General features: G+C 40.5%; 1 protein-coding gene across 1 annotated transcript; it reads left to right on the top strand.

Annotated features, from left to right (window-relative positions):
• Positions 1–7202: 7202 nt before the first annotated feature.
• Positions 7203–32459, top strand: ICOS (inducible T cell costimulator). The gene is given in 5 exon segments (NM_001034275.1): positions 7203–7266; positions 27580–27918; positions 28503–28609; positions 29955–30039; positions 30481–32459. Coding segments are annotated over 5 exon segments (630 nt in total). The 5' UTR covers positions 7203–7208; the 3' UTR covers positions 30522–32459.
• The last annotated feature ends 39630 nt before the right edge of the window (positions 32460–72089 follow it).

A 72089-nucleotide genomic window follows, 5' to 3' on the forward strand; every position in this document is an offset into this window, starting at 1 on the left:
AGAAATGTGCACATATATGTTAATGGTTGAAGCGATTCTAGCACACTTATAAACAGAAGGGAAGGAGCTATAGAAGGCCACCCAAGAGTGAAAGGTGGGACTGAGAGAAATATAAGCTTGGAGATTCTGGAGGAATTGGGATCTAGAGAAGTGCTTTGTGATGTTTGGGACAATGGCACCATTATCAGAATGGAGGCCAAAGTGACTAAGTGGGTTTTTTTTTGTTGTTGTTGTCAAAAATATTGATTATATCACATTATAGTCACATCTTGGGCTTGCCTTGAGGCTCAGCTGGTAAAGAATCCGCCTGCAATGGGGGAGACCTGGGTTCGATCCCTGGGTTGGGAAAATACCCTGGAGAAGGGAAAGGCTACCCAATCCAGTATTCTGGCCTGGAGAATTCCATGGACTGTATAATCCATGGGGTGCAAAGAGTTGGATATGGCTGAGTGATTTTCACTTTCACTAGAGTTGGATATGGCTGAGTGACTTTCACTTTCACAGTCACATCTTACACTGATTTTTTTCGCCATTAACTGAAATATACTTTTAGTTTTCAGGGCTTTAGGGATGAATTAGTAACTTTTAAATGAGAAGCTATTATTTTGCTATTAAAATGGAATGTTTATTTGTTTAATGATTAGGGATGGACAAATGATCAGTTAAAAGAGATAAATCAAGATGATTATTATATTACTGAGTTAATTTCAATGTGAAATACAAACACATCTTGCTAACTTTCTGCTCTCAGATAATCATTCTAAGAGCAATATTGCTGATGGTTCCTGAGGTAATATAGTTTCTTCAAAAGTCGAGGATTCTTCAAACTCTCACTCATTCAATAAATAGTTATGGAGCATCTAGTCAGCTCCAGGCACTGTGTGAGACCATGAGGATATGGCTGAAGACAATATATCTCAGTCCTTGCTCTGATGCTGCTCACAGTCCAGCAGGGAAGCAAACAGGCCACTGCACTAGTGTAATGAGTCTTGGGATGAGGGATACAGAGGGAATTTAGGCAGATGCAGAAAAGCCACCCAATGGACTCTAACTATGGAGTAAATGGGTCAGGAAAGGCTTCTTTGATAAATTGATGGACATGTAAGCAAAGACTTGAAGTTTGGTAGGATTTTGGCAGAAGAAGGGAGGCTGGGGTGGGAACGAAGGAAGTGGGGACAAGAAGAGGCTCCTGGTGGTTGGAGGAAGAGTTTGCTGGGGAACTTGGAGAATGATATGTCATTTAGTGTGGCTGAAGCACTGAGTGCAGGAGGAAGAAAGAAGACACGTGGCAAGGCTGCACTGGAACCCTGTTGTAAAGGGTATTGTAAGGAGCCTGGGCCTTATCTAAGGCTGGCAGGAGGCTAGGGGGGGAGTGAGAATCAGGGAAGCAGCTGTATCAGATTTACATTTTACAAAGATGGCTTACTCTGGGTATAGTGTGGAGACAGATTGAAACCAGGCAAGAGTGGGACAGAAAGATCCAGAGAGAGATGCTGGAGACAAGCGAGGAAGAAAAACAATGTGGAAGAGAGCAAGAAAGTAGAATAACTGGGCTTGTTGGTGAAATAGTGGAGCAGAGAGGGCTGACATGCAGGTTCCCAGCTGACTGTACGATGGCGTTGCCCAACAACTGGAGACACAGGAGGAGAAATAATTTCGATTAGGAAGAATGCTTCTCTTCCAGTGCTTTTCTGTTTCAGATGAGCAAGCCAAGTTCAAATGAAGCAGAGATACTTTGGGGGTCCTTTTCAGCCCCACTGTTCAGATTCACTGGCCTTGGTGTGTGGGCTGTCTTACACCTGTGATTGTTGCTTTCAATAAGTTTCAAGCAAAGCAAAAGAAAGGTATTCACCTGCAGAACTTCAAACAAGCAAGCACATAGTCTCCCCAACCCCAGTGCTCTCAAAGCAAGTAATAATAAACACGGCACCTTTAATGTAACAGACTTTCCATTCCCACCCGCATGCTAGGCATCTGCACACACAAATCAAAACCCTCTTAAGTCATGGAATGAAAAAGTGAAAAAAGTAAAAGCAAACAAAGAGTTCTTCCTGTGGGGTGAATGGAAATTTCTGCCCAGTTTGTTTTCCAGGCACTTGAAAAGTAGTTCTGAATAATTAAAACCACAAGTAATTATTTTCTGAACTGAGATTTTTGAGATGAGGAGGTGAGGGAAAGATCCCTCAGAGGGGCCTTTGATATGAGTACCGTCTACATCGTTGATGCCGCGCCTGCTTTGCTTCAAGCTCAGTTTCAATCAAGAATCTTAAAACAGAGAAGTCATTTGGTTGGGAAAAAGCAAACAGATTCCTATCAAATGAAAATATGCATATTCAGTTGAACTAAAGCAGAACCCAACCATAGTTTGGGTAACTTTTCTCCCCTTGAGATAGAAACATTGCATCTCAATTTTTATAGGAAATCTCTTTTGCATTCAGATATTTGGGAACTTCATCAAGGACCTAAGTGTGTGTCTTCCACCAAAATCTGAAGCCAAAAATTCATGTTACCAGTAATTTCTGGCCAGATAAATGAAGACCAGCATGTGAGCCTATTGTGGTAATTAAGAGTATAGAATTCAGGATTTTGTTGTCTGTGTTTGACCTGACTCTATTACTTATCAGCTGTGTGATCCTGGACTACTTATTTAATCTTTCTAAATCTCAGTTTCTTCATCTGGGAAATGGGCATAATAATGAGATATACTTTAGAGAATAGTTGTGAGATAATTCATGTGGCACACAGTGTCTGGTACATAGCGTTGGATTGGCTAAAAGATTCATTTGGGGGTTTCCCATAAGATTTTATGCAAAAACCCAATGAACCTTTTGAACCCAATGAACTGAATACTTACTGTTTGTGCACATGTTCAATCATGTCCGACTCTTTGTGACCCCATGGACTGTAGCCTGCCAGCCTCCTCTGTCCAGGAGATTCTCCAGGCAAGAATACTGGAGTGGGTTGCCATTTGCTTCTCCAGGGGATCTTCCCAACCTAGGGATCGAACTCATGTCTCCTACATCTCCTGTATTTGCAGACAGATTCTTTACCACCTGGGAATTGAGCCACCTGGGAATCCCCAGCTACTCAATAAATGTTCATTATTAGATCCCCCACCCCCATTTTCCTCTGTGCAACTGCATCTGAACTCTCGAATTTGTAGCAGCTTTTATCAAATGAAGTAAAGTCTCTCCATTCTTAGTTCCAGAGCAAGGCCACAACTAGGTTGGAAAAGAAAGTGAAAGTGTTAGTTGCTCAGTCCTATCCAACTCTGTCGGAGAAGACGATGGCACCCCACTCCAGTACTCTTGCCTGGAAAATCCCATGGACAGAGGAGCCTGTTGGGCTGCAGTCCACGGGGTCGCTAAGAGTCGGACACGACTGAGCGACTTCACTTTTCACTTTCATGTATTGGAGAAGGAAATGGCAGCCCACTCCAGTGTTCTTGCTTGGAGAATCCCAGGGATGGCGGAGCCTGGTGGGCTGCCGTCTATGGGGTCGCACAGAGTCGGACACGACTGAAGCGACTTAGCAGCAGTAGCAGCAGCAATCCAACTCTGTGCGACCCCATGGACTATAGCCTGCCAAGCTTCTCCGTCCATGGAATCCTCCAGGGAAGATTACTGGAGTGGGTTGCCATTCCGTTTCCCAGGGGATCGTCCCAACCCAGGAATCAAACCTGTGTCTTTTGTGTCCTCTGCGTTGACAGGAGGATTCTTTACCACTGTGCTACCTGCGAAGCCCCAGTAAACCGTATCTCCTTCCTTTCCTTTCTCTCTGTCCTTGACAGCATCAAGAGTCCCACTGACATTGTACTGGAGTCCTTGCCCTCAGAGACAGCAGGGAAGAATAACTGACTTTTTCTAACTTAGTTGTGGTCTTGCTCTGTGGCTCAGACAGTGAAGAATCTGCCCGCAATGCTGTCTGGGATAGAGAGAAGGGAAAGGAAGGAAACAGGGGTAGCAGATTCCCAAGATACCTGTGGCCCCGTTGGTGCTAATCAGCTTCGAATAGCATCTTTCATACCCACCATGGAGGCTCAGGGGCCCTGAAAAAGGTATCTGGGAAGCCTCAGCAGCTTGGAAATCACTATAGGAACAGCCTCCTACCTTACCTTTAGAACCCCTTGACTCTGGTCCAGTATCCTTAATTGCTTTCTTATAGTCTATCCTGGATTCTGCTTCAGAGCCTGGACATTTGGATTGACCCCTTTGTTGCCCTGCCCAGCGGATTCCAGCACCTCACTTGGGTGTCAACTCTGCAGACTGAGGGTTGATCCTGCCCTGTTACTCCCTAGAAACCCAGCCTGAATCCAGCGTTCTGGAAGCTGGTTCAGACCTCTGAGTGTTAAGCTTGGCAGGCCTTGGCATGACTGGGTTCACCTGCTTGGTTAAGAGTGAGAATTCTGGAGCCACAAGCTCCAAATCCTAGCACTGCCACTTACTAACTAAATGACTTGGGCCACGTATTTTACCACTCTGTGCCTCAGTTTTCTTCATCTGTACAATGGGAGGATTAGTGTGAATGTGAATGTGAATGTGAAGTCGCTCAGTCGTGTCCGACTGTTTGTGACCCCATGGACTGTAGCCTACCAGGGTCCTCTGTCCATGGGATTTTCCAGGCAATAGTACTGGAGTGGATTGCCATTTCCTTCTCCAAATAGTAGTCCCCATCTAATCGGATGGTTAAGAGGATTAAATGAATTAATACATGTGTAAAACATTATATAAATATATAGCAAATAATCCACATAAATCAATGTGAAAAAACATAATATTAGCTGTATTTACATATTTTATACATATTAAATACATATTTTACATTTAATTTTATATGTTTTGCATTAACATGCATTGTTTCATACAAAGGGGCTTCCTGGATGACTCAGCAGGTAAAGAGTCTACCTACAATGCAGGAGACTAGAGAGATACAGGTTTGATCCGTGGGTCGGAGAGGCCTCTGGAGGAGGTAAAGGCAATCCGTTACAGAATTCTTGCCTGGAAAATCCCATGGACAGAGGAGCCTGGCAGGCTATAGTCCTTGGGTCACAAAGAGCTGAACATGACAGAGCACATGTCACATTTCATATAAACATTTATATACATATAAACATAACTCTTTATATTATTATAACTGTTGTCTACTCTATCTCCTTGCACAGACAGACACTATGGGAAGGCTCTTCAGCTTTCTTGTCTTCATCTGAGGCCATAGATTCAGAATCCCTTTTCTCTACAGACTCTGCTGGGGCTTCCCAGGTGGCACTAGTGATAAAGAACCCACCTGCCAATGCAGGAGACATAAAAGATGCGAGTTTGATCCCTGGGTTGGGAAGATCCCCTGGAGAAGAGCATGGCAACCCACTCCAGTAATCTTGCCTGGAGAATCCCATGGACCGGGGATCCTGACAGGTTACAGTCCATAGGGACACAAAGAGTCGGACACAACTGAAGCAGCTTAGCACAGACTCTGCTATATTCTGCAAAACAAGGTTTCAGTTCAGTTCAGTTCAGTCGCTCAGTCGTGTACGACTCTTTGCGACCCCATGAATCACAGTACACCAGGCCTCCCTGTCCATCACCAGCTCCCAGAGTTCATCCAAACTCACGTCCATCGAGTCGGTGATGCCATCCAGCCATCTCATCCTCTGTCGTCCCCTTCTCTTCCTGCCCCCAATCCCTCCCAGCATCAGAGTCTTTTCCAATGAGTCAACTCTTTGCATGAGGTGGCCAAAGTACTGGAGGTTTCAGCTTTAGCATCAGTCCATCCAATGAACACCCAGGACTGATCTCCTTTAGGATGGACTGGTTGGATCTCCTTGCTGTCCAAGGGACTCTCAAGAGTCTTCTCCAACACCACAGTTCAAAAGCATCAGTTCTTTGGTGCTCAGCTTTCTTCACAGTCCAACTCTCACATCCATACATGACCACTGGAAAAACCATAGCCTTGACTAGACGGACCTTCATTGGCAAAGTAATGTCTCTGCTTTTGAATATGCTATCTAGGTTGGTCATAACTTTCCTTCCAAGGAGTAAGCGTCTTTTAATTTCATGGCTGCAATCACCATCTGCAGTGATTTTGGAGCCCCCCAAAATAAAGTCTGACACTGTTTCCACTGTTTCCCCATCTATTTCCCATGAAGTGATGGAAGCAGATGCCATGATCTTAGTTTTCGGAATGTTGAGCTTTAAGCTAACTTATTCACTCTCCTCTTTCACTTTCATCAAGAGGCAAGGTTTAAGTTAGATTAAAACTGACTCTATCACTTGGAAAATTACCATCTACAATGAATGCCATAAAAAATATTCTTTCTTAGATTTCTGTGTTGCTGCTCCTTCAGATATCATTATTTAAAGTTCTGTAGTGCATGCCTGTGTGCTTAGTTGCTCAGTCATGTCTGACTCCTTGTGACCCTGTGGACTGTAACCCACCAGGCTCCTTTGTCCATGGGATTCTCCAGGCAAGAATACTGGAGTGGGTTGCCATGCCCTCCTCCAGGGAATCTTCTTGACCCAGAGACTGAACCCATGTCTCCTGCATTGCAGGAGGATTCTTTACCATTGAGCAACCAAGGAAGCCCGAAGTTTTGTAGTAATTTTATGTATTTCTTGTCCTACTTCAAAGGTTTTCTATCTCTGGAGCAAATAGCATAAGATAGAAATGCATCAAAATACATGCTATTTATCATATGGTTAATTTTAGGTCATGCTATACCCAACAACTATTCATTCAGAGGGAATAGGGTGGTTCTGAAAATAGCAGGTGTTGTCTCTTTCATTTGTTTTCTTGGAATTGAAATGAGGGCAAAGTTTTCCTTTGTCTTCCAAATCATCAATAATCCATGGAGTAAGGGGCTTCTCTGGTAGTCCAGTGGCTAAGAAGCCATGCTGCTAATATAGGAGGTACCCAGGTTCAATCCCTGGTCAGGGAACCAGATCCTATGTGCTGCAACTAAGATCCTGTGCAGCCAAATACATAAATATAACAAATTATAATAATCCATGAATTAAACTTAACCTCCATGAGCAATAATGCCACTGACATTGACATCACTTCAGAGACACCTCCTTGCCTTGATGGTAAGTGTGACACGACATCAACCCCCACCAAACCCACTTCCTTTCCAGCAAATAGAAAACAGTTAAGGACGTGAATTCACTGTCAGGCTTAAACACTGAAGGAGAAAACTGCATTTGCTTCTGGCAAACATGAAGTCAGACCTCCGGTATTTCTTTCTCTTCTGCATCCAAGTTGAAATTCTAGCAGGTAAGTGACTTATTGAATATGCATTATTAAGTTATAATTCAAGTGAACATTAAGAAAAATCAAAGGTGGAAAAGTTAGGCACCAAATAGAAAGTTTTTGTTTGTTTTTTAGAAAGTAAGAACAATTACAGAAAAGCCCAAGCCCATGGCTAACAGCATTTATGTCACTGTTTTAAGATGAAAAATGTCTCATCAGATCATTAAAATTTTAAATTACCTGCTTGAAGTTAACTTTTAGTGGATAAAATAGAAGAGTGGCTTACTGTTCTCAGAGGAAGATGAAAGGCAAAATGACTTGTGTCAACAGAATGAAAATTAAGTAGGCCTGGCATTTGACTGGGAGAAAATAAAATGGAAGGGCTTTGAAAAGAAGGAGTTTTATTTTAATCTTATCTGGGTGGTCTTGTCAGAAATGCCCTGGCTGCCACAGGGATTTTTTAGCACTAATGTCAAGGTCCTTGTGAAAGGCCAAGGATCAATGGACAATGTAAAACAGTCCTTAGCCTCTGAAGACACTAAAAAAAAACCATTCTGAAGTCCTCAATTCTTTCTCTTATATGGTGTATATCAGGCTCTATTTGAATATTTTAAATAATGCTACCAACGATGAAATTAATATGTGTTTCTTCTACTTCTTATTGGGTATGTTTTCAATTATTTTCTTTTTATCTTTAAGTCTGGGCCATGTTCCCAAGGTTGGGAAAAAACAAAGTGAAATTATATTACTTTGGGAAGTTTTACTAACACTAAAAGTGCAGGCAGAATTTTGGTTGGTATACTTTTATTTAGAAATGTTTTGCAGTGGTACCAAAAGCAGACTTTATTTTTATCTTCAAAGAAAAAAAAAAGTGTATTGATCAAATATTTGAGCTTGTGGTGGCTCAAGGTGGCTCCAAAGCTCTTAAGAGGAATGAGGAATTATTTATAGGTCCCAAGGGTAGTTTGGGACCACAATACCTTTTCTACAGCCAGTGAAATCCTTTAGCTGCACAAGCAACAGGGAATAGCACGGGGATCGATGTTCATTCATTCATTCACTCAGCCGTTCATTCATTCAGCACCAAGAACTTGCCATGTAGGCAGTACTGTGCTGGCCTCTGTGTGTGTAATGATGAGCAAAACCAGGTTAGTCCCTGCTCTCATGAACCTAACTGAAAGGCTGGAGAGAGGCAAGTCAGATAATTTTGTGAATGAAATGACAATTACAGACAGAACTCAGTTCCATCAGGGGATGTAACAAAAAAAACTTGTGTAGACTGGGTGGATATGGAGGTGCAGGTGGGGGGTGGGGTTCATTCAAGTCTTTTAAGTGGTCCTTGAGCTGAGATTTGCAGGATAAATAAGAATAAATGGGGAGAATGGTGGGACATTCATATCATGGACATTTCATATCATGAGAAGAGTAAGTGCAAAGGTCCTGTGTCAGGAAGGAATGAAGTAAGTCAGAAAGCAGGAAGAAGATGGATGTGCCTGAGGACAGAGAGGGAAAGAGTTGGCGATGGTGCAAGATGAGGCTGGAAGGGAAAGCAGAAGCTAGACTATTCAGACCTTATGTGCCACATGAAGGATTGTGGATTTTCTCCCAAGAACTTTGGTTCAAGTCATTGAAGGGGTTGTTTGTACTGTTAGAAAGTGTCCCAGTACGCCAAACCCGACTGGGTACTTGTGGTGATATTATGCTCAGGAGATTCAAATTAACAATGGTGTTACCACTGTGGAAGGATCGATCCAGCCTAGGTGGAATTATTTCCAGTTGTCAGACTAAGCTGATTAATACATTGTACTTCTGGAATGATATATATCTTAAATTTTGATGGAATAAAATCAACATTCCCTCTCATCACACAGAAAACCATGCCACACGACAAGCTGTTTTCCTATTTGGTGGCAAAATTGGAGCATGAATGGCTAGATGGAGATAGTAAACTGCTTAACAATTTTTTTTTCTAGCTGTGTTTTGCTCCTTTAATTTATATAATTGATTCAGCTGGTTCAGGGATTTACCATTGGTAAGGCATTCCTTATTAAATGAACTTGAGCATCTATGCTCCTAATTTAAGGCAATCACTATGCCTTTCTTGCAGTTAATTCTTGTTGGAGTATAGTCGCTTTACAATGTTGTGTTAGTTTCTGCTGCACAGCAAAATGAATCAGCTACATGTATGCATATATCCTCTCTCTCTTTTTTTTTTTTTTGGATTTCCTTCCCATTTAGGTCATCATATCCAAAGTATTATCACAATCCATTTATTCAGCAACTACTGTTTTAAAGACTCTAAATGCAAAGTAAAGACCAAAACTGCAGTCAACTAAGTTCTTGCAGCTCCCTTCCTTTGGCATATTTTTAATCCTCCCAACTAGGTAGGCTTTCTCATCCCACGAAGAGGTAGGCATTCTTAGATAATGTTTGAAGAATCTCAGGAAAGGCTAAGTGTTTGGTTACCTAGTATTTAGTGGCAGAACCAAGATTAGAATTCAAATACATCTGATTCCAATATCCACTATCTTTCTGTACCATGTTGAAGTAGTGGAGAAATAACATGAATCTCAAATAAGAGAAATTACCAGTTTTGTTATTTGGTTGGTGAGTTAAGAGGGAAAGAAATCTTGGTGATTCTCAGTCTTCTATTGATCTCAATGTAAAATTTAACAAAACCATCTTCTTTTAATGATTCTGGAACAATAGGAGGTTCTTTGTTGTAGAAGCATTTGGGAAAAGTGGGACCTTCTGTCTACATTTAGAAGACGTTCTTTCCAGAACTTATGGGCAATGGAGACCATGTGGGTGATCTGATGAATTCTGGTTTTGGAAAGACCACTTTGAAAGCAGTGAAGTGTGAATGGGCAAGATCAGGTGGTGTTTAATAAATGTGCATGTCTCATGGTGTGTTCTGGGTGGAAGCTGGAAGGGGAACCCTCAGGCTCATTTTGAGCCTTGATTTTGTCACCTAGGCATTGAAGCAGTGGTTCCTCAACTCCATCATCTGAGAGAAAAACCATCTCTTTGGTGTCTCCAGCATCTGCTCCTCCCCAGTGTTCAGGGGAGGAGTTGAGGCAACCTTTGAGCCTCCTCCTTCCAGTGTTTGTGCTACATTTAAAAAATCCAAATTGTCCATTTTTCTTTCAGTAGTTGAATTCACGCCATTTTCTCACTCAGTACAATAACTCTATGTTGATTTAGTGTGTTTGTGCTCAGTTGTTCAGTTGTGTCCAACTCTCTCCGATCCCATGGACTGTAGCCCGCCAGGCTCCTCGGTCCATGGGATTTGCCAGGCAAGATACTGGAGTGGGTTACCATCTCCTTCTCCAGGGGATCATTCCAACCCAGGGATCAAACCTGAGTCTACTGTGTCTCCTGCATTGCAGGCAGATTCTTTACTGCTGAGCCACCAAGCAAGCCCTATATTGATTTTACTCCTTCAACATTATGTTTATTTTGATTTTCCTTGGTTGTGGTATTTTCTTTTATTTTTGTTGAAATGAGGAAGTTTCTTTTACAGACTACAGAGGAAGTCTTCCCTCTGTAATTTGAAAGGTCTGCTACACTTCTTGGTTGACTAAGTCACTGTCATATTCAGAGCATCTTAATTGAATATCTATTTATTATTGTAAATAATAAATCATAATTTAATAATGAAATGATAAAATCATAATAAAATCAATAATGACAATAGGCTTGCTTGACGTGTTTATCCCCCACCCCCTGCAGTGACATGGGAACTTCACGATGTTCTCTTTTCACTCTTATATTTTCTGTTTAGTGCACCCTTGACCCTTACATGGGGCTTCCCAGGTGGCATTAGTGGTAAAGAATCCGCCTGAAAGTGCAGGAGACACAGGAGACTTGAGTTCGATCCCTGGACCAGTAAGGTTCCCCTGGAGGAGGACATGGCAACCCACTCCAATATTCTTGCCTGGAGAACCCCATGGACAGAGAAGCCTGGCAGGCTACAGTCCATAGGCTCACAAAGAGTCAGACATGACTGAAGTGATTTAGCATGCACACCCCATATGTGGGTTTTGTTGAAATAAATGAAAACTTGTAGTTGCAGATCATTGCTAAGTTTTCTCTAACAGAAATTCTCCTCTGATTGAAGGATTCTCTCCTTATACTCACATCACCTCTTTTCAATGGCAGCATCAGTCTTGCCATCTGCTCCTGCCTTATCATCCCTGTTCTTATCCAATGTTCAGAAGACTTCTATTATTTTCTTCAGATACCTTGAAGTCTCTGAATTCCAGCATGGGTAAAGATGTTTTCCTTTTACTCTGATGAATAACTAATATCTTTCCTGGGAATAAGATTCCTGATCTGTCCTCTTTTCTCTTAATTGTCTGTGGATATTCATTCACTGTCTGCTGGCTTCTAGGGTTGTGGGTAAATAGTTCCATGCTAGTCTGACTCTCATTACTTTGCAAGTAGCTTAAAAAAATTTCTCTGGAGTCTCGTTGCTTCCCCGATGGCTCAGACAGTAAAGTGTCTGCCTGCAATGCGGGAGACCCGGGTTCGATTCCTGGGTTGGGAAGGTCCCCTGGAGAAGGAAATGGCAATCCACTCCAGCACTCTTGCCTGGAAAATCCCATGGACGGAGGAGCCTGATAGGCTACAGTCCATGGGGTCACAAAGAGTTGAACACGACTGAGCGACTTATTGGAATCTGGAATTCCACTAGGATATGCCTAATTCTGTGAGTGTTTTCATTAACATTGTTTGAGACTGAGTGAGTCTTTTCAAACTGAAGATTTCAGTTCTTTATTTTAAACTTTTGGGATATTTTTCTCTTCCCGTGGTTGTTTAGTCATATCTTTGTCTTTTTTTCCTTCTTTCTAGAAATGCTTATTATTTTCATGAAGGTGTTGAGATCCTTGTTGTTTCATAATTAGTGAACAAAATGACTTTCATAACTTGCAATTGGTATTAACAACTTCCTCAGATGAAATGGAATATTTTGGTTTTTAAATTGCTTGCAGAATATTCCAATTTCTTAGTAGAAACAAAATGCGAGTGTGTAGGGAGGATTTCAGTTCTCATCTAAGCTTTGCTCACTGTAGTATCCATAGACTTGCTTGACAAAAAAAATTGGCCTCAGTATTCACAGTTGCAAACTGAGCAAAACCCATAGCTTATGCTGACTCCCTATCCTAACAGTGTGACTTTTATACATAAAAGATGCAAAAGATAAAATTTCAAAGCTCAGTATATATATAAACATATGTATACACGTACATATACATATACACACATGTATATACACATACACTTACACATCATTTCGGAGAAGGCAATGGCACCCCACTCCAGTACTCTTGCCTGGAAAATCCCAGGGACGGGGGAGCCTGGTGGGCTGCCGTCTATGGGGTCACACAGAGTTGGACACGACTGAAGCGACTTAGCAGCAGCAGCAGCACACATCATTTGCTGTCTTCAATGCCTGAATAAAAAGCCACGTTTACTCCATAAATGGCATCTCTGTGCTACTTCTATTCTAATAAATTGAGTCTATTAAATGACACATTTTGGTCATTCTAAGTAAAATAAGAATATGGCATTCAACACCTTTTAAGGAAAATTCAAAATTACACTTTGGAGTTTGTAACTTAAGTATGCAAAAAATATGTAACACAAATGAGAGCTGTTAGTCAACAAGTGATTTTTCCCATTAGTCTGGCCTGTATGGTTGATTGAAACAGACAGGCAAGTTTAGAGAGAGGCAGAAACCGGGATATGAACCTCCTCTGACTCTTGCAGACATACTGATGTCTGGATCTACTTTGCATGAAGAAAAGCCAAGAAGAATCAGGTTGTCTTTAAGGAAAGTAATGGACTCAAGAATTTTGAGTCAGTCAACCACTAGTTCTGATAGTGTCTTTTGTTTGTCTGAGTGTACTGCCATAGACATGGCACTTCCAACAAGCAACAGACGATCACTTAGAAGGAACCTCTTCAAGTGTAAGACATCAAAGTTTTTATAGCCAGCAATTATACTCTCCTATGACTTAGAGCCAAAAAAATTCATTCATAAAAAACAACAAGAAACAGAAATAAACCTCTGCTGCTGCTAAGTCGCTTCAGTTGTGTCCGACTCTGTGCGACCCCATAGACAGCAGCCCACCAAGCTCCACCATCCCTGGGATTCTCCAGGCAAGAACACTGGAGTGGGTTGCCATTTCCTTCTCCAATGCATGAAAGTGAAAAGTGAAAGTGAAGTCGCTCAGTCGTGTCCAACTCTTCGACTCTTTGTGACCCCATGGACTGCAGCCTACCATTCTCAAATTCAAGCTTTGTTCATTTTGTACTATTTAGGACTGAAGCAAAATCTTCTTGGAGTTCCTGTTTGCACTTATTTAACTATGAGAGTTTCTTATAGATGTGAATATATCTGTTTACTTTTCTACAGGCAAGTTAGTTACAATACTTATCAAGAATTTAGACCTCATTAGAGCAAGGACCCAGACTTTGTTGCAGGTTCAAGTACACAAGGCAGCTCAACACACAATGGTTTAAGGCTGTCTAGGGAAATGAGTGTATTAAACACAATGTAATTTCATATACAATAAATAATTTTATGTATTTTTTGGTGTATAATAACCTTTTCAATCATATAAAACATACGTGGCACCAACATCAGTTCAGTTCAGTTCAGTTCAGTCGCTCGGTCGTGTCTGATTCTTTGTGACCCCATGAATCACAGCACGACAGGCCTCCCTGTCCATCACCAACTCCCAGAGTTCACCCAAACTCATGTGCATCGAGTTGGTGATGCCATCCAGCCATCTCATCCTCTGTCGTTCCCTTCTCCTCCTGCCCCCAATCCCTCCCAGCATCAGAGTCTTTTCCAATGAGTCAACTCTTCGCATGAGGTGGCCAAAGTATTGGAGTTTCAGCCTCAGCATCAGTCCATCCAATGAACACCCAGGACTGATCTCCTTTAGGATGGACTGGTTGGATCTCCTTGCAGTCCAAGGGACTCTCAAGAGTTTTCTCCAACACCACAGTTCAAAAGCATCAATTCTTCGGCACTCAGCTTTCTTCACAGTCCAACTCTCACATCCATACATGACCACTGGAAAAACCATAGACGGACCTTTGTTGGCAAAGTAATGTCTCTGCTTTTGAATATGCTATCTAGGTTGGTCATAACTTTCCTTCCAAGGAGTAAGTGTCTTTTAATTTCATGGCTGCAGTCACCATCTGTGGTGATTTTGGAGCCCCAAAAAATAAAGTCTGACACTGTTTCCACTGTTTCCCCATCTATTTCCCATGAAGTGATGGGACCAGATGCCATGAATGTTACTTTTCTGAATGTTGAGCTTTAAGCCAACGTTTTCACTCTCCTCTTTCACTTTCATCAAGAGGCTTTTTAGTTCCTCTTCACTTTCTGCCATAAGGGTGGTGTCATCTGCATATCTGAAGTTATTGATATTTCTCCTGGCAATCCTGATTCCAGCTTGTGCTTCTTCCAGCCCAGCGTTTCTCATGATATATTCTGCATAGCAGTTAAATAAGCAGGGTGACAACATACAGCCTTGACGTACTCCTTTTTCTATTTGGAACTAGTCTGTTGTTCCATGTCCAGTTCTAACTGTTGCTTCCAGACCTGCATACAGATTTCTCAAGAGGCAGGTCAGGTGGTCTGGTATTCCCATCTCTTTCAGAATTTTCCACAGTTTATTGTGATCCACACAGTCAAAGGCTTTGGCATAGTCAATAAAGCAGAAATAGATGTTTTGCTGGAACTCTCTTGCTTTTTCAAAGATTCAGCAGATGTTGGCAATTTGATCTCTGGTTCCTCTGCCTTTCCTAAAACCAGCTTGAACATCTGGAAGTTCATGGTTCACGTATTGCTGAAGCCTGGCTTGGAGAATCTTGAGCATTACTTTACTAGTGTGTGAGATGAGTGCAATTGTGCAGTAGTTTGAGCATTCTTTGGCATTGCCTTTCTTTGGGATTGGAATGAAAACTGACCTTTTCCAGTCCTGTGGCCACTGCTAAGTTTTCCAAATTTGCTGGCATATAGACTGCAGCACTTTCCCAGCATCATCTTCCAGGATTTGAAACAGCTCAACTGAAATTCCATCACCTCCACTAGCTTTGTTCATAGTGATGCTTCCTAAGGCCCACTTGACTTCACATTCTAGGATGTGCGGCTCTAGATCAGTGATCACACCATCGTGATTATCTTGGTCATGAAGATCTTTTTTGTACAGTTCTTCTGTGTATTCTTGCTGTCTCTTCTTAATATCTTCTGCTTCTGTTAAGTCCATACCATTTCTGTCCTTTATCGAGCCCATCTGTGCATGAAATGTCCCCTTGGCACCAACATAAACACCACTTTAAGTATTTGGAACAATTATATACCTAATACATCTTGAAGGAAAAGAAATACTTGAAAATAACTTCTAAATCTAGGTTAACGTTAAGAACTTCTTTTTCTTCCTTTTTCTCAGCAAGTCTCTTTAGCTTCTGTGTTTCAGTTTCTATAAAATTAGGGAGTTGGGCTAGATTATTGGACTAAGGGGCTCTTTAGGAAGGGTGACTCTGGTTTCAGATTGTCTAGGTTCAGATCATGGCTCTACCTCATTTTGGGCCCATTATTCAAGCCTCAGTTTCCTCATCTGTAAAATAGGGATAAATATAGAAAATCTGATGTCAAATACTGTTATAAACATCAAATGATATATTGAATGTAATGTATCTAAAACCTTAATACATGAGAAACATGCAATGCTTAGAAGTTGCAATTATTATTATTGTCATTTGGAAGCTTTGGAAGGCTTAGATATTTGTATAACTCCAGAACCACTGGGCTCCAGAGAACTGGTTGGGAGTCATTCAGTCTGAGCCTTTGCCTTTGGACTTGGAAATAAGTGTTCTCCATTATCTAGTAAATAGGCTCTTTTGCTCTGTTTTCCTTGATCACCTCCTCACCCTAATGAAGGACACTTACCAATCATGCTCATTTTTCATATCCATCTGCTCATTCATTCATTATTATTGAGTATCTAATATACTCCAGGTCCTGGGATTATTTAAGTGACCATGGTACAATCTTTATACTTGTAAAGCTATTGGTTAAATGAGGAAGATAGACAAAAATAATTATGATCTAAGCTTATACATATTATAAACATATCAATGTAAACAAAGATTAATTGAGAGCATAGAGATGGGAATCTTTGTCTAGGGGTCTCTGAGACCAGTTTAAACTTGTTCTTAAAGGATGAACAAGGATTTCTAAGCAAATAAAGTGGTAATAGGCTATTCTAGTCTATGGGGATAGAGGTAACCAAGTTAAAGGAATGGCCAAAATGTACAGTGCAGCTTGAAGCTATATGGTCCTTAATATCATGAAAGGGTTTTGTATCATGCCAAGAAAATTGGTTTTTTTAACCTCATAAGCAACAAGGTAATGGATATTTTTAACCTGGGGAGTAGCATGCTTTTTAGTAACACGATTTTGGAAGCAGGCATAGAGGCTAGATTTGGAGGGAGTGAGGCTGTTGAGAATGCCAGTCAAGAAGATGCTTCCACACATGAGGGAAGTTGTGAAATAGTCCTGGATTGGTGATAGGAATACAGAAGAGCAACTGAATTTGAGAGCAACTGGACTTGGTGACTAATAGAATCAGGACAGTCAGAGAGGCAGATCAGAGAGAGGGAGACCTGAGGAAGACTGAGGTCCTAACTCCTTAAAGGACAGGACTTGTTTGGGTTTGGTGAGTGAATGCTGAGTTCAGTCTGGAAATGTTACTCTTGATGTGTCAGGCACATCCTGAGAAAGATGTTGAAAGGAAGCCGGAAAGAAGGAACTAAGCCAAGGGAACGGTGGGCTGGAGATAAAGGTTACTGAGTGGAGAGTAGAGTTTATTTTAATCACTTGTAAATATCACGACAAAGTTTATAACATCTCTGGGATTTTCCCATCAGTTTTTACTAGAAGAAAACCAATCTTTCATTTAAAAGCATTACACATTTTGGAACACCAAAGGTTATTTTACCTCCTCTACAGAGTTCCTTGGAGAAAAAAGCAATTCACACAATCTATGCTTGTGTCAGTATGCACGCGCGCGCGCACACACATATACACACACTTTTGGCTTTTTAACTTTCTCCTTTGTTTCTTAAATTTTTTTACTTCCTTTTCTTCAAATGTTAAGACTTTGGATTGGGCTTATTTTGCCTACCCTTGCTACTGATTTAAATCTCTACTTTAGATTATGGATGCCTTTGAATAATAAGGTAAATATTGGAGAAGGCAATGGCACCCACTCCAGTACTCTTGCCTGGAGAATCCCAAGGACGGAGGAGCCTGGAAGGCTGCAGTCCACGGGGTTGCTGAGGGTCGGACATGACTGAGCAACTTCACTTTCAATTTTCACTTTCATGCATGGGAGAAGGAAATGGCAACCCACTCCGGTGTTCTTGCCTGGAGAATCCCAGGGATGGGAGAGCCCGGTGGGCTGCTGTCTATGGGGTCACACAGAGTCGGACACGACTGAAGCGACTTAGCAGCAGCAGCAGCAGCAGCTGTTTTTCTGGAGAAGGCAATGGCACCCCACTCCAGTACTCTTGTCTGGAAAATCCCATGGACGGAGGAGCCTGGTGGGCTGCAGTCCATGGGGTCGCTAAGAGTCAGACACGACTGAGCGACTTCACTTTCACTTTTCATTTTCATGCATTGGAGAAGGAAATGGCAACCCACTCCAGTACTCTTGCCTGGAGAATCCCAGGGACGGAGGAGTCTGTTGGGCTGCCGTCTATGGGGTCGCACAGAGTTGGACACGACTGAAGCAACTTAGCAGCAGCAGCAGCAGCAGAAATAATGCATATATAAAAATCTGCTAATCAGGATTCTAAAAGTTTTAGCTGGTAGGTGTATAAGAAATGACAATGTTCTTATGAGTGGTTTAAAAAAAGTGGTAGAAAGCATATTTTATAAATGCTAGAATTTCTTAGTAAAAGCCCAAACGTAACAAAACCTTAACATAAACATTGCCGTTTTTAGCACTTTGCATCTTATGTCACATTTGTGTGCTATGCTAAGCTAAAGATTATCGTTATTGGATTACAGAAAATATTTTTAATAAGCCTATCAATAATTGCATACTCAGGAGTTCTTATCTTTCTATCACTCAGATCTTTGTGGAGGTTTGTGGTTAAAAGTCTGAGTTAAGGAGAGTTAAGTCAAATTGCTGATCTGTCTTGCACCCTCTGCACTGTGTGGGTTTTTAAAGTGTTTTTGCCAAAAGACTTTCAAACAAGCATAATATGACTGCTTATAAAGAGTCCTGGCAGAACGGGTTCTAGCAAGACAATCTGACACTGAAGAAATGAAATAGTTCAGATATTAAAAGAATCAGTTTGCAAATAAACTTCTGAACCATAGTGCAATTCTCAGGTGAACTTTTTTTCAGAGCTTTTTCTTAATAGCTGCCCCTAAAAGAAGATGCAAATGATTTTATCTTTTGAAATGTTTGAAGATCTAAAGAAATCATCTAATACAAAGATTTTGATTTTACTGTTAAAACCTTAGTCTACTAATATCAATGATAATGTTATAAAAATCATAGTTAGCAGCAGTGAACAGGTTTGAACCTCTGTTGGAAAGACTGAACCCTTTAGACATGGTGGTCAATGTGATTAAGTATAGTATCTATATTTTAGAGTACTGATAATCTAGGAGTAGCAACAAGAAGTGAACAGATATGGTAGCAAAACAAAAACGAAGTCTTATTATCCAGATTTTAAAACTCATCACCAGAGTTCAAGAGAGCATTATCCTATTTGTGTTTTTAACAATGCATTAAGTGCTAAATGTGATAGCATTGTGTTTCTATTACAAATATCTTCCCTGGTGGTTCAAATGGTAAAGCATCTGCCTATAATACAGGAGACCCAGGTTCTATCCCTGGGTTGGGAAATCCTCTGGAGAAGGAAATGGAAACCCACTCTTGCCTGGAAAATCTCACGGACAGAGGAGCGTGGTAGGCTACAGTCCATGGGGTAGCAAAGAGTCGGACAGGACTGAGTGACTTCACTTTCTATTACAAATCACTAACAGGCTCTGGTTATGAAACATCTGGGTGTATTAGAACAGTTATTGGTTCAGAGGCACCTATCATAGACATCCATTGGGCAAATTTAATGATTCTGCCCTCTGGAGGATACAAAAATAACCAGGTTTAAATCTGTCTTCCTCTCTGTAGATACAAGAACCAAGAGAATAGTCAACCATCTAAACAAATCTCTGGGCTTCCCAAGTGGCACTAGTGGTAAAGAATCCACCTGCCAATGCAGGAGTCTTAAGAGACTTGGGTTTGATCACTGGGTTGGGAAGATCCCCTAGAGGAGGGCATTGCAACCCACTCCAGAATTCTTGCCTGGAGAATCCAATGGACAGAGAAGCCTTGCAGGCTCGGTCCATAGGGTTGCACTGAGTTGGACATGACTGAAGCAACTTAGATGCACACCTACAAATAAGTCTTTATGAACCTGGTAGATATTTATAGTACTTAAAGAACATGCTTCTTTAATACTCAGGTAATATTCATTAGAATCTGACATCCCAGTTGAGGAGGTATCTTCTGTACTTGATTGTGTATTTGCATGTACTTGTCTGCAGAGGAAAGGCAACCCTAGGATCATGTCCCAACTATGAGCTGTGTAATCCTGGGTAATATACTCACTTTTCTGACCCCAGTTTGGCTTGATAAATTTAAATTTAAAATGAAAGGGTTAACTGGATCATTTCTAAGAGCCTTTTTGGTTCTTTAATATTCTATGCTTTATCTCCCTAGATTTATTATATCTCTGAGCTCTACATATTCATCCATCCATCCATCCATCCAATATTTATTGTGACTTACTACATACCAGGTGCTATTGTAGATACTTGCGATGGATCATTGGATAAAATCAACAAGGTCTCTGGTTTTAAAGCTTACATTATTGGGTAATAAACAAGTAAACAAACAAATCAGATAATGATACTTTATCTCAGGTAATATGCTAGAACATGACTTGGAATGGGGCTTCCCTGGTAGCTCAGATGGCAAAGAATTTGCCTGCAATGTGGGAGACCTGGGTTCAGTCCCTGGGTTGAGAAGATCCCCTGGAGAAGGGAATGACCATCTACTTCAGTATTCTTGCCTGGAAAATTCCATGGACAGTGGAACCTGGAGGGCTACAGTTCATGGGGTCAAAAAGAGTCAGATATGATTGAGCAACTAACACTTTCACTTGGATTGAGTGGTCAGTGGTTGCTGGAGAAGTAAGAAGCAGCCATATGAAAATAAGAGATAACATTTCAGACAAAGAAACAAGAAATTTAAGGCCCTGGAGTCCAACTTCTCATGTTTGAGGAATAGAAAGAAGAGCAGTGTGATTGCAGTGTAGTGAGTGACTGGTATTAAATAGTGTTAGCAAGACAGGGTAGATCATGCAAGTCATGGAAACCAGTGTAAGGAGTTAGATTTTCTTCTAACTGAGATGGGAGGCCCTGGATGCTTTGTTAGCAGGGCAAGTGCTCTATCGGATTATGTACATAAGAAGATTATTCTGGTTTCCCTGAGGAGTATGGATGGTGAATGTGCACGAGTGAGAACAGAAAGTTTGGAAGCTCTCGTCATGCCAGAGAGAGATGTTGCTAATTTGGACCAATAGCAGTTTAGATGGAGAAATGGGTAGATTCTATTGGATTTAAAACAGAGGTGCAGGAAATTAGGCTTTCTTCCTGTAGACAGATTTCAACAGTGATCCTCTAAGACTCAATATGAAGTGATCACTGTAAAGCTTCTTGTGGTTGCCTGCTTCCATTATACTTTCTCTGGTTGTTGCTAGTGGCACTTCAACCTCAGATTGTACCCCAAATCTTTCATGTGCCCAAGAGGTTGTGTGACCTTAGACAGACAATCTAATCTGTCTGGGTCATCAGTTGACTGTAAACGGAAAAATTGGACTTGCTGTATGATTTGTATGTTTGCTAGGTTTGACTGTGTCTGATACTGGGCAGACGTTGAATCATGTTACAGGAAACACAAGTGTGAAGGTGGAGCTGTTTACAGGATGCCTGAAACATGCGCAGACAGTGAATATGAGAACTTATGCATACTGGGGAATGGAGACGGTGATTTAGCAAGTGTGAGGAACATATCAAAGAGAGTGTAAGAGACTATTTTAGAGGATGATTTTATATTAAAATGTGGTATGTGAGAAGAAAGACATTGATGAGGAAGACGGTCACAATTTTCCACCACTGGCATGGCAGGAGAACTGACCGAAGAGATGTGATGCCCAATCAAAGCAGACACTGACTATAAAAGTTGGTGCTATTGTACCAGTACTCCTGGTTGAATATCAGACTTGAAGATAACATCTGGGAAATGTGGAGAAAAGATTCTAGCTGCTTCTATAGTTATAAGGAACTAAAATATTCAGATTTTCCTTAAATTGCCTGTATATCCATTAAATGCTTTAGTCATGATTATAGGGATGACCTCCTTTTGATACTGTTTTTCAAATGCCATCAAAGAATGAGGAGATTTTGTGATGAGAGATTTGAGGTTCTACAGGATCCAGAGCAATTGTGAAGCAATTGATTACATGCCCTATCTGATTCCTGTAGTTGAAAAAGTTCAAATAGCAGATTAAGAGTTACTAAATGGTTTTCCAGATGGAAAGTTTAAGTGTTGGGTGTGTCTGCACGCTTAGTCACTCCATCATGTCCGACTCTTTGAGCTCGCATGGACTGTAGCCCACCACGCTCCCCCATTTATGGAATTTCCCAGGCAAGAATACTGGAGTAGGTTGCAATTTCCTCCTCCAAGCATTGGGTATGTGGACACTTAAGTCAGGCTTCTTACCACCACATTTAATAATAAAAAGGTGACAGGCAATTTATATATTAAAATTGATAAAATGAATAATTAAGAGTGTCTAGCAGAAGGTTCCCTTGTCTTTACACTGTCTCCATTTATTGTTTATAGATTTTTTTGGTGATGGTTTTTTCCCTTCTGTGATAACCTAGATGGGTGAGATGGTGGGTGCCGAGGGGGGCGGGTGAGTGGGCAAGAGGTTCAAGAAGGAAGGGATATATAGATACATATACATATATACATACATATAGCTGATTCACTTTGTTGTACAGCAGAAACTAACACAACATTCTAAAGCAATTATACTCCAATAAAAAAAAAGTGTCTCTAGATATGAGAATTTGGGATCTCCAGTTACTCCTCGCAGAGAAGGCAATGGCACCCCACTCCAGTACTCTTGCCTGGAAAATTCCATGGACGGAGGAGCCTGGTAGGCTGCAGTCCATGGGGACGCTAGGAATCGGACACAACTGAGCGACTTCACTTTCACTTTTCACTTTCATGCATTGGAGAAGGAAATGGCAACCCACTCCAGTGTTCTTGCCTGGAGAATCCCAGGGACGGGGGAGCCTGGTGGGCTGCCATCTCTGGGGTCGCACAGAGTTGGACACGACTGAAGCAACTTAGCAGCAGCAGCAGAAGCAGCAGCAGTTACTCCCCGAGCTTACACCCTCAGCACTGTCACTCAAGAAAAACTTGAGTAGTCTTCCTCAGTTCAGTTCAGTTCAGTTCAGTCGCTCAGTCGTGTCCGACTCTTTGCGACCCCATGAATCGCAGCATGCCAGGCCTCCCTATCACCAACTCCCGGAGTTCACTCAAAACTTGTGCCCATCGAGTCGGTGATGCCATCCAGCTATCTCATCTTCTGTCATCCCCTTCTCCTCCTGCCCCCAATCCCTCCCAGCATCAGAGTCTTTTCCAATAAGTCAACTCTTCACATGAGGTGGCCAAAGTACTGGAGTTTCAGCTTTAGCATCATTCCTTCCAAAGAAAACCCAGGACTGATCTCCTTCAGAATGGACTGGTTGGATCTCCTTGTAATCGAAGGGACTCTCAAGAGTCTTCCTAGCCATACCTAAATGCTCTTATAGGTCAGGAAGATAGTCTCATTAATTTTCATTTCTCCTGACTTCCTGGAATAGCCCAGTAAGATGCTGGAACAGAGAGAGGATTATGGAAACATGGTTTCTCCTCTGAAGAATCCAATAGCAAAGTAATCTCTCTTGGTTGTTCATGGTCTCATCTGGTTATGTTCTCATCCTGAATCCACAGATAGTAAGTGTTGGAAAGGACTTTAAGATGTCTTGGTCCCAGTTCCTTATTTCACAGATGAAGAAACTACAGTCTAGAGAGAGATCCTTGTTACAGAGATTTGCGAATGGCAAAGCCAGAATTTTCCTCTGGTTTCCTTGGGAACCACTGCATTGTACTTCTCTCACTCTGCACCACCAACCATTATATTTCATGTTGTGTTGGGTTATAGGTCATAGTGTGGGTATAAAAGGAGGAAAAGGTGCGGACAGAATCATCTTCAGAAATAGAAGTGCATCTGTGTCTGGGTGAGCACAAGGGTGGCTGCAGACACTTTTGTTCCAAGATTCCTTTGTGGTTTACACACTGCCATTCTAAAGTCCTTGGGAAATTTGCTGTGAACATTTCTAAAGAAACTGTGAACCAGCTCACTGATTTTATCTTCTGCATCAAAGCAAGAGTAGTGCAACATAATTTACTTTCAGACAAATAAGTCCCCATGCAAATCATCTTTTATTTTAATCTAATGTAGATTGCACCTATTCTCATGTGATCAATTTTCCCCCTTTGCCTGTTGCTTATATTTACCCTCAATTTTTTAAATGAAACAAGCATTAGTTTTCTTTTTTGTACTTTGAAACCATTTTTTTTTCTAGAACAAAGCATCTATTCAGAAAAGTGAAAAAATAAAATGTGCAATTTAATGAATAACTACTAAGCATACTACCTTTGGAGAAGGCAATGGCACCCCACTCCAGTACTCTTGCTTGGAAAATCCCATAGACAGAGGAGCCTGTTAGGCTGCAATCCATGGGGTCGCTAAGAGTCGAACACGACTGAGCGGCTTGACTTTCACTTTTCACTTTCATGCATTGGAGAAGGAAATGGCAGCCCACTCCAGTGTTCTTGCCTGGAGAATCCCAGGGACGGGGGAGCCTGGTGGGCTGCCATCTCTGGGGTCGCACAGAGTCAGACACGACTGAAGTGACTTAGCATACTACCTTACTCCCACAATTACCACAGGTCCAGAAGTCAAACATTGTCAGCACACAGACAGCTTTCCGCTCTGTATTTCTTTCCTGATTCCAACTCTTCTTCCCCTTTGTACAGAAGCATCGTACTAAATTTTGTGACATTCATTTGGGTTTTATGGTCTGTTTCTATTCTTTTGGTCATTATTAAGAAATCACAACATGTGTACTTCATTTATCAAAGTTTCAAGTTACATATACATTTTCTGTCTGCCTAGACAATTTATTTTAGGTTGACAGTTTCATTCAGTACTCTAAAGATATAAGATGTAATCCCACTGTATCATAACTTTTATTGTGGATCTTGAGACACCACCTGTCAGTCTAACAGTTGCTTTTTAGAAAAAAAGTCAGTCTCTTTCCCCTGGTTGTTTTCAAGATTTTTATTATAATATGTCAACTAAAGAGCCTCTTGATGAAAGCGAAATAGGAGAGTGAAAAGGTTGGCTTAAAACTCAACATTGAGAAAACTAAGATCATGGCATCTAGTCCCATCACTTCATGGCAAATAGATGGGGAAACAGTGGAAACAGTGACAAACTTTATTTTTGGGGGCTCCAAAATTACTGCAGTTGGTGATTGCAGCCATGAAATTAAAAGATGCTTGCTCCTTGGAAGAGAAGTTATCACCAACCTAGACAGCATATTAAAAAAAGAGACATTATTTTGCCAACAGAGGTCCGTCTAGTCAAAGCTATGGTTTTCCCAGTAGTCATGTACAGATGTGAGAGTTGGGCTATAAAGAAAGCTGAATGCCGAAGAATTGATGCTTTTGAACTGTGGTATTGGAAAAGACTCTTGAGAGTCCCTTGGACAGGAAGGAGATCCAACCAGTCCATCCTTAAGGAGATCAGTCCTAGGTGTTCATTGGAGGGACTGATGTTGAAGCTGAAACTCCAATACCTTGGCCACCTGATGCGAAGAGCTGACTCATTTGAAAAGACAGTGATGCTGGGAAAGATTGAGGGCAGGAGGAGAAGGGGATGACAGAGGATGAGATGGTCGGATGGTATCACCAACTTGATGGACATGGGTTTGGGTGGACTCCAGGAGTTGGTGATGGATAGGGAGGGAGGCCTGGCATGCTGCGGTTCATGGGGTTGCAGAGTTGGACACGACTGAGCGACTGAACTGAACTGAACTGAATAGTAATCCCAATCACCTTAAACAAAGTTCAGTTATTGAGGTTTTTCTGGACCATTGGAGTGATTTGAAGGGGGGGCATAATCTGGGTGAAAGCTGGTTTACTTCTGCTTTACCTGTATTCTAAGAATGCAAACCTTGGGGATTTCACCTTACTAAGGAGAAATCTGATAAAATGTCTTTTACCAGATTTCTCACTTTCAGACTCTGGAAGTTGAGACATGAAAACGAAAATATAAATCTGAGAGAACAGCATACACTCTCAAAGTAAAAGCAAGTTCTAACCTTTGCTTTTCTCCTTTGATTCTGGTTCTTTAAATTTAATCTAGTAATTTCTTCTTTATTTTCACCATTTAATCTTTTAAATTAATAATTTTAGGCATTTCATTAAGCATTTTTGGTTATTTCGGTGTGGGAGTTAGTTTGAAAAATCTGGACTGCCATAACTGAAAAATAGAACACTCGTATATATTTTCACAATCAAATTCTCAAGTTGAAAATCTATTCCCTAACAATATGAGAGATAGAAAGCCTAGAGATATTAAAAAAAGTAAGTAACTATGGTAAATCTTAAATAAAATTGACACACTGGTGTAAGCAGAGTTGTGGCAAGTGAATTCTCCTGCATAATGCTAGTCCTGTTAAAAAGTGGAACAGTTCTTCCCAAAAGCAACATGGCCATGCAGAGTGTCATTAGAGTCTTTAAAAGATTTTTCCCACATGTTGAAATATTTACATGAAATCAAAATGCTGGAAATAACCCCAACCAGTCAACATGAGTGGAATGCTTTAACAAGTTATTCTAGATTGACATTCAGCCTTTTGTATAGGCATTAAAAAGGATAATTATTATGACTATGTAAAAAATAGAACATTTATAATATAATATTAAATGCCAATAGAAGAACATTAAGTAATACGTTTCTATATAAAATAAGTATATATCTGGAAGGTAAAGAGCAAAAAATTCACAGATAATATCTATTTCACTGGAATAGGAGCAAAAGGTAATTTTTTTCCTTAAAAATTCTTTGTACTTGTTACATAGTTTTCTCAAGAGTAAAACCAGGGATTTCAAAATTTAAACTAGCAACTGTCATGGTAATAATTTTTTCCAAACAATTTCAGTATGAAATTTAATCATATTAAAAATAAAAAAGGAAAAAGGAAGGCAGAGAGCTGTTTGAACTTATAACTCAGAATCTGCAACCGGTCCAAAACCATTTCAGCCTCTTTCTTCTGTGATCCCCTATGTAGCTCACAAAAACAACTTTGGCTTCCTATAAGCTTCAAATTTGTTTATTAAAATGAGACAGTAAATAGAAAATTTGGATCTTTATCTTTATCATCAGACTTTGATTCAGTTCTCAATGGATGAGGTTCAGAGAAGACATGTTTCTATCATTTGAAAATAATTTTCATTTGTTCTTTCACTCTCTTAGAGCATATAGTGTAAATATATAGTTATACATAATCATTCATTTTTAGTTTAAGCTGTTTTGTGCTTTAAAAAGTTTTTTTCCCTAAACTATGTTTTTCCCCGAATTTCTCATTGTTTGACTAAAGTGCTAATCCTCCTTCAATTTTAATTTTCAAAGTCACTTTCTCCAAGTGGCATTATCTGAATTCTTCAATAAAAATTAGGACCCATGTACCTATATTTGAATAGTACTCCATTTCTAGCATAAATTATGGTGCATGACTACATATTTATTTGTCATCTGTCTCCAATATCAAATCTGCCAAAAGGAAGGAACCACTTCTGCTTGATTTATACTATGTAAATGTATTATTTAATATATTAAATATTATGTACTTATGTATGATAAACAAGTCTCTGTTTAGGTTTTTTCCTAATTCACAGTTCTACCTTAATATTCTATATTTTGGTTGTGAAGTTCTTTCATTTTGTTGCAATGATGGTGACTTTATGAAGAGAAGAGATGACTTTTGTGTTCCAATATAATGATTAGAGGAACAAAATCATAAAATTTTGCTTTCTTTTTTTTGCCCAGGAGAATTCAATGATTCTGCTGCATCTGAGATGTTCATATTTCACAATGGAGGTGTACAAATTTTATGCAAATACCCTGATACTGTTCGACAATTTAAAATGCAGTTGCTGAAAGGGGATAATGTACTCTGTGATCTCACTAAGACTAAGGAAAATGAAGACACAGTATCCATCAGGAATCTGAATGTCTGTAAATTTCAGTTATCCAATAATAGTGTCTCTTTTTTTCTATATAATTTGGACAGTTCTTATGCCAGCTATTACATCTGCAAACTGTCAATTTTTGATCCTCCTCCTTTTCAAGTAGATATTCTAAGCAGAGAATATTTGAATATTTATGGTAAGATATTGCTTTCATCTTCTAGACTTAAGAGTATATATGCATTTTAACATTTTTCTCACTTGTGAAAACAGTTAAACAAACAAGTATCATATAAACTGCTGAGTTAGAAATAGGTCATATTGTCTTTAAAACAGACATGCTGTTGAAAATCAGGAAAAAAATTAGAACAAATGTCAAAACCCATGGCTTAAGAGCTATTACCTCTATTCACCTAAAGTTTAAGGTTTGGGTTTTTTTGTTGGGGTGTGTGGAATTAAGTGAGATGATTGAAAACAATAGTTTTCTACGTTACTTTTCTTACTGTTTTGCAAGAACATAGACAGCAGAGTCTTCTCCATTAACCACATTTGTAGACATATATGTACATGGGGTCTTTTTGGTTTTATTTTTGGATCCTTGCTATCATACTGAGATGTTATTTATTTACTATTTACTGCATTTCATGGTTGTACTGAATAGAAACTTTATTTGATTAAATAGATCTTTTAAATTTAGTAAATGAACTTATAATTCAGCAGTGAAAGGGGAGATTTGATTCTGAGACTTTTTCCTTGTCTAACTAATCTTTTTTTTCAACCCAGAATCAGAGCTTTGTTGCCAGCTGAAGTTCTGGTTACCCATAGGATGTGCAGCTTTTGTTACAGTCTGCGTTTTTGGATGTGTCCTTATGTATTGGCTTACAAAAAAGGTGAGCAACGTCGATCTTTTCTTGCACTAGCTTTACTGGGGGATATCAGTAGTTCTTTACTCATCAGAGTATGTATTGCTTTTTCCAGAATAATTTGATTGACAGACAGATAATGTCTTTTCTTTAAGATGTGCCTATTAATTAAACTACTAACTTGGAACAGAAGCTTATTTACTTTATAGCCACTTCATTCCAAGAAGAGTTCAGTGGCTTCCAGAGAGATATGTCATTATTATTATTCCAAAATGCTAAGGGAAAGGGGCCATGGAAAGACCAAAAGGGAAAAGGAAGTTTAAAAGATTTTTTAAAAAGATGCTTCCGACTTTAAAAAATATTATTCCATGTGGACTGCAAATTTGATTCTAAGTTTCCAAAGTCAGGGCAGATGAAACAGTTATAAGCTTTCCTCAACTTGTCAATTAAGAAATAATCAGTGAGAAAGTCTTGGAAGATGCCATCAGTAGTTGAGAAAGAAACTGCCAGTTTTTTTACATGGTAAGTTATTAGGACTCTTTGCTTTTAAAGAAAATCACTGAAAAGCTATGCAGAAAGATAAAAGAACGATAACGAAAGTCTCTCTGTGCTGGCGAATATTCTTTTTAATCTATCACAAAATGGGTTCTCAAAGAAATTATACCATTCTGAGTATTATGCAAGGATGTTAGCACCTTCAAGCACATCCACAGTGTGATCATTGGCCATACAGTATGTGTATTTGTTTCCAGAAAGGAATTTGGAAAGAGAGACAAAGAAGGAAGAGAGTAAGATAAGTCCTGTGGTCTTAAGTCTATGGCGGAAGGAAAAGTAAAGGCATAAATGAGAAAAGATACCGAGCAAAAAGCCTTTTATTTAAAGTCCTTTACACATATGGTTCCCCTTGAAAGTGAAAGTCACTCAGTTGTGTCCAACTCTTTGCGACCCCATGGACTACACAGTCCATGGAATTCTTCAGGCCAGAATACTGGAGTGGGTAGCCTTTCCCTTCTCCAGGGGATCTTCCCAACCCAGGGATTGAATCCAGGTCTTCCAAATTGCAAGCGGATTCTTTACCAGCTGAGCTACAAGGGAAGCCCAGGAATACTGGAGTGGGTAGCCTATCCCTTCTCCAGTGAATCTTCCTGACCCAGAAATCAAACTGGGGTCTCCTGCATTGCAGGCAGATTTTTTACCAACTGAGCTATCAGGGAATCCCAAAGTCAAGAGCCTAAGTCTCATTTAATACTTTGTCACATACTTCTTCAACAAAGAATAGAAATCAGTAACACACACACACACACACACACACACACAAGAATGGAGATGGGGACGAGGAGAAGACAAACCACGTTTCTGACTTTTCTTGCAGAAGTATCCCACCAGCGTGCATGACCCTAACAGTGAATATATGTTCATGGCAGCGGTGAACACTGCTAAAAAGCCTGCACCCACAGGTACAGTGACACACGGGGATTTGGGAAGGGAAGAGTGTTCTTTACATGAAGCCTATAATTTTAATTTTTTATTTGAAAAGAAGGGAAGATGTCTTTAAGACAGAATTTTAGTATTTTCTGTAAAATGCCAAAGTTTCATTTTCACTGAATTGATGCTTTGTCTCATTCATTGAAAATAAACAATATGGTAGAGCTCAAAGTTTGCAGTAGGAGCCAAGTTTACAATAGAGGTTGGGTCAAACTCCATGGAAAATGTAGAACTGGTGCTCAATCTTGAAACATAAAGAAGAGTTTAGAAGGGGTATATGTTTCCCTGTGTGTGTGTATGTGTGTGTGTGTATATGTGTGTGTTTATAAGAGGCAGAGGAAAGGAGAAGTTTTGTTGAATGGGCTTGGCACATAAAGAACTTTTAAAGAATTTATGCTATATTTCTGTTACAGATGTGACCCGTAATTTGGAACTCCCTGGCACCCAGGCATGAACCACCTTGGCCAGTTCTCTACAACTTGAAGGGCAAGATTCTCTGTTTCCTGGACCACAGAGAGTCTGACTTGATTTGACTACATACATCTTCTGCTAGAGTTTTGTTCAGTCTGGACCACTGACTACGTCAGTCAATAGGGATTTCAACAGACTGCCTTAGTACTGTTGAGTTCTCTTAAAACAAATACCCTCTTGCAACTAGCTTTATAGAAAGCCCAGCTCATGTGTGCTCGACAAACAGACCTCACTGGGATGGAATCCCTGTTTTCACATCTGCTTATAGCAAAGCACCAGCCAGGAGAACAAACACATCTACAAAAATGTTTTAAAGATGTCAGGGGTACCAAATCTGCAAAGCAAATGGGCAGCTGAGAGCCAGAGTCTATCTGCATTTCACTACAGACTACCTTTTCTTTCTGTAGGAATGACCATTCCTTTCATAATCAGGCAGTAGAGGAAGATGCTTGAAAACTGTAGTTATTTTATTTTTGAGGTGTGGATGTGTAACAATAACATACTGATACGTTTGTACACAGCACTCTTTTCCAACTTCTTAACCCCAGTTGACCACTGCCCCAACAATTTAGATGCTTTCTTCTGCCCTCAATTTTCCTTTTAAAAATGCTTCTACCTAACTACTTGACAGGCATACAGAGTTGGGAGCTACTGTCTACATTTTTTCCTTCTGCTGCTCAGTTACATATATGTAGTTGCAGTCTAGTGAATATAACTTGCCTGTATTCTCCCTAAATAAGCATAATTTTTGCTCCAGAGAGATATCTTATTTTCCCAAATTTCCCAAAATTTTCCAGATGTCCTTATAATGTATTCTATGAAAAAGATTTACTTTGCCTTCAGTTTACTTTCCAAATGGTTTACTTTGCTGACATGTTGACATCAGTGGTAGGAAGCACTGCTCAGAATCAAAAGTGACTTCATTTTTTGACACTTTTTTCTACTATTTTTATATTTTCACGGTGCTATTAATTACAAACCAGCCTGTTTTTGGATATCATGCTAAAATTTTGAACAAACTAAGAAAACCATCTTTCTTTGTCAAGCATTGTCCTGGAAGGTAAAGCCCATGATCCATTCAGCAGAAGGCTACAGTTCTTAGAGGTCACTGCCAAGCTTCAGCCATGATGCCGCTGTTCTTTACAGGTTGAAGTGGCCCCCATCAGCCTGGAGCAGCTATCCAGACCTGGATGGAATTCCCAGAATTGGGAGACTCTACTGAGCCAGGACAACCAGGTGGTCTTCCCCCTGGGGCTGAAGCCACCCTGGGAACCAGAGTGGGTCTGCTTGACTTTTCCTCCAGGATCTGTGATGAAACACAGATGTGTCAGGAAAACATCTGTATGATCCCCCCCTCCTAGTAACCATTCAGCCTGGAAACTGGCCCTGGCTCTTCAAGACAGTCTTCCTTTGCCTTCAGTTTGGCTGTAGAGATTCTTAAGTACATGCAACATGTGATTATTCTTAGCTGAAATATTTTCTTCACTTCCTGTCTGCATGCCCAAGGCTTCTGAAGCAGCCAATGTGTATGTGACATTTTCAATTTAGGTAAAAAGGGATTATTTAGTAGTTTTAGAATGTGTAGTTGCCTGCTTATCATTACTTTAAAAACGAGACCTGAGATGTCATTATGCATACTTATATTATTTTAAGCATGTGTGATGCTGGATATGTACAGTACAGTACTGAATGTGTAATTTGAATCAAGTACGATGTTCTACTGAGTTGGACAACCTGGCTGGCTTTGCAGAGGTGTTCCCAGAATTGTTTGTGGCTTTCTGCGTGGGGTGTCAAGTGAGGAGGACAGCCCTCAGGTGGTCCACTTCTCCTGGTTGTCTGAGTTGTACTCTGAAACACCTGCATCCTTAGCCCTGTATGTTTCAAAGGGAATTATTAAAGGATACAATTTCTGTGAAATAAAAGCTGGTTTTAAGAGGAGCTAATTATGAAATAGATTTTAGTAGTATTAGGAAGCTGAAGAATAAACATTTGATACTCAGCAACTGAAAATATCTGTTTTCTTGGAGGAGGAAAATGATTCCTGTAGCCAGCATGTGCAAATCTGACCTCGTTCTTAAAGATTGTCGTACAGCTTGGAACAGTTGTTCTTTCTGTTCTCATTTTTTTTTAATTGAGGCCATCACAAACATATAGTTGGAAGGCCACCAAAATGCCCTAATAGGGCATTAGTTCTAAGTTTTTGACCTAATAGCCTATCACCTCCAACTGGTATGTATTTCCTGTAACAAACAAGCCCCTTTTCTCCATAAACACAATACTATCGTCAACATCAGAAAATGTGCATGGTTACATTGCTGCCCCTAATTCTCAGACCACATTCAAGTTTTTCCAGATATCCTTATAATATATTCTATGCAAAAGATTCTATCCAGAATCTCCCTTTGCATTTAGTCGTCACACCTTTGTTGCGAACTCTGGTCCGGACAGTTCCTCAGCCTTGATTTCTATGGCCTTGGCTCTTTCGAAGATTATAAGCAGATATTCTGTAGAAGGTCCTTTGATTTGGCTCAGTCTGGTGTTTCTTCATAATTAAAATCAGCTTTTATTGACCTTTAGCCAAAATAACATGGAAGCGATGCTGCTGCTGCTGCTAAGTCGCTTCAGTCGTGGCCGACTGTGTGCGACCCCATAGATGGCAGCCCACCAGGCTCCCCTGTCCCTGGGATTCTCCAGGCAAGAACACTGGAATGAGTTGCCATTGCCTTCTCTGGGAAGTGATGCTACTTTCTTTTAATTGCATCTTGTCAGGTGGTTCGAAATCTCAACTTGTTATGTTACTGACAACAGGCATTTTGATCCCTTGACTAAGCTGGTATCTGTCAAGCTTCTCCTCTGTAAAGTTAGCTCTTTTCCTGTTTATAGTGACAGTTTATAGGGAGGTACTTTCAAGTTTTGTGAATCATCTGTTCCTCATTGAATTTAGTCATTTGTCCATCTATTTAATATATATGTATGATTTCCTGTTTTATTCAGTGGCAAACATCTATTACTATCTTTAGTCTGTTTTGATGCTTGAATTGTCCCATCCTTGGCCAGTGGGCGCCTACTCAAACTGGCTCTGGTGTCTTTCAACCAGGTCTCCATCATCTTCTCAGCACTTCCTTGCTTTCTGGCAGAACAAGATCCCCCAGGCTCAGCTCGTGTTTTCCACAGTGCTGAAATCAGTTGTTTCCCCATGGATCCCTGATCTCTTTAAGTGGACAATGGTTTTTAGAAGCCAAGATTTAAGCATTAGTGAGTGTTCATTCCTATTGGGATTTCCTTGCTCCAGGATCCTTACTGGACAGAAATGGGACACACATACCCACATATACACAAATGTAGATGTAAATATGTGTGTGTGTATATATGTGTGTGTATGTGTGTAGATACAAATTGGACATGCTAAGTTGCTTCAGTCATGTCTGACTCTTTGCAACCCTATGGACTGTAGCCCACCAGGCTCCTCTGACCATGGGATTCTCCAACCCTGGAGTGGGTTGCCATGCCCTCCTCCAGGGGATCATCCTGACCCAGGGATCGAACCCATGTCTCTTACGTCTCCTGCATGAGCAGGCGCATTCTTTACAACTAGCACCACCTAGGAAGCCTGGATGCAAATATACATGCATATATAACATGTATACCTAGGTCTGGATATAAATATGTGTATATATATATATATATACATTATATGCATACATATACACATTTACAATTGTGTTTATTTCTATACCCACATCTGCTGTTTTGAAATTCATGAGTTCACACCTATGCCTTTGATTCTAATGCAACACAACAAAGTTCATTCTAGATTTATTCCTTTCTATTATTTGTTCCTCTTATGACATTGAGAAATATGACTCTTATTATCTTTAATATGTCACTTGTTTGATCAGTCCCCCAGAATGAAACCAATCTCCCATCTTGGTTGCACCTCCTCTCCCCACCACATGATAGCCTCCTCTTTCTGTCTGGGTTCTCACTCCCTATGCTGGGTCCTCCCACCCCATGGATGCCCCTACTCCATGGATGCCCCCTTAACTCTGTTTGGGCTCTAACACCCCAGTCTGGGTGGTTTCTCCATCCTCAACTGGGGGCCACAGTGGCTCCCTTGGCCTGGGATGTCTAACCTATGGCTTGTGCTTTTTACTGGCTCCCAGAGCTTGCCCTTTGTGTTAAGTTCTGATTGCCTACAATGACTACTGGCTCAATTTGATACGCTTTATTGGCAGCCATTCCTTCCCTGTCTACCTGCTTACATCCCTACTGGCATCTCCTTCACTTCTCACATAAACTTCCTGCCCTAGCATCCTTGTCTCAGCTTTGGCTTCTGGGGTAACTCCAGCTTAGATAACCTTTGATCCTCCAGGACTAGGGAAAGCCTATTTTCCCACTGTTGCTTGTAACTGGTGCTTCATCCTCTCCCGTTTGTTCCTTGACTCTGTACACCTTTGGAAAAATCTCTTTGTTGCCCTCTTCACTTAACCACTAAGTTGCAATCTGTTGCCCCTTCTACTCCCTTCCACTGTGTCCAGTGCCCTGGGACACAGAGTCCTCCTAGGATCTGACCTCCTTGCTTAGACGTATCATCTTGAATTCTGGTGAATACACTTCTCTACCTTGTAACATTCACATTCTTTATGTGAGGGGACCACTTGTTCTTTGGGTGCTCTAAATCGTCTTCCCATTTCCCACTCTGTTTTATAATTTTTCTCTTGTATTGGGTACATAAGATTTCTCTTCGTGCCATGGAAGACAGGCTATGCTCATCCTACCTGCTTGTCAACCTTTGTTCTGTGAAAATGAGAAACAGGGAAATTTGAAATTTTCTAGGAGGGTGACTGCATCAATATCAACATTTAATTCCCCTCCCATAGTCTATATTTTCAGTGAGAAGACGTTGGTGAATTTAAAGGGAAGCTACCCTTGGATGTCGTTCACTCTATGCCACCTTTTATTTTTCTCTTGCTGATTAGTGTTTGTGATTCAATATGAGTCTAAGCTATTCTCCACTTTGCCATATAATCCATCTAAAGGCAATAAGAGTGTCTATCAACAAACCTAAAAATTATCCCTAAAACCAACACTTGTGGATTCTTACTTTTTTGTCTTCCAAGTCAATCCATTCTTTTCTCATTTCAGGGACTGCTCTAACCATGACTAAAAATCTTCCTTTCTTTCCAAGTCTCCTTAGCATAGAGCTTTTTAAGAAAGTTTTCAACTTCAATTTCCTGATCTCTGCTGGATAAAAGCCTTCACCAAACCATGGTTGTCTGTTACTGACCTCTGTCCTTAAGAAAGGGTGTCCACTGAGGCTGGGTTCAACAGAAGTGGAAAAATGACAGGTACCAATATTACTGTGTTGGATAATTGTTTTTTATAATATAGAAAAGAATCTTTTCTCTACAATAATTTTAAAGTCTCAAAAAGGCTTGTGGAAAAGGGAGCTGCCTGGCTGAATATTTTTTTTAATGAAACAAAACTAAATACAATTGTAAACTAACAGAAACTGAATTCACAGCCCTGCAAGAGGAGAAGGGAGTGACAGAGGATGAGATGGTTGGAGGGCATCAGTGACTCCATGGGCATGAGTTTGAGCAAACTCTGGGAGATAGTGAAGGACAGGGAAGCCTTGCCTCCTTGGGGACTCCTTCAGGGGACTGAAGAATCAGACATTACTTAGCCATTGACTAACATTTCAACAGCTTCTCCTTCTGCCATGACACATCTAGATACCTTTGTACTTCTCCATGCCAAGCACTCCTGGGCCAGCTAGTCTCTTTTCTTTCCTGTATGTAATATCACTATCCGCCCCCCATTCCCTTTCTAGCAAGTCCTTTCAAAAGGACTCTGTAAACTTTAACATACAAAAATTATATTTAGCCATTTTGAAAAAAAAAAAAAAACAAATCTCATTTTGTATGGGGGAGTTTTTAGTTTTCATGTACATGAAGATTATAATGGCATCTATGTATGGTTCTTTGCCAGAAACACTGAACCCTATTTGTGACTTCTCCTCAATACAGTCTCTCTCTACTCTGTCCTTTTGGCTTTAATTATGGGTCATGGTCCAAAATGACTGCAGCTTGTCTAATGGACATGACACTATCTTGCATTATTATTCCCTTACTTTGGAAGTCATAATGAAATGCTCTCTTGAGCTAAGCTAGGAAGACATAGTTGAATACCTCCCCCCCCATTTTAGGTCCAAAACATCAAAGACATTCTCTAAAACCCCCAGGATAAAACCCAGATATCTCCGAGCTTACTCAGAATTGCATTGAAAAACATAACATTGCATCAGAAATAAACGTTAACTGAAAATATCTTTCCAGTCTTTTGAGAACATGCCCAAATGGGGATGGGTTTCATTCACAAAGGACAGAAAAAATGTCATTAAAAAAACCCTGTCCTCCTCATCAGTGCCTCTTGCACTCCTGGGGGCAGCTCTGGAAGCAGTAGCCCCCTCCTTTCTTCTCCTAGAGCCTTCTCCAAGCAGCCTGCCCATCACTTCCTTTTCCCCTTTGCACTTTCCCATTCACAACACATGAAAAATAGCTCTTTCTTCCTAATTCACATTGTCCTTGTATTGGTTTCCTGAGGCTGCTGTAACAAATGATCATGAACTTGGTGGCTTACAACAACATAAATTTATTCTCTTAGAGTTTTGGAGGTCAGAAGTCCAAAATCAGCTTTGTTGGCCTACAGTCAATGGATGGACCAAGGCTGGTCCTTCTGGAGGCTCCAGGGAAGAATCCATTTTCTTGCTTTTGCAGTGCTTCCAGTGGTCTTCGGTTTGTCATCACTCCAATCTCTGCTTCTGTAGTCCCATTGTTGAGTCTCCCTCTGCCTTTCTCTTATAAGGATCCTGTGGTTGCATTGAGGGTCCACCTGGATGATTTCTCATCTCAAGATCCTTACCAAATGGCATCTGCAAATGTCTGCAAAGTCCCCTTTGCCTTGGAAGGTTATCCACAGATTTCAGGGCTTAAGACTGGGATATCTTTCCTAGCCCATTATTCTGTCTTCCATAGTCCCCTAACCATCAGGGTGTTGGGGGTGGGGAATCCCTTATGAACTTTTCCTTTCACTCTCAACTTGAGTCTGTATACTTTGGATGCCCTACCCCTTTCTTTAATTCTCTCTTTCTGAAATTTCAAACCCTTCTTTGACAAAGCTCCAGTTATTGCCTCTTTAGATTCTTTCCCTATCCAGTGGACAATATTCCTAATTCTTGGCCCTAGTGTTGTGATTAGTTTTAGGCTTCAGCTAACTGGATGGCTGAAGTTCATTACTCTTTGCAGAGCAGGTGCTGAGATGGAAGGAGGATGGGCTAGAATCGGTTTCAGTCCAGTGGGCAATAGTGAATACAGTTTTGTCAAGTCCAATTTCCTTTCCATTACATCCACCAAAAGGAGCTGTAAACCCAGTGGTTTGTTTACTAATTGGTCCACTAAAGTAAGCTGCTGCTGCTGCTAAGTCGCTTCAGTCGTGTCCAACTCTGTGCGACCCCATAGACAGTAGCCCACCAGGCTCCCCTGTCCCTGGGATTCTCCAGGCAAGAACACTGGAGTGGGTTACCATTTCCTTCTCCAGTGCATGAAAGTGAAAAATGAAAGTGAAATTGCTCAGTTGTGTCCGACTCTTAGCGACTCCATGGACTACAGCCTACCAGGCTCCTCTGTCCATGGGATTTTCCAGGCAAGAGTACTGGAGTGGGGTGCCATTGCCTTCTCTGACTAAAGTAAGCAAATGCCCCCAAAACAAACTATGCTTGGGAATCAGTATAGTTTAAGCTCAGATTAAGAAAAGACTCAATTGCCTCACTTAGCCAGGAGTCATTTGGTCCTCACCACTATGAAATAAGTTTTTATCTTGCATCCTTTGGAAATGCCTGCCAGCATCCTAAAAGAAGCTGATGTTAATTTTTAATATCTGTTCACTTTATTAATGTGGGAAGTGGGCTAGAATTAATTAAATTATTTTGGGTCAGAGTTTCCACTCTAATGGAAATCAAGGTAGGGATCTTCTATTTTCCTCCATCCTATGATATATATTAAATGCCATGGGGTTTGAATTTATTTCCTAGCAATAGTCAAGAAAAATGGCGATTTCTGGGAAGCATTCTTCTTTTAACGTAAAGAAACCCAAGTGAATGAACATGAGAAATATGGGAACCACTGACTGCCGTCCAGTTGAAGCTTGAATTCAGCCTAACGTTTCCCAAACAGTACTTTGAGATTAAACCCTCTTGGTATGTGAGGACCAAAGGAGTGATTTAAAATAACCAAAATGCCTCTCCATCCTTCTCGTCCCTGTCTAATACCACTCTGTTATCCTAAAGGAATTTTATGTTAATTTCTGAATTTTAAGCAAAATGCTATAGAAATCCCACTGTCCAGATTTTAAAATGTCTAGAATATTCAATTTTACATGTGTGAAGGTGAGGCCTGAGATATCAAATCTGATCACAAGAAAAGATATTTATAAAGCTCAACAGAATAACCACAGAAACTCCACAGGCTCTGCAACCACAGAATCTACAAGGATCCACAGTCCAACTTTGTTGATGGTCTAAAGAAGTAAAATAATTTTTCATGGTTAACATTCCTAGTATCATAAAGAGACTAGAAACTGTACCTTTTATTTCCTTTGCTTATCTGTTTTCCCACTTGCTTTATCTTACACAACTCAATTTCACAAACCCTATATCCTCTCCCTAAACATTAACTCACCCCTCTTATCTCCCAACTTCTCCACCCATGGAGGAAGACTGAAGAAGACAAAGAAAGAGGAAGGGTGGGGAGCATGTGGAGAGACTCTATTGGGGCCCTTTTGTCAATTTCACTTTCCTTTTCTTTCTTCTCCTTCTTCACCAGGACTTGTTCCCACCTCCAAACCCCCACCTGCCCTCCAGAGCCAGTGTTCTCTCAACACCCCTCTCTGCTCTTGACCTAGGAAACACTGGTGTAACCCTCTTCTTCATCCAAGGATCTCTCTTCCTTCTAACCACACATGAGAAGTCTGGCCCAAAACTGGTTTTGAATGAAATGGTCAGTGGAAATGAAAGCCAGATCCCTGGCTTCTGGGACTCAGCTCCTATCTTCTACTACCCCAAAACTCAAAAGGGAAATGGAAATAAGACCATGTGACTGATACTCTAACCACTATAAATTTCTACCCTTTTAAAGACGGCTATTGCATCTTCAGCACTTCTCTCCAAGAAAAAAGAGAGTATGCTTTTGGATTTTTTCTCAGATGTAGTATTAATCTCTTAAGAGAATTTGTCCAGGTGGGCTTAAGTTCATAGTCATGAACTATAGATAACTGACATCAGCTGATCGGCATCCTGGCACGACTAAAATTGAGAACTTTTCCACTCTGACTGCCCTTCATTACCGCAGATTCATTGCCATGATCTTTGGACAAATGAACATGAGTCTAGACTAAGTATTGTGTTCAGGGCACAGTTTTGCCTGAGATGAAATTTCTAGGGTCTGAGTTTTGTCCTGTTTTAAATTTCATGTGCAGTGCTGCTGTAACAATCAAAGTAAGACTTCTTTAAATGTGAGGGAAAAACAAAATTGATGCCCATATCAGTGATAAAAATCCCAGGCAGTAGTAGTCAAAAGAACATAGACTCCACCAGATATCTGAGCTTAAATCCTTTCGGTTCAGTTCAGTTGCTCAATCGTGTCCAACTCTTTGCGACCCCATGGACTGCATCACGCCAGGCCTCCCTGTCCATCACCAACTCCCAGAGTTGACTCAAACTCATGTCCATTGAGTTGGTGATGCCATCCAACCATCTCATCCTCTGTTGTCCCCTTCTCCTCCTGCCTTCAATCTTTCCCAGCATCAGGGTCTATTCAAATGAGTCAGTTCTTCGCATTAGGTGGCCAAAGTATTGGCATTTCAGTTTCAACATCAGTCCTTCCAATGAACATTTAAGACTGATATCCTTTAGGATGGACTGGTTGGATCTCCTTGAAGTCCAAGGGACTCTCAAGAGTCTTCTCCAACACCATGGTTCAAAAGCGTCAGTTCTTCAGTGCTCAGTTTTCTTTATAGTTCAACTCTCACATCCGTACATGACTATTGGAAAAAACATAGCCTTGACTAGACGGACCTTTGTTAGCAAAGCAATGTCTCTGCTTTTGAATATGGTGTTTAGGGTGGTCATAACTTGCCTTCCAAGGAGTAAGTGTCTTTTAATTTCATGGCTGCAATCACCATCTGCAGTGATTTAGGAGCCCCCCAAATAGTCTGTCACTGTTTTCACTGTTTCCCCATCTATTTCCCATGAAGTGATGGGACTAGATGCCATGATCTTAGTTTTCTGAATGTTGAGCTTTAAGCCAACTTTTTCACTCTCCTCTTTCACTTTCATCAAGAGGCTCTTTAGTTCTTCTTTGCTTTGTGCCATAAGGGTGGTGTCATCTGCATATCTGAGGTTATTGATATTTCTCCCGGCAATCTTGATTCCAGCTTGTGCTTCCTCCAGCCCAGCGTTTCTCATGATGTACTCTGCATGTAAGCTAAATAAGCACGGTGAAAATATACAACCTTGATGTACTCCTTTTCCTATTTGGAGCCAGTCTGTTCCATGTCCAGTTCTAACTGTTTCTTCCTGACCTGCATACAGGTTTCTCAAGAGGCAGGTCAGGTGGTCTGGTATTCCCATCTGTTTCAGAATTTTCCACAGTTTATTGTGATCCACACAGTCAAAGGCTTTGGCATAGTCAATAAAATAGAAATAGATGTTTTGTTGGAACTCTCTTGCTTTTTCCATGATCCAGCAGATGTTGGCAATTTGATCTCTGGTTCCTCTGCCTTTTCTAAAACCAGCTTGAACATCTGGAAGTTCACTGTTTTCGTATTGTTGAAGCATGGCTTGCTTGGAGAATTTTGAGCATTACTTTGCTAGACTGTGAAATGAGTGCAATTGTGCGGTAGTTTGAGCATTCTTTGGCATTGCCTTTCTTTGCGATTGGAATGAAAACTGACCTTTTCCAGTCCTGTGGCCACTGCTGAGTTTTCCAAATTTGCTGGCATATTGAGTGCAGCACTTTCACAGCATCATCTTCCAGGATTTGAAATAGCTCAACTGGAATTCCATCACCTCCACTAGCTTTGTTCGTAGTGATGCTCCCTAAGGCCCACTTGACTTCACATTCCAGGATGTCTGGCTCTAGGTGAGTGATCACATCATCGTGATTATCTGGGTCATGAAGATCTTTTTTGTACAGTTCTGTATATTCTTGCCACATCTTCTTAATATCTTTTGCTTCTGTTAAGTCCATACCATTTCTGTCCTTTATTGTGTTCATCTTTGCATGAAATGTTCCCTTGGTATCTCTAATTTTCTTGAAGAGATCTCTAGTCTTTCCCATTCTATTGTTTTCCTTGATTTCGTTGCACTCATCACTGAGGAAGACTTTCTTATCTCTCCTTGCTATTCTTTGGAACTCTGTATTCAAATGGGTATATCTTTCCTTTTTTGCTTTTCGTTTCTCTTCTTTTCACAGCTATTTATAAGGCCTTCTCACAGAGCCATTTTGCAATATGGAGAAGAAGAATTAAGGATGTTAATTCTTTGCATGTTAAATTATTTGAACCTTAACTTGCAAGAGAATTTAATATTTGGACTTCAATTTCTTCTGGGAATTTCACAGTGGGAGGGAGTTTCTATGCAAAGTTCTGTCATCTTTATTTTGTTGGAAATTTCTGCGTGAAATATGTTGGTGTAGCATTTTAATTGTGTTGCCTAACCTCTGGTAAGCTACAGTGGGCAGTGTAGTTGGGCATCATTTGGGATGGGAAATAGAAGAAGAAGCAAAGTCTCAGCCTTGGATACAGTGTCGATTTGGAGTTAATCTCATTAGTATACTGTCTGGAGCATTTTTATGCTTCCCCAGAAGGTTACCAAAGGATCAATAGGTGATACTAAGGAAGCAACCCATGAAGGTGGAAATAAGACTGCCTTGATCAACAGCTGGTCTCCTCCCTTTCAGAGAATGATCACTGTTTTCGTTGACATAATTCATGATGAATCCCAGAGGAAGAGAGAAAAAATGGGGACTATTTGGAGGAACTAACCCTTCCCCTATTCTTGCTTTAAATTTTATATGGGAGTCCTTAATTGACACCCTCATCATTTACCTGTCTTCTTTCCTACTCCATCCTTTCTGATGGTAGGAGACATCCATTGGTACACACTGATCCATTTAGTGGAGCTGATCTATCACAAAGTTCCAAGCCCTGGGTGCTAATTTCTATCATGTCCTCTCTATCCTACATCAGTGGGAGGCAGAGGTCCTGGATATTGTTTTATTTTGAAGATCAAAGTTTTCTCCTTGAGTGGGCTTTCCTAAAGGTCTAATTGGTATGTGAATGAGAGATAGTAAAGAGTATCAGTAATCCATTTTTCTTGCATACACCACATACTGTACCTTAGCTTTCATTGTAATAAATCTAACATTTTGATCTTTTTCCCGTACTCAGTTGAGAGTTGGTTTTCTCAATTGGATTTTAACTCAGGTGTGGAGTAGAGGTGTTTTTTATTTTTAATTATGTTAAACCAGAGATGTAAGTGCAAATCACAAAGATATTAAGAGTAGAGTTTGTTAGAGACAATTCATTGATCTGAGGGTGCATGAAAGTGGTAGAAAACAAGCCAGCAAATGTAGTTTGAGCCAAACATGAGAATGACTTTAGATTTTTTATTTTTAGCAAAAAGGGGAAGCAATGGAGGTATTTGACCAGGGAAGAAACATTTCCAGAGGCAAATTTTACGAAGAATAATCTAGTTGTTGTTGTTCACTTGTTCAGTTGTGTCTTACTCTTTGCGACCTCATGAACTGCAGCACGCCAGGCTTCCCTGGCCATCATCAACTCCAGGAGTTTGCTAAAACTCATGTCCATTGAGTTGGTGATGCCATCAAACCATCTCATCCTCTGTCGTCCCCTTTTCCTCCTGCCTTCAGTCTTTCCCAGCATCAGGGTCTTTTCCAATGAGTCGGCTCTTTGCATCAGGTGGCCAAAGTATTGGAGTTTCAACTTCAGCATCAGTCCCTCCAATGAATATTCAGGGTTGATTTCCTTTAGGATTGACTGGTTTGATCTCCTTGCAGCTCAAGCAACTCTCAAGAGTCATCTCCAATACCACATTTCAAAAGCATCAATTCTTCAGCACTCAGCCTTCTTTATGGTCAAATTCTTACATCCATATATGACCACAGGAAAAACCATAGCCTTGGCTATACAGACCTTTGTCAGCAAAGTAATGTCTCTGCTTTTCAACATGCAGTCTAGGTTTGTCATAACTTGTCTTCCAAGGAGCAAGTACCTTTTAATTTCATGGCTGCAGTCACCATCTGCAGAGCCCAAGGAAATAATCTTACAGCTGTATGTAAATAGACTGAAGGCAGATGAAAGATGATAACCAAGAAGAGAGATAATGTCTGAGGAAACAGTCAAGAAGGAGAAATAATATCATAGACATGTAGCTTGATAGATCTATTGAGGGTGAAAGAAGTGCAGTTAATTAAAAAAAAAAATGCAGTTGTTCAGCTTTGGAAGTTTAGAGCAGAGGTTGGCAAGCTTTTTCTATAAAGGACAAAATCATATTTTTGGCTGCTTGGGCCATACAGACTTCATGCCATTTTCAACTCTCCACAGTTAGCATGAAAGCATCTATACACAATACATATTAATAAATGAACAATCAAGGCTGTATTCCAGTAAAGCTTTATTTACTAAGACTTTCAGCCTGTGGGCTGTGGTTTGCTGATCCCTGGCTTAGAAGACTATGGCACCAGAGCTGATATTAATTAAGCTGTCACCTCTGAGCTATAAACTTGTCCTCTTGGGATGCTGGGACTGGGACTCTGCAAATCACAATTCTGCTTTCCCTCTGCTCCCTGTGAGATCTGGAGCAGGGAGAAGGCACATGCTCCTTCGTGTTTTGATCGCTGTTCCCATCAGGGTCATTACGATGGTTCTGTACCCTGGAAACTGCAGTGGGTTCTGATTTCCAGTTTCTTCCCATACTTCTAGAATCAGCCTCTAATAGAGCTGCCTTAGTGATGTGAGCACCAGCCCACATAGCACCGTCTCCACTGGGGTTTGAATCTTGTCATCCTGAGGATCTTCCTCTGATTTCCTGAGCCATCAGTGCCAGACAGGCAGAGACCTCTCCTCAGACCCAAGATTCTAGGTTCTAATAACCCAAACTTTTCCCCTCTGTTCCAACAGCCCTACAAATGGTAGCTGCTTTCTGGACTTACTATCTTGAGTTACCTCAGAATCCCCTCTTACTCTGCCTTTTCAATCCTCCAAAGTCTATTTAAATTATTTCCTGTATTAAATTTTCTCTGTTGGAATAATTGGCGTGGTGTTCTGTTTCCCTCACTGAATGCTGATCCACGCAGGACTATATTTTGTATGTGCTCAGTCACTAAGTCGTGTCCTACTCTTTGCAACCCCATGGACTGTAGCCCACCAGGCTCTGACTCTGTCCATGGGATTTCCTAGGCAAGAATACTGGAGTGGGTTGCCACTTTCTCCTCCAGTATTCTGTATAGAATAGGGATATATGGGAGGATATAGATAGGAAATATGAGAATTGTACGCTTGAAGGAGTATACATTAAGTCTGCTAATAGAAACGGTGAGTTTGGGGTGCTGACAAATGAATCACTTCTAGATTTCTAGTTGGCAACTGGATATTGAAGAAAACAATATATTATTCACATGGAGGTGCTGTTCGTATGAGTAGAGATCAACAACTAGGAAAGTATGGCTAAAGCAGAAAAGAGAGAGAAATGGGAACTATCTTTGTTTTTGAGACAGATAATGAAGAGAAAGAAAAACAAAAAACAAGACAAAGAAATGATTATGTCAGAGGCAGAAGGAAAAGTTGCAGAAGCGAAAAGCCAAGAGTGAGTTTTAAGAAGGTGGTCAATCTGAGCAAATATTGTAAATATCAAGGGAGACTTACTAATGACTTCCCAATGGGTAGTTTTCATAGAGTAGAGTAGAGTAAAGTAGAATTGGAAGGGTTGGTAAGAGAAATGAAGCCAGTAAGAACTATCTTTTATTTCTTTTTAAAGTGAAGCCATTTGATGATGAAAGGAAGACAGATGATTATATACAGATCTACAAGCCCAAATAAATCAAAATTAATTAATTAACTTTTGGCAGAAAAGTTATCAGAGGTGAGGGGCAATGGGACACGCATAGGGTACAATGATAACACATGTAATACATGAGTGGAGAAAAGGGGTTGAGGATGGATGGATAGAGGATCCAACTGATATATAGAGGAAAAGCACCTCTTTCTCTGAGATCCAGACAAATTTCATGTGGGGAGGACAGAAGTTGAACTTGTTTTGAAAACTGAAACTGTCCTAATTCCTTGTTCCTAGACTTTATTTTTCTGGGCTCCAAAATCACTACAGATGGTGGCTGCAGCCAAGAAATTAAAAGATGCTTATTCCTTGGAAGGAGAGCTATGACCAACCTAGATAGCATATTCAAAAGCAGAGACATTACTTTGCCAACAAAGGTTCATCTAGTCAAGGCTATGGTTTTTCCTGTGGTCATGTATGGATGTGAGAGTTGGACTGTGAAGAAGGCTGAGCACCGAAGAATTGATGCTTTTGAACTGTGGTGTTGGAGAAGACTCTTGAGAGTCCCTTGGACTACAAGGAGATCCAACCAGTCCATTCTGAAGGAGATCAGCCCTGGGATTTCTTTGGAAGGAATGATGCTAAAGCTGAAACTCCAGTACTTTGGCCACCTCATGCGAAGAGTTGACTCATTGGAAAAGACTCTGATGCTGGGGGGGATTGGGAGCAGGAGGAAAAGGGGACGACAGAGGATGAGATGGCTGGATGGCATCACTGACTCGATGGACGTGAGTCTGAGTGAACTCCGGAAGTTGGTAATGGACAGGGAGGCCTGGCGTGCTGTGATTCATGGGGTCGCAAAGAGTCGGACACGACTGAGCGACTGATCTGATCTGATCTGATCTGATGTTACACAATAATGAGATCAGACATATTTTCCTACTCCTACGCTAGACAGTATTCAGACCAAGCAATAATAATAGATACTTATTCAGGGAGTGTGATTAGAGAATATGATGAAACTGTGGACCACTCTGTCTAGATCCCTCTTTAAGACTTCTACCCTAGCTGCTAGGTAGGCTATTGGCTGAATGTCTTTTTCTGTCTTTCCTTTCCAAGATCACCTCAGCTGCAGTTGAGCACTAATTACTTCATCAAAGCTGCCTTGACCATAACTTCCTTCCAGGGGTAACCTATATCCAGTGACATGGCCCAATAAAGGACATTTCTGATGAGTCATTTTAAATATGTAGAACTCACTATGGGGGATTTTCTGAGATTATGGAGACTGTATCACAGGTTGACTTCCCTCCTGGCCATTCTGGCTTGCCCCTTCCCCCACCTCTATTACACAGCTGTTGATCTCAAGGACACACCCTAATGACCATCTGAAATACTAAACTGCCCCAGGATCTGCTTTATGGAGAACCCAACCTGTAATGTCAGCTCTATAACTTACTTCTAACAGCTTGCTCATCAAGACCTACTTTAACAACCTTGCCTACTGTGCCTACTAAATCAACTTATTTTGTCATAAACTTTGCCCAGCCCCAGCCAATTTCTTGCCTTGGAAGACCTACCTTAAAGTCATCTTGTCTAGGCCCTAAAACACTATGGATAATTTATCTCAATTTTCTATTTTGAGACTCTCAAAGTGGTGTCCTCTGTTACTTCAATGCATTTAGTAGTCTGAGTTTGCTTGATTTTCTGATGATCTTCTAGAGAACTGATAGCTGAGAGTTTTCATCAGATATCATTATTCTTCCCTAGGTTTAGAAAGTCTGGTAGCTTCAGAGGAAAAGGAAAAGCTTAGAAAATATATCTTGGCCAATTTAATAAGAAATCAACTCTGAGAAGTTTGTTTCCTATCTTGACTTGGGATTTTGCAAGGAAGGATGATCTCCTAAGGGGTGACAGTGGTTCCAGAAACTTGGGATCAGATAATATGGTGTAGGACAGTCAGAGTTGGCAGCTGATATATTCACCTTGTAATTGGTGTTCCCAGAAGTCCTATGGAGCAGTTTGGGCTCTGGTGGAAGTGGAGTCACTGATATCTTCTTTGACTTGGCAGTCAAGTGCTTCCTTGGGTTTGAGATGGCCCTCTTTGATTCTGAGCACTCTCATCTCTCCTTTCCTCCCAGGCTTCTCATTTCAACTTCTCTGCTGTTTGTAGGCTCAGGAAGGAAAGTTTGTAGCCACAGAAAGCTTTTCTCTCTTCCATGTGTAAAACTTATTGTAGGAATTTGGGAGCACATAGACAAATACATTAATTTCCCTTGAAATAATCCTAGAGATATTACAAGGCCATTTATTATGTTAAGATGAACTTTGATGAACTCAAATATGATATGATCTTGGGAAAAAGTGTAATCTATCTTCCTGCCTTATCTATTCCTAAAATATTCAGAGGTGGATGTTTCCTATATAGTTATTTTTCATTAGTTCTCACTAGACTGTCTTTCTTATTTGTTGAAATTTAAACTAACTTCTTCCTGCCATTAACGAAAATGGCTCATTCAGTAACTATTACTGAACACCTCTAGGACAAGTCCACTAATCCTCTCATAAGGATTATATCCTTGAAGATGGTAAGTAAACCTTGTCTCTACCTTCTCTTCTTTAGGCCAAATGGACCTAATTTTTTCCTTTATCCAATTTCCAAGAGACAATTTCAATTTCCTTTCTTTAATGCATTATTGGTGAAGGTAGGGGCAGGGAATTAATTAAGTCAAGTTCAACCCACAAAAGATCTTTACCTCAAATTACCAGCTTCTAAGTCTTGAAACTTTTGAAGTTTAGGCTTATTTGAAGTCATCTGGGTTTTCCCCTCCTTTCATTATCTTTATTATCAACAGCAATCTCTGGTGCCCGGAGGCACTGAATATTACAATTTCAAATACCCCACCCAACTCACTTGAAAAGCACCTTGAGCCACAGCTGGCTGTGGGAGACATCTGGGAGCCCTATTTACTTACAGGCATAACAAACTTAGGACACCATGCTTAGAGAGAAAATGAGACTGAGTTCTGGTGCCTACACCCAAGAAACTTTGCCACCCCCACAAAGAACAAACTATAAGCTCTTGCTAAGCACTTTTCCCATGGTACAATTTGCTTTTCTAAAGAAGTGGTACTTAGTGTTGCTGTAGAACAAATTAACATAAGAATCTTTAAAAAAGACAAACCTGAATTCAAAACTGACACTTAAAAATATGTTGGGACACACTTTTTAATTACATGCTTGAAAGAAAGTTTACAATGTGATTATACAATTTTCACCAATAATTTGTCTAAAATTAGTCAATTTTCTATTCTCATAATTATTGTGAGCTTTTTGGCTTTCACACCTCACACCTCTTCATTTTCTCACAGTTATCACTAGCTTTGAATTTTTAAGTTTCTTTATATTACCACTTTCATTGTTGCCAACTTCTTTGTACTCATGGGGGAGGAAGCCGGGAGTGTGGATTGAAGCTTGGGGGTTTTTGCAGATGAACTGCTGCATCCCATCTCAATTATACCCAATCGCATTTAACCTCTGCATGTAATTTTTCTTATTTCTCAAAGCATGTTGCCTTTTGTCTGTGCATTTATCTTCACAGTGACTGAGTAGTCATTTCACTGCCAGTCAAACACACTCAAGGTCTCATTTTCCTCATTTACAAAATAGTTTCTAAAGTCGCTTCTAGTACTATAATTTTTACCCTTCTAGCATTTTAGAATCTTTAGCTCCATTCCCAGCACTTGAATTTCAGTGTTTTTTTAAAGACCTTACATGGTGAACATTTTGTAGATTATCAGAGCCTATCAGTTCACTGTTGAAAACATGTACTTCAGCTCTTCATTTTCCCAGGTGGGTGAGATGACCATTGTTGTATGTAAAATTTCATAAATTTCATCAGCTAGATACATTTCTATTTTTTGGTAAGGTCTGTACTTCTTAAAACTGCATCGTCAGGCACTCTGTTGCTTACTTCTCTAATTTCTGGGAAACTCTGAAAGCTCCCAAGCTTTCAAAAATCACCCAAGTCACAAGAGATTCTCTACTTCCATCTTCTACACTTCGACAGCTTTCTAAGGGAAAAGGTAGTCTGTTTTCTTCAATCATAAAGTGCCAATTTCCCCATTTTTTAGTACTTTATATTGTAACTTTTTTCCATCTTGAAAGTTAGATGAAAAGAAAGGGATTGACCCAATTAGAATGAGTTGAAAGGAATGACTTTGCAAACTAAAACAAGCAGTTTTACTTATGGCAGTTCTACCTGGGTAATATGTTTGAATCAGCGGCCACTTAATTCTTAGGTTTGCAGAATATGAATATATGTGGTACAAACTTCTTTTAAGTGATTTCAAAGTAAAACAAACAAACAACCTTTAAAAATGTTATAGATGGCAGTTTCAATGCTTCTTGGACTTAAATAGCAATTATAAGCGAGCAATTTCAAAATCAGAAAAATTGGGATGAAATTTTCCACAAAACATGGCACAGATTTTTATAAAGAGTATTTCATTGTAATCACTGTCTTTTGTTACACGCTGTCAGTCTTTTAACAATTTATAGTGATTTTAAGTAAAGCTATATTGGAAAATAAAAAAGCTACATAGTCTTCTTTTCTAGTACCTTTAAAAACTTACTCCAAGAGACAAAGAGCATTTTAATCTCTGAAGTATGTCAGGGCCAAAAGAGGCCAAGGGTGGGAATGGGGAAGAAGATGAGAATGAAGGAGATGAGCCAGATAACTGCCTAGGTTGGCATATACACATTTGAAGAGTTAGATGAGATTTGCCAGGACTACATAGGAAGCCCCATGTGTTACCTACATCCCAGGGCATGAGGAAGTCTAGAACACCTAAACAGATGTGAGATCAACTAACATCTGGAAGGAATGCCTACTCTCCAGAGTTAACAACCAGAGTGGGTAAATGTAGATAAAAGGCGGTGTGTCCAACAGCTCTAGTTTGAGGGAAAGGTAGCCAGAAGTGGTTAAAATTGATATAAACAAAAACACAGCAAATAGTATGGTGTGTTCACATGGAGCACAAACTAAATCTGAGGACAAGGAAGTCATTTACCCTGCTGGGCTTCTGACTTGGGACTTGAAAGTTTCCCACCGTCCAACTTCTGACATGACTATGTCTATTTAGTACCAAACTTACAGTGGGCCCCTGGAGTAGGAAACGGCAACCCACTCCAGCATTGTTGCCTGGAGAATCCCATGGACAGAGAAGACTGGTGGGCTGAAGTGACTTAGCACATATAGTGGGCAGAGTGAATGCAAAATGTATCAGGCTCAACAAGAGCTAGCTGAGCCTAAAAGTTCATAGCTATTGACCCATCACTGGCCCTGTCTTCCCTGCCCCCTACTGCTCCTTCCTTTTTGACTCTCTGTTTTTCTTCTTCACTGGCTCTTTTTCCAAGTTTTCTTTCTTGATATTCAATACATTTCCCCAAATTAATCTATTTTCCCTGAAGAGGATGGCCATATTCCATGTGCTTGGAAATCTCTTTTTGAATTCTCTCCATTTTATACATTATGTACAAATTATTCAGTCCTGGGAGGGAATATAAAGATGAGTATGATAGCCACTGAAATGTTCATTTACTCATTTTCCAATAACCATTTATTGAGTACTTAACAAGTGCTAGACATTGAGAAACTGAAAATAGGGAAATAAGATGAATTTCTTTTCCTCAAGGAATCACAGTCTAGGAAAGAAGGAAGACACATAAAGACCCCCAAAGACCTCCCAGAGGCTAAAGTGAACGACTGAGGGGCTATCAGACATGCAGGATTGTTTGACAACATCTTGTGGCCTAACATGACTCCTGTCTTTGTGTTACTTCCAGATCATTTGCTAAATTTTAGACTATATTTCACTTTGCTATATAGTGTGTATCTCTGTATGTGACATTTATTGTTGTTCAGTCAGGTCGTGTCTGACTCCTTGTGACACTGTGGACACCAGTTGCCTTTGGCCATGGGATTTCCCAGGCAAGAATGCTGGAGTGGGTTGCCTTTCCCTTCTCCAGGGGATCTTTCTGACCCAGGGATCAAACCTGTGTTTTCTGCATAGGCAGGCAGACTCTTTACCACTGAGCCACCAGGGAGGCTAAGATCAGATTTATATCCTCTTTTTTTTTCGTTATGGTGTTTTGTTACAGTGTTATAAATTAAAAAAAAATAAAAGAAGTGTGTATTTAAGGGAGGTGATTTTTGAGTTAGGAATTGAAACATAGAGTTCAATTTCCCTAACACTGAGAGGGAGAAAAAGCAGCAGAATATGTGCGGGACTTCCCTGGTGATTCGGCAATATAGACTCCACCTGCCAATGCAGGAGACACAGGTTTGATCCCTGGGTCAGGAAGATCCCCTGCAGAAGGAAATGGCAACCCACTCCAGTATTCTTGCCGGGGAAATCCTATGGACAGAGGAGCCTGGTGGGCTACAGTCCATGGAGATGCAAAGAGTTGAATACGACTTAGTCACTAAACCACTACCGCTATATGGTATGTGCAAATGTATAAGGGGATGAAATTCTTGGGGTGTTCAGATAAAACACCCCAAGGGATCATAGAGCACTTGGTGTGGTAGGAGGGGCCAGGGACTTCTGGAAGGAAAAGAACTGCTGGTCATACTGAGGAGACTGGACTTTATTCTGTAGTCAGTGAAGAAGCATTGGTGGTTTTTAAGGAGAGGAGTGACATGTGATGGGAGAATGGAAAAGATGGGATTGTAGTGAGGGAGGCGGCAAATTCGGAGACAGCTGCAATGGAGACTTGGACTGAGGCAGCAGTGGCAGCGGTGTAAGTGAAATAACCAATTTGGGCAACATCGAAGAATCGAAGTGCCGCGACTTCAAGAACTGTTTTTGTATAGCCAGTGAGGGAGAGAGCAGAGACAGGCTTTCATGTGGATAGTAGATGATGTCCTCATTCTCGCAGACATTGAATGTATGGTCGTTGGAAGTTTAGACTCTTTGGGGAGCAAAAAAGTCACCAGCACGTGAGAATTGAGGTAGCAATAGCTTACCTTCCCCCTTACAGTTCACAGATTGCCATGGATCACATTCCCTTGTTTGAAACCTTGTGAATGATGTCACAAGGCAACGCAGGAGTGAATGTCAAGGATGTGGTCTTGATGGTGAGGACTTTGCGGTGGAACAGTATGACAAAGGGTTCTGGGCTAGCAACAAGAAGATATAACATTAGTAGCTATTTATGTATCTGACACAGTAAAACCTAAATATATAAAGCAAATATTGGCAGACCTAAGGGAGACATAAACAGCCATATGATAAAAGTAGGGGATTACTAATGGACAGATAATTCAGACAGAAAATCTATAAGGAAACATTGGACTTAAGTGACACATTAGACCAGGTGGACTTGGACATTTATAGGACATTCCATCCAAAAGCAACAGAATACACCATTCTCAAGTGTACATGGAACATTCTCTAGATAGATATGTTAGACCACAAAGCAAATCATAATACATTTAAGATTAAAAATCATACCAAGCATCTTTTCCTGTCAGAATGGTATAAAACTAGAAATCAATTACCAGAAGAAAACTGAAAATTCACAAATATGTGGAGATTAAACAGCATGCTACCAATGAAAGATCAATGGGTCAGAGAAAAATCAGAAGAGAAAATTTTAAAAATCTCAAGACAAATAAAAATGGAAATACAACAAAGTGTTTGGGGTACAGGAAAAATAGTTCTAAGAAGGAAGTTCAGTGATAAATATGTACATTAAGAAACAAGAAAGATATAAAATAAACACTTAATTTTTTACCTCAAGGAATTAGAAAAAGAACATACGAAGACCAAAGGTAGTAGAAGGAAGGAAGTAACAAAGATAAGAGTGGAAATGAATAAAAACAGAGGCTAAAAGATAATAGAAAAGATCGGCAAAACCAAGACTGTTTGTTTTTTTTTTAAAAAGATTAAAAAATAGACAAACTTTCACCTAGACTTACCAAAAAAGAGAGGACTCAAAAATGTAAAATTGGAAATGAAAGAGGAGACATTAAATTGATACCACAGAAATACCAAGAATCTTAAGAGACTGCTATGAACAATCATGTACCAACAAATTGGATAATTTAGAAGAAATGGATAAATTCATAGAAATATATAAGCTACCAAGAATAAATTATTAAGATGTAAAAATCTGAGCCAACTGATTACTGGTAAGGAGATTGAGTCAGTTATCAAAAACCCCACAACAAATAAAAGCCCAGGACCAGAGGGCCTCACTGGTGAATTCTGCCAAGCATAGTAGAGGAGGGGACACTTTCAAACTCATTGTATGAGGCCAGCATTATCCTGATACCAAAATTGAATAAGGACATTATAAGAAAAGAAAATTACAGGACCATGTCCCTAATGAATATAGATGCAAAAACCTTCAACAAAATATTAGCAAACCGAATTCAACAATACATTAAAAGGATCATACAACATGATCAAGTGGAATTTATTCCATGAATGGAAAGATGATTCAACATTCATAAAATCAATATGAGACACTACATTAACAAAATAAAAGATACAAATCATATGGTCATCTCAATAGAGACAGAAAAAGCATTTGGCAAAGTTCAACATCCATCATGATAAAAACTCTCAAAAAAGTGGGTATAGAAGGAACATAACTCAATATATTAAAGGACGCATATGACAAGCCCACAGGAAACATTATACTCAATGCTGAAAAACTGAAAGCTCTTGCCCTAAGACCAGGAACAAGACAAGGGTACCTACTTTTGCCACTTTTATCCAACATAGTAATGAAAATTCTAGCTACAGCAAGTAGGCAAGAAAAAGAGATAAAAAGCATCCAAATCAGAAATAGAGAAGTAAAACTGTCTTTATTTTCAGATGACATGATGCTATATTTAGAAAATCCTAGAGACTCCATTGACAAAGCCTATTAGAACCAATGAACAAGTTCAGTAAAGTTGCAGGCTACAAAATCAATATACAACAATCAATTACATTTATATACATGAATATTGACCTATCAGAAAGAAATTAAGAAAACAATCCCATTTGCAGTTGTATCAAAAAAACAGCAAAAGATTAAAATACCTAGGAATAAATTTAACCAATGAGGTAAAAGACCTGTACACTGAAAACTATGAGATATTGGTGAAAACAACTGATGCTACAAATAAATTGAAAGATATCCCATGCTTATGGATTAGAGGGGTTAATATTATTAAAATGTCTATACTGTCCAAAGCAAAGGCCAAATTCCAAAGGCGGTTTTCACAGGAGAACAAACAATCTGAAATTTGTATGAACTACAAAAGACCCTGAATAGTCAAAGCAGTCTTGAGAAGAATAAAGTGGACAACATCACACTTTCTGATTTAAAACTATATTAAAAAGCTATGGTAACCAAAACATGTGGTATTGACGTAAAAACAGGCATGTAGATCAAAGGGAGAGAATGTAGAGCCCCAAAATAAACCCATGAACATATGGGCAGTTAATTTATGACAGCAGAGCCAAGAATGTACAATGGAGGCTCTTCAGTAAATGGTGCTGGGAGAACTGGACAGCCACATGCAAAAGAATGGGCCACCATCCTATACCACACACAAAAACTAACTCAAAATGGCCTAAAGGCCTGAACATAAAACCCAAAGCTACCAAACTCTTAGAGTAAAAACAGAGTAAGCTCCTTAACATAGACCTTTGTGATGATTTTTTTGGATTTGATACCAAAAGCAAAGGCAATAAAAGCAAAAGCAAATAAAAGGAACCACATCAAGCTAAAAATCATCCATCTGTCTGGCAAAGGAAACTGTCAGCAAAATGAACAGGCAGCAAACAGAATGGGGGAAAATATGTGCAAATCATGTGTCTGGTAAGGGGCTGATATTCAAAACATATAAAGAAGTCATGCAACACAATAGAGAAACAAAGAAACCTGCCTAAAAAAATGGGCAAGGAACCTGAATAAACATTTCACCAGAGAAGACATATCAAAAGTCAACAGGTACATAAAACATTTCTGAACATCAATAATCACCATGGCACTGCAAATCAAAGCCACAATGAGCTATCGCCTCAGACCTGCAAACATTTGCCTTCTCTATACTGGGAGTGTGGAGCTAGAAAAGAGGATCTCACATGCTCCTCTCCTTCCTCTCAACATATCCTTTGAGATTTCCTCATTCAAGATCTAACACTTCCACAGGTCAAGCTCAAGACCAAATCAAGGTCCAGCTGTCCTTTGGAATCAAATGAGCAAGAAAGTCAATTGTTGGATTATAACCCCACTTTTCCACTTTTGTTCACCAACCACTTTCCCTTCAAAAAAACAGAATTCTGGGCTCACATTCTGGCGTGGCTCTGACAGTAGCTAGAATGGTAAATTTTAACCTGTTTGGACTTCAGTGTTCTTCTCTACAGTTTGCTTCAGGTAAGGAGTGCTCTAGGTGACATATATGTTTTCTCAGCTCTGTCACCTTATGAGTAAACATTTATATTTCTTCCCCAAGTTAGTTTCCCTTTCTGACTAGACTGTTATTTCCTGGAAGGCAACGACTGCCCTGTTCATCTCTGAATCCCAGTGACCTGGCACGGGATCTGACACAGAGAGTGCAGAATTAATATTATTGAAAAAAATGACTGAATGTGTGACTTTCATCTTTTGCTAATGATACTATGCGCCATTCTCCTGCCTGCCTCCTGGAATGAAAACCTCCAAGGACTCTGTGATTCCCTTGTCCTTGCATAACCCCTCTACTCCATGTTGCCCTTGGCTGTTCAATTAGGACACAATTCTTCCCCTTGGGTGTCTGTCTTTCAGATCTGGCTTCCCTTTCCATGGGGTGCTGGACAGCCACCCAAATCTCTGCACGTCACCTTAAATTTAGATGACCTTAACATTATACTCATTCTGCTCTCATCTCTCCCTCCCAAACCCACCACACCTACCACCGCCACATTAAGCTTCCATGGTTTTTGGCTTAAAACTTCAGATGTCTACAATGGACATTTAACAATGCTTGTTTGAGTCTGATTCCAACCCACATTGGCACGAATGCTCTACTAACCTGTTATTCATAATCTTCTAAACATGTCCTGTTTCAGAAGGTTGCTTATTACTGTTTGTCCTATTCTGATACTCTCCCCACTCATTATCTGAGTGCACCTCATCCATCAACACCTAGCTTGTTACTCCTCTATCAACCTGAAGTCTTTCCAGGTTATATTCTAGCTCACAGTAGTGCTCTGTCCCTCACTCATCTGACAAATAATAGCATCACGTTTGTTATTAGGATTTTGCTAATGCTTTTGTCAGAGAAGGCAATGGCACCCCACTCCAGTACTTTTGCCTAGAAAACCCCATGGATAGAGGAGCCTGGTAGGCTGCAGTCCATGGAGTAGCTAGAGTTGGACAGGACTGAGCGATTTCACTTTCACTTTTCACTTTCATGTATTGGAGAAGGAAATGGCAACCCACTCCAGTGTTCTTGCCTGGAGACTCCCAGGGACGGGGGAGCCTGGTGGGCTTCCATCTATGGGGTCGCACAGAGTCGGACACGACTGAAGCGACTTAGCAGCATCAATGCTTTTGTCTTGTCATGTGATCAAGTCTTGTCACATGATCATGTCTTGTCATCTCAAGTATCCTGTGAGCTCTTTAAGGGTAGAGGATAGGTTTCATATATCATCATATTCTCTGTTGTCTGATCACCTGAACAACAATATTAAGAGCCAATATTCAGCTGAGTTCAGTCGCTCAGTCATGTCCAACTCTTTGTGACCCCATGAACCGCAGCATGCCGGGCCTCCCTGTCCATCACCAACCCCTGGAGTCTACCCAAACCAATGTCCATTGAGTTGGTGATGCCATCCAACCATCTCATCCTCTGTTGTCCCCTTCTCCTCCTGCTCTCAATCTTTCCCAGAAGCAGGGTCTTTTCAAATGAGTCAGCTCTTCGCATCAGGTGGCCAAAGTACTGGAGTTTCAGCTTCAGCATCAGTCCCTCCAATGAACACCTAGGACTGATCTCCTTCAGAATGGACTGGTTGGATCTCCTTGCAGTCCAAGGGACTCTCAAAAGTCTTCTCCAACACCACAGTTCAAAAGCATCAATTCTTCAGCGCTCAGCCTTCTTTATTAGTTGTTTGCTTATGTGTGCTAGCTGCTGCTGCTGCTAAGTCGCTTCAGTCGTGTCCGACTCTGTGCGACCCCATAGACGGCAGCCCACCAGGCTCCCCTGTCCCTGGGATTCTCCAGGCAAGAACACTGGAGTGGGTTGCCATTTCCTTCTCCAATGCATGAAAGTGAAAAGTGAAAGTGAAGTCGCTCAGTCGTGTCCAACTCTTCTCGACCCCATGGACTACAGCCTACCAGGCTCCTCTGTCCATGGGATTTTCCAGGCAAGAGTACTGGAGTGGGGTGCCATTTCCTTCTCCCTATGTGTGCTAGACACTACATCAAATGCTTTATATTAATTTTCTGTCTTATTACTCAAAACCACCTATATGATGGATGCTATTCATCAGAAGGGGAAACTGAAGCTTTGAAATGTTAAGTAGTTCACATTAGGTCAGCCCTAAAATGACAGAACTTTGCTCAGCTTTTATATAGTAGGCTCCTCCAAAAGTTAATTAATTCAACATTTGTTTTCTGTCTTTCCTCCAAGTGGCTGAAGCAGAAGTGATGAGAAGGCAGAGTTTTGGAGTGGGCTCTGAAACAGCCTTGAGGAAATTTAGGGGAAGTTTGTAATCGAACAGTAAGCCTGCCAGGGCCAGGCCTGTAAAAGATTGTAAGGTGAGGAAAACATGTTTCAGAAACCAGTTAGACCAGTATCTGGGAAAGTAACAAAATGTGAAAATACCCTGGTCGATAACCTGTGGAAAAGGAAAATGTTTGAAACAACTATTACTGCAAGCTTACATGTTTGTTTAACTAAGACATTTGGGTATCATGGGAAGTTCTCAGTTAGATTTTGAGGAGTAAGCATGCTAGTTAAAATTAAGACAATATTTTATAGTGGGAAAACTGTGACTACAATAGGATTCAATTACATGCAGCAGTTTGCATTTGAGAATGTAAGGTGTTTAGGGCCAAAAAGGGAGTTCAGACTACATTCTGGGTTCATTCTCACCCTTGGGAACTACAAAGCAGGAAAAATAAACTATTACTTTCCATCCAAAATACTTTCCTGGGGCCTCCCAGAGCTTCTTAGGGCGGGACAACCATAACAGATTGACATGACAGCTGGCTTCGGGACTAAAGCCCAGCAAGGCACGGTCTGGCTTTGTAATAACTGACACTCAGGTAACAGCACGTGGAAGGGAGCTGTAACCCTAGGCAGCCAAGTGACCTTGTGTGGAAGTAGAGGAGGCAATGGAAACCAATGAGTTTTGGTCAATTCCCTGGGAAAGAGCTCTCAAAAAGCTCTGAATCAAAAAGGAACCAAAAAGCTCTAACCTGAAAAGGATGGCAATTGACATTGATCAATACTTTCAACTACACAAGCGCAGTGTTCGGCACTTTATACCTGTTGTCTTATTGAATAGTCATAGCTGCATGAGGAGATGGCTTGGGTAGGTTAAGTTACACAAGTTCCCACAGCCAAGGTGTGGCAGAATAGAGATTTATAGCTGGATCTTTTGATTCTGAAGTTCATCCATATTATCTTTTGTTCACCATGAAAACTACCTGCTCCCTGGGCTCTAAAATCAGATCTGTTGCTTCACTGGTTGTATGGCCTTCAGAGGCCTCTTAATAGAGGATGCCGAGGTTGCTTCCAATGCTATGAATCTCTCATATTATCTAATAAAGGAATGAAGAAAAATCGGTAGAAATGGTGTGTTCAATCCCATGGTGGTCACCTCACCTAAATTTTTGTACCATGAAGGTTAGATAATGGTACAAAAGAATCAGAAGTGGAATTCATAGGAAGCCCCAAACTTGGAGCAGATAGTTAGCATGGTAATAAACACACAAAGGCCAACAGACTTTAAACAACCTAATTTCTCCTGATCTGGCCTGTCTTCCCGCAGGAGCTAGGACAAGCCTGGGATCTTTGGGTCCTTTAGCTTTTGTTCTACAAATGAGTGATATATTCCCAAGTCAACTGGACTGAGAGATCAAAAAGAAGGTTATGGAGAACGCATAACGCTATGTGTCTCCTACAAAATATAATATTGGTTGTCTTCACATGAGGGCTGCTTTGATTGTGTGGAAATCATTTTCAAGGAAAGGCTATTCAATGGACACAGAAGTTATCTTTCACAAGTTTGAATTAGTTTTATTTTAAGATAATACAACAAAGAATGAAGTGCTGATATATGTTACAAGATAGATGAATCTTGGAAACCTTGAAAATGAGGTGACCTGAATAAAAGGCTTAGCACTCATTGACACACAGAAGTTCTCAGTCAGTGGTGGCTATGCCAGCAGAATTCTGAAATTATCATTACTGTTTCTAAAAGTGAGAATGAATATGAAAGAAACTTTCTCGCAGTGTCTAGCCCATGGAAGACTCAATAAAATTTGAGTCCCCTTTCCACTTGTGAGAATTGTGTTTTTTTCCTTTTTTTTAGAAAAATATAACAAGTAAAAGCCATTTATATTAGCAAAGCAAGCAATTCAAAGCTCACCTCCCTCTCTTCTATTCACCCAACTTAAAAATGGAGACATCATTAAAATAAACCGGAGGGCTCAATTTCAAGAGAGAATTTTTCTCTTTCCATGAAGTCTCCAAGAACACATTTTACCCCCTTGTCCTGGAGTGGCCTCAGTTCAGGGACTTTATCCAGAACTGAAAGCAAGTGGAGTTCTTGTCTTGGTTATACAGTTACACGAGTCATATTGTTGCTTCATCTGGAAATTTATGTTGTTTTTCTTTAGAAGGCGTTCTGTTATGGACCACATGGTTTCTGACTTAGTCAAGTCCTAGTTTCTTAATCATTCAGAAAACTCTCAATTCAACCAGATAAAGTTAATCATGTATGAAGCCTCCTCCCCTTTCCTCAGTAAAATACCAAAAAAGCCACCAGCTTTTGTTGATTTCACTGTAGATAATTCATCCTGCCACTTAATGGAAGAAATCTACAAACGACTTCATCTGAGAATCACAATTGTGAATACTTTCACTTTCCCAGTTTAGATTTCAGAATTTTCTTGTATTTCTAACCTGGAAATCATGTATTAAGTACTTTTAGATGGGAGAGACCTGCTTTCATATGTTTTTGTATAGAAGTTCAGACAAGTTAGACAAAAACATGTGACATATTTAAATACCCAGGGATGAAAAGTAAAATAAACATTTGTATACAATAGGGTATGGGGACTGACTGCCGTATCAACACTTATTTTTTATTGCTGCCAGAACTCTGATTTCCGTAGCTGTGGCTATTTGAGGTCTTGGAGTTAATTTGAAAGCAAGCAAGCAAGCAAAGACTTGTGTGACTTGCAGAATCTTTGGAGATTTTATTGATTTCTAGATATTTGGCTAAATAGCTGGGTACAAGGGTCATGGAGTACTGCATCCTAACTCTAAGTGGACAAAATGAACAGAGACGAATCCTTTTCCCCGTCTTACCATGCCGGCCTACATCTATCACTAGGATGCTGGTTCTGTGAAATGCTCCTTTTCACCTGTGATTTCTTGGCATCTTGTGTCATTCAGCTTGTTTCCTCCCCCGTGTCTAGCCTTAGAAGATTGAAGACATCAGATAAGGAAACATGCATCTTTATTCTCCCTTATCTACATCCTTCCCCTTCCTACTCCTTACTATCAGGGTTGTGACTGGCAGCACTCAAAGTCAGTTTCTAGAATTCAGCAGCCAAAGAGGGGAGGGGGGAGAAAACCCACAATTAAGTTGTTTTGCTCCAACAGACCCATTTAGCCATTTCATTTCCAGGAAAGCATCTTACACAAAGAAGTCTCAGTGAGGGAAAATTTCTGAACATCTCCCATTTTTGAAGCTGGTTACTTAGTTCATCCTTATTGTGATGACTTTAATCTTCTGGACACTGTTGCTTCTTCTTCGTGACTTTGAAATTCCTGTTCTTTCTTCCTAATTCTAATGACAATAACACTGTTCAGAATCTTATCTTAGGACAATGAATAGCTAAGTGTCATAGATAAGGCACACATGGAGTGAATGAATCTTCCAGAGAGGCAGAAATTGGTGACAAAGAGCTTTATCTCAGGATGGGGAACAGTGTATAGAGGAGACAATTCTTAAACTGACTCTGAATATGAGTCAGTGTTTGTTTGAGGGTTAAGAGAAGGACAGTCTAGCTGGAGTGGATGTGAGGGCTAACCGGGAGTTATTAGAGATGAAATTGTTAGGCAGTGACTCAGTGATTCAGACTTTCCTTATATGTTGTTCTAAGAAACTTGGATTTAATTTTGGAAGCAGTGGGGAAGCACTCATGAACTGATCCAGAAACTCCCAATGATAATGTTATTTACAGAGGGAAAAACATGAGTGGGGAGGTCATTTAAGTGGAAGAATAGCTCTGTTTGGGGTCTGTGAAGTTTGAAGAGCTGTGGAACTTCAGAAGGTATTTGACAGGTAATTAGGAGCTCAGGAGAAAGATCTCCACCAAGGACTTAGCATGAGTGTTAACAGCCTGTGAGTAGTTGACAAAGTGGTGGCTTGACTTTGATTTCCCAGAAGAACTGCAGTATGAGACGAGAAGATGACAGCAACCTGGAACTTCAACAACGGGTACTGGGAAGGGATGATCAGAGTGGTGGGGTGAACCAGGGGAGACTCACTGCATTAGAAGCCAAGGGAGGAAAGAGCTTCAAGAAAAAAAAAATGTCAGCCATTCCAAATGCTACCAAGAAGTGGTCAAGTTATGTAACTCTTGAATTTTGTTATGAATGGCCTTGGCAAAAGCCATTTTGGAGCAGGGGTTTCAGAGGGTTGGAGAGAGCACGCAGATTGGAAGAAGACTAGCAAGGCAAGACACTGAGGAGTTGGTCCTCCTCTGAGCCTTCCATAGTGGAAGTGGCTGGGAAGGTATGTGACGGGGGATGCTGAGTTCCTGGCAAAAAAGCTAGGGAAGAGTAAAGCAGAACAAAGTTTCTGTCTGGAGGACCAGGAATTTCTTCTGGGGGATCAGTGAGAGGAGCATTGTATATCCTCACTTATGACATGTCCTGATCTCCGTTTGTGGTCAAGCACTCAGTTATGTTGGATCCCCCTCTGAGAGCAAGTGCCTTGGGAGTTCCAGCTGAATTGAGGAGTATGCAGAGGGCTGGCCCTTGTAGTGTGAGCATAAAACTAAGAATGATGCAAGCCACTGTTTGCAGAAAGAGAAGTACACTGGATTTTCTCTGAGGCCTCTTTCAGCTCTAAAATGTTATGATTCTGTGATTAATTTGCTAAACAAATTAATAGTGCAAACAGTATTTCAAGGGGAATGTTTAAATTACTTATGAGAACAAACTTTTCAAGTACCCTCAAGCATCATAAAAACATCCAGTCCCATAGAAATAATTGATGCACCAATTATAAATCTTTCTTAGCTATTCATTCAAGCAGATTTCCTAAGAACTATGCTTGGCTACATTCTATTTACCTAGTTCAAGTTCTTGTTTGTATTTCAAAGCCACTGAACCATATTTCTTTAAACAACATGTTTCAGCCTGGCTAGCCCCCTAGTAGAGCTGAATTATTAAAGTTTTATATTATGAGCAAGATGGGTTCTTGATGAATTGGTCCATCTCTGGAGAAATGCCCATCTTCATTTTAATTTAGGACACAGCTGCTAGAATTGCAGACTTCATCAAAAATGGCCACAGAGAACTCAGACAACTCACAGAAACATTTCCTTTAGATTGGCATGGTCTTTGAGGACAAACCACACTCTAAAATGTTTGTGTAACAGGAAAATGTGGTGTCAAGATGATCAAAACAAGATAGACAATGATATATTTTCACAAAATTTGCATACATTATTAAAAAAAAATAGCCAATAGTGAATGTAAAAAATGAGAACACCACATTTAAAGGAGATAGCATGATTAAAATGCAAACAGATTAAATATGCTTGTGATCAATAGACCCAAAATTAACAACAATGTATTTATTTCTTTTCTTCAAATTTGGGAGAACATCAGCAGTGCTCCCTATTGCAGCAAAAGTAGATGAACCCTCTCAGTCTTTGGTTATTTTATACTTGCATGAAATGTGTGAGCTATTTAACAATTCTGAGCATTAATCTTCATTTTACAGCTAAGGAAACTATCAGACAAGGTCCTGGCAGAAATCAGATGGCACATACAATCTGGGTAATTTAAGGCGTGTTTAATGAAAAGCTATTTACAGAAGTGTGAACAAGATTCGGGAAAAGCAAGATGTGATGGGATAATTCCCACAGTAGCAGGAGCAAGGACCTGAAAAATAAACTCTCTGTAGAAGTTACTTGTCATGACCTGTGATCTTAGGAAAGGGATACAGTCAACCTGTAATAACCTGGGAAAGAGAGAAAGTTGGAGACCTTATTGTCAACCCACTCTCCACATTTCCTGCTGTTGCCTCTGACAGGCCAAACCCAAGTAGAAGCCAGAGATCAAGGGAGCCAGCTGAGTCAGTCTCTATGGACCACCTTCCAGGATGGAGAGAGGAGGAGGGGCCTCTGGAGCATCATAGAATGATATTCATCATGATGGATAGTAGAGGTAACAACCTTATAAGGTTGTTTTAGGGAAGAATAGACAATAAGTTATTGACACAGAATCTGACTCACAATATGTAGTTGACTTAATAAATATTAGCGGCTACTATTATTTTTATTAAAAGCATCATTGAATTGTATTACTTTCAAAAGGGGTAGACTGTTAGTTTTCTATGACTACAATAACAAATTACCACAAACGTAGTTGCTTAAAACAAGTTTATTTTCTTAGAGTATGGAGATGAGAAGCCCAAAGCCAGTTTTACTGGGTTAAAATCAAATTTCCTTCTTTAGGCCTCAGGGGAAAGTTCATCTTCTTGCCTTTTCCACCTTCTGGTGGCTGCCAGCATTTCTTGGCTTGTGGTGCCTTCCTCCATCTTCAAAGTCATCATTCCACTCTCTGCTTCCAACACCACATGGTCTTCTCTTTGACTCTGACCCCCCAGACTCTCTCTTATAAGGATTTGTGATTACCTTTAGGCACCACCCGAATAATCCCAGATAAACTCCCTACTTCAAGATCTTAATCTCAATCATATCTGCAAAGTCCTTTTTATCATGTCAAGGTAACATACTCATGGGTTCTGGAGATTAGGACATGGATATAGATTTGGGATACCATCATTTAGTTTACCACAGATGGATCCTAGATATCTGGAGCTAAGTGGAATTCACTTACTGTGCAATTAAATAGCTGTTACTACATGACTCCCAGAACATCCAATGTCATTGTCTTGTATTGGATTCCCCACAAAAATGAAAGCCCAAGAGAAGTGTTTATATATAGATTGTTTTGGAAGTGGTCCTAAAGAGCATGAGTGATGGATTGAGGAAAGAGTGAAGATAGGAAATCCAATTTAAGGATGCATTATTGGCTTGACCATCTCTGTAGGCTGCTAGGACTTTATCTAGCCAAGACCTTCTGAAGAAGATTTAGAATATGTTCCAGAATGGTCTGCCCAGGCAATAGGACTGGTGGGAGAACACTAGTCCTGTCAACTACTGACCAAGAGTTTCCCCACACGGTGCCAAATCCCTAGTACTTCCAAGCTGCACATGCATGAGTCCAGGCAGCTTGCCCAAGGTGTCCTGTGATGCATCAGTCCCAGGGCTGAAAGTTAGAGATATGTGAGCAACTAAGGTGAAGGTACTCTAACTGGTTGGCTGTCATAATGCCTAAAGTTAAGAGTGGTCCAGAAGAACATAAGATGGGGCATAAAAGATATCCTAGTAAATGGCTCTGTGTTAAGATGGATAATTTTGACTTTCTGTGCTAAAGTGAGATGTCAGGATTACTTTACCCAAGTCCACTATTTTCTTAGAGGAAACATTAGGTCCATGACATGTGGTTACAGATAAAAGATAAGAATTCTTTGAAACAGTAAAAAATGCAATATTCTTTTTGAATACCCACTCATGGTTTTCTTTACAGTCTGATGGAGAAGATCAACACTAACAAAAGATAACACATAAATAAATATTCTCAAGTGATCTGGTGCTTTTTACCTAGTCTGGGAATCAGAGAAGGTTTCCTTGAAAAATTATGATTAAGTTGGAACTTGAAGATTAAGGAGAGGTTATTTAACTAAATAAAGGGAACAGCATTCCATACAGGGAAGAGCCTGTGAAGTAGACGGGAACATAGCATATTCAAAGCTAAGAGAGTCCAACATGGCTGGAGTGAGTGGTAGGAGATGAATCTGAAAAATTGGGAAGTGGTGGGGCAGAGAGAGATTATTCAGGGTCTCAGAGGCCAATAAAGCTTTTAATCTTCCCCTTGGGAAGTCAGCGAAGTTTTTTGTTTTTTGTTTTTTAATAAATAGGAGATTGGCAAGATTAAATTGCATATTTAAAAGGCTGTATGGTGGAGGAGAGGGGCTAGGAATGGATGCAAGGGGATGACTGAGTCCTAGCGAGATAATGATTGACAAACTGAAGACACAAGTCACTATGAAAAGAAACTGGGTCAAACCGGGTCAATCATGTGCGGATTTCAATCTACCCCCTGGGGTGGAGGTGATATGCATCCATAAGGTTGTTTATGACTTCTGCAAAAGCTGAGGATTCTCATTTCAGATTATAGACACCAGGTGGGTTAGCAAAGACGGTGACAATGATGATGAAGAAAGAGAAGGAGGAGGAGGAGAAGGAGGAGGAGGAGAAGGAGGAGGGGGAGAGAGAAGAGGTGGGAGATGAGGGGAAAGAGGAGAGGGAGAGAAGGAGGGGAAGAAAAGGAAGGGGGAAGGAAGAAACGAAAAAGAAAGAAAAGTAGAAAATAAAAGAGAAAAGAAAGAAAAAAGACAAAAAAAGAAAGAAAGATTTATAGCATTACCTGGAACAAACAGAATTGAAGCAAGTTAGTGGATTCATATTCTTCTAGACTAGTGTTTCTCCACCCTATTCTCAACTGTTAACACTTCTGTTCAAAAAGCTCTGCTGTGGGGAGATCTGCCCTGTGTGTTGAAGGATGTTTAGCAGCATCTCTGGACTCTCCACACTATAGGTTAGTAGCAACCTCCCTCCCTTCCAAGCTGTGACATCCAAAAATACCTCCAAACACAGTCAAATGTGCCCCAGCGGGGGAAAACCACCACCAGCTGAGAACTACTCTACTAGACCTTGTAAGTTTTTGGTGCCATTAGAAGGAATATGAATAATTTAAGAAGCCTAAAAACATGATTTCTTTTGTTTTGAACCTCATTTTATGGGTATTAGTTTTTAATCTTTGAAAATACTTGATTTACTTCTCAATTGTTTTGATTAATGATATTTTAGTTCAATCAAGAGGAGCACTTTATTGCAACCTGTCTGCTGTCTGAGCCAAAATGTTTCACGTGTGGAAAATAAGTCAAGTTGAAAAACAAGTTGAGTCAGTAGGTCCCCAGAACTGTGTGTGAGTAAACTTTTATGCAAATTCATTGGTTCTTTGCTGCTGAAAGAGAAACACTGAGAAGATAAAAAGGTTGGCACTGATGAAATAAAATTTTTCATTTTTTTCTTCATTTTCCACACACCAGAAAGAGTTTAAAAGATTTTTCCATGATGCAGAGAAGCAATTTTACTTGCAAATCATCAAACCACCCATTCTCCCTCTTTAAAGAGAATAATTTGGCCATAACTGGAAATTTCTCTTATTGCAATGTTATATGTCCCCCTCCACTCCATTTTTCAGTGCCTCAACTGAAGGGATATTTTTTTCCAATAGGCGAATCCAATCGTGCATTAAAGCTGGTTATTCGCTTGCCATTGCTTTTGGATTAAAGATCACAGTCCTCAGCAAGGCTGCTTAGTCACATCTTAACCCACGTATCCCTATGTTACGTGTGCTTTGGCCATACCACTCTTGTCCCGATTCTTTAGATATTCCATGGCTCCCCGCCGTACAGGGCTTTGCACACATTTGGCCCTTTGCCTGGGGAACCCTTCCACTACATCTTCAATCCAGCTAACTTATTCTCACCCTTCAGAGAGCAGCTCAAGCAACACTTCCTTAGAGTAATTTCTTTAACCAACCCCCACCAAACACACAAGTAAATAAATGCCTCTTTGATAGTCTAATAGCTCCATGTATCTTTTCTTTATACCTCTAATTACACTTGTCACTTTATGTGTGCTCAGTTGTTTAGTTGCATTCGGCTCTTTGCAACCCTATGGACAGTAGCCCTTGAGGCTCCTCTGTCCATGGGATTTCCCAGGCAAGAGTTTTGGAGTATGTTGCCATTTCCTTCTCTAGGGGATCTTCCTGACCCAGGGATCGAACCCAGGTCACCTGCATCTTCTTTATTGGCAGGCAGATTAAGCGCACTTTATTTTTTTTAATTGTTTATTAATTTATTTATTTTAATTAGAGGCTAATTACTTTACAATATTGTGGTGGTTTTTGTGATAACCATGGTGGTTTTTGTTGATATAAATCAGCCATGGGTGTTCATGTGTCCCACCATCCTGAACCCCCACTCCCATGTCCCCACTGCATCCCTCTGGGTTGTCCCAGAGCACCAGCTTTGAGTGCCCTGCCTCATGCATCAAACTTGCCCTGGTCTTCTATTTTACATATGGTAATATACATGTTGCAATGCTATTCTCTCATATCATCCCATCCTCGCCTTCTCCCACATAGTCCAAAATCTGTTCTTTACATCTGTGTCTCTTTTGCTATCTTGCATATAGGGTCATTGTTACCATCTTTCTAAATTCCATATGTATGTGTTAATATACTGTATTTGTGTTTCTCTTTCTGGCTTACTTCACTTTGTATAATAGGCTCCAGTTTCATTCACCTCATTAGAACTGACTCGAATGCATTTTTTTAATAACTGAGTAATATTCCACTGTGTATATGTACCACAACTTCCTTATCCATTCATCTGCCAATGGACATCTATGTTGCTTCCATGTCCTAGCTATTGTAAACAGTTAAGCCCACTTTCTATTTATATGTGTGCTTATTTGATTAACATCCATCTCCTCCACTTAGCTGTCATCTCTATGGAGCCGGAAATATGTTTGTCTTACCATCGTGTGCCTAGCACCCAACATAGTAGGTCCTCAGTAACTATCATTAAATAAATAAATTCATGAATTCATTAGTCAATATTGTAATACTGGCCACCACGTCAGAGACCAGCAAACTCTTGCTACTGTCAGAACACACCTATTGGAACACATACCCATTCATTTACTATTTGGGTGGTGCTAGTGGAGAAGGCAATGGCACCCCACTCCAGTACTCTTGCCTGGAAAATCCCATGGACGGAGGAGCCTCGTAGGCTGCAGACCATGGGGTCGAGAAGAGTCGGACACAACTGAGAGACTTCACTTTCACTTTTCCCTTTCATGCATTGGAGAAGGAAATGGCAAGCCACTCCAGTGTTCTTGCCTGGAGAATCCCAGGGACGGGGGAGCCTGGTGGGCTGCCGTCTCTGGGGTCGCACAGAGTCGGACACGACTGAAGTGACTTAGCAGCAGCAGCAGCAGCAGTGGTAAAGAACCCGCCTGCCAATGCAGAAGACATAAGAGACATGGGTTGGATCCATAGGTCGGGAAAATCTCCTGGAGGAGGCCATGGCAACCCTCTCCAGTATTCTTGCCTGGAAAATCCCATGGAGAGAGGAGACTTGTGGGCTACAGTCCATGAGGTCACAGAGAGGCAGACATGACTGAATCAACTTCGCATGCACACAGGCTGATTACTCTACAGAGGCAGCAAGAAGTAGTTGTGACGGAGAGCACATTGCCCACAAAACCTAAAATACTTTCTGGCTGTGTATAGGAAGTTTGCTGACTTCTGATCTAAGTCATTTACTTCTTGTTTGACTTATAAGCCAGTGTGGCCTTATAATCTAATCACAGGAAAATATGAATAAAATAATGTGATATATATTTTTGCTGCCAACATATTTAATAGTAGTAATCCTTAAATGAATGTGTCCTGTGTGATAGCCAGTGAAATGAGCACATTACTTACATTGTTTCATGAGACCCAAACAGAGCCCCATTTTATTTTAAAAAGAAAGTGCTCAACTTAACTCAGCTTCTCAGAATCAGGAAGCTGATGTGGAGCCAAGTATGTCAGCATCAGCTTTCTGTTTCTTCAATTTAGTCATTAACTGAATGCTGGGGACACTGGTGCATGGTGGCAATTCACACCTGAAATGTTTCAAGTGCTAAATGCCCTTGGACTGTTCAAAGAGTGGAAGTGAATGGGTTAAAATAGGACAGGATGGTGTAGCAGTAGGATCCCTGGGAAGTAGTAAGAACTCATGACAGCTCTTATTTTAGGTGGGTTCAAGCATGGCACCACATGGCTGGTTCCTTGGTGGTAAAAGGGAAAAATTGACTAGGAAGGACTGAATTGGGCAATTGATAGGGAAAGTAGTGGAGAGGGCACTGAAAAGCTCCATGGGGTACTGACTGGTCCTAAGAGTCTAAAGAGGTCAGATGTGGCCGTGAGAAAATGACAGGCCAGGAATGTGAGAAGTCAAGGGGAAGGATCAAGCACCAGGAACAAGAAGCTTGAAAGTAAGAAGGCAGAATCCATATGACATAAGATCAAGAGAACCCTAGATTAAAAACCTGGGCAATCAGACACTGGGATCAAGGTGAAGGGTCAGAGACTAACTACAGGGTACACAAATGAGAACGTAGCTTGCTGGGAATTTGACTTTCTGAGGACAACCCCACCCAGAGCCAGATTCTCAGAACACAGACACCTAATCTGATGGTGGAGGCAATTTTGTCTACCTGGCTACCTAGAAAGGGGAGAGAAGATAATTCTTGGCAGGAATAAGAAAAGACCAGCTCAATATTTCTTTGAGCCAGCTGGCTTGGCTTGTCCCTTCAGGCCCGTTCTTCCTTCTCTTCTCCATATTTCTGACAAATGCTTTCACTTCTGAAAAATGCCTCAACTGACCAAGTTCAGTTTATTGCTTCCTAACTCTCCCTTCAGTAACCCTCAAGCCCAGCCCCCACCACCAACAAACCAGAATATCATGTGCCTTGCCCCGTGTTTCTCAAATGTCGCCAGTTCCCTATTCCGCTTTTCCTTTTCTCAGTGGCATTGTCTGGGATGGCTTTATCCAGTTATATTACCTAGAAAAATACCTACTCATCTGACAAGTTCCAACCCAAATGTCACATTTTCTTGATAGCTTTTCCAGACCTCCCCACCTCTCAGGAAGAATTAATTCCATCCTCTCTGTAGCCTCAGTGCTTCTTACATAGAACTTTCATAAAGGATTTATATGACTCCTCCTCATTTACATTTAGGATAAGGACAAAACTTCTCTGTATGGCTTTCAGGTTTTCTGGTGGCTCAGTTGGCAAAGAATTTGCCTTCAATGCAAGAGACCCGGGTTTAATCCCTGGGTCAAGAATATCCCCTGGAGAAGGAAATGGCAACCCACTCCAGTAGTCTTGCCTGGGAAATCCCATGAACAGAGGACAGAGGAAACTCGCAGACTACAGTCCATGGGGTTGCAAGAGTTGGACACAACTTGACTAAACCACCACCAGCAAAGGATTTATGACTCCCCATTTAGCTTAGAATAAGGATAAAACTTCTCTGTATGGCTTTCAAGTTCTTGTATAGGTCCCATCCCCTTCACCAATCTTGTACTCTAATGCCTCCCATGGCTCCCTGACCTTGATAGGGCTATTTTTTCTGCTTAGAAGGCTCTTTTCACCTCTCTTTGCCTAGTCAACCCCTAGTATTCTTTTAGATCTCACCTGGGGAGAGCCTTCCCTGACTTCTGACTCAATCAAATGCCCCACGGCAGGTTCTTAGAGCTCCCAGGCCTCACTTTCATTGCCCTGTAACAGAGGCAGTTCTAGAATTGCTTCTGTAATTATTTTGATCAGCTTCCTCCCCCATGTACCACATATATCAGGACTTGAAGAAATGTATCTGTTGTTATAGGCCTATATTTCCTGGTGTCCAGCCCAATGCCTGGCTCAGAGTTAGCTGAGTGCAAAGTGGTCGATTAACACACTCATGTCATATTTTTTGGCTTGTGGGTCTTCCCTCTGCAGATACAGAGCTCCTGGGAGTCAGGGCTGTAACTCTCAGTCCCTTGGACCCTCAGTGTGTGTCACAGTACCTGCCACAAGGTAGATGCTCAGTTAATGTGTTTTGTTATTATATTGTATTCCATTTCAATGTCAAATCTGACCAGCAATTGTGGTTCTTTGATCATAAAGGTGGCAAGACAAGAGATCACCCACAAAGAAAGCATCTTC

The sequence above is a fragment of the Bos taurus genome, chromosome 2 (genome assembly GCF_002263795.3).
Source record: "Bos taurus isolate L1 Dominette 01449 registration number 42190680 breed Hereford chromosome 2, ARS-UCD2.0, whole genome shotgun sequence".
Taxonomy (NCBI): domain Eukaryota; kingdom Metazoa; phylum Chordata; class Mammalia; order Artiodactyla; family Bovidae; genus Bos; species Bos taurus.